This window comes from Suncus etruscus, chromosome 17 (assembly GCF_024139225.1).
Source record: "Suncus etruscus isolate mSunEtr1 chromosome 17, mSunEtr1.pri.cur, whole genome shotgun sequence".
NCBI classification, from domain to species: domain Eukaryota; kingdom Metazoa; phylum Chordata; class Mammalia; order Eulipotyphla; family Soricidae; genus Suncus; species Suncus etruscus.
Window position 1 is genome coordinate 20,441,974 of NC_064864.1, and position 70,653 is coordinate 20,512,626.

Here is a 70,653-nt window from a genome sequence, read left to right on the forward strand (position 1 = left end):
TTATGCAGATTATGCCTTTCCTTTTTTCTTGGAGCTAGTAAAATATGACAGCATTTCCTGATTTCAGATTACCTGCTAGATCTTAGAACTCGTGGCTTTGTGCTGGTCAAAGCAATCCCAAGGCAAAATCTTTAATAACCCCTTTATGATCTATCATTCCCTATGGTCACTTTTAGGTGAGGAATTTAGACTTCTCAAATTGGTTTGTTTTTGCTTTGGGCCAGACCCAGTAGTGCACAGGGATTTTGCTTTCGGATCATTCCCAGCCAGTGCTAGGAGGACCAAGTGGTGCTGAATATTGAATCTGGGGCTCTTACATGGAAAACCTGTGATCTAGGTTGAGCTCCCCCTAACTCTCTGCAGGTTCCTTCCAGAGGAAATCTGTGTAGATTTTGCACGCTGAAAACATTCTACCATTCTACCTTTCCACTCTAGCAGTTGCAGTTTCTGCCCTGTCTTATTTGAGGGAAACTGGCTCAAAATAAGTGTCTTCATGGCCAAGGGCAAGGTCTGAAGCCAGGGCCACTGTCCCCAGAGCCTCTTTTCACCTTTTTCTTTTTCTATTTTTGGTTTGTTTTGTTTTGGGGCCACACCCGGTGATGCTCAGGGGTTACTCTTGGCTATGAGCTCAGATATCGCTCCTGGCTTGGGGGACCATATGGGATGCCGGTGATCAAACCGTGATTCGTCCTAGGTCAGCCATGTGCAAGGCAAATGCCCTACCGATGTGCCACCTCTCCAGCTCTCTTTTCACCTTTTTTTAATGGTCCATAGAGTCTATCACCCCATGTCACCCAAACCAGCCTCAGAAACCCCACATTTGTTCAGTCAATGCCAAGGTTGTTTGACATGCATGCAATTAGACTGGGCCTTGGGACACTGACCAAGTCTATCCCAGTGCTCCCAGCTCGTCTCAGCTATGCAGGTGATCCTAACAGACACCTGGTGGGTGCCATTTTTTACCCGTGTCCATTGCCACAAAGGGATGCTCATGTAACCCCTGACTCAGGCCAGCCTTCTCCTTGTGTCCAAGGGAGCAGCCAGCCAGCAACCACTGTTTTACCCTTTTTTTTTTTTTTTTTTTTTGGGCCACACCCGGCGGTGCTCAGGGGTTACTCCTGGCTGTCTGCTCAGAAATAGCTCCTGGCAGGCACGGGGGACCATATGGGACACTGGGATTCGAACCAACCACCTTTGGTCCTGGATCGGCTGCTTGCAAGGCAAACACCACTGTGCTATCTCTCCGTGTTTTACCCTTTCTTTCCATGGCCATGATTACTCGGTGCTCTGTGTTCCTCCTAGTTCAGTGCTTAGGAGTCACTTCTGTCTGTTCTGGGGAGTAACGGAGTCTTCTGCACCCCAGCTACTGAACCTGTCTCCAACTTATTGGGAAAAGAAAATCAAAATAAAGATTCATAAGGAAATAAGTGACTGCGTCTGTCTCACTGCTCTGCTCCAGGTGGCCCCACTGGGCCATAGACAGAGACGCCCACCCAAGGCAGCCCCTCAGGTTATAGTCCCAAACTGACCTGGAGTTGCTGTGCGGGGTGATTGGCCTCCCCATCCCTGGTGAATCACACTTGCACTGGGTCCTCCACTCCACAAACCGTTTTGAGCAACTGATCTGTTGCCACCAGTGTCCTGGCTCATGGTCACCTCCACAGCACCCCTGAAGCCCTTTTGGACCTCCCACTCACCTTCAAGGCTATAAGTCCCCAGACCCAGAGCATATATGGAGGGTTTGAGCAGGCCAAAGATGCAGCACCCTGGTGTCCCAGCCTCCCCAACTCAGCCCAGTACCCCCAGCCCTTCTAGCAAGACTCTGGTCACCTGTCCTCACTGCCTGGGCCACCAACACCAGATTGGAGGACTGCCATGTCTGTGACCCCAGGGTTGGGGTAGGCCTTCCCTGAGGCTCCCTGATTTTAGCCTGAGCCCCTTCAGACCCATGTCACCTCTGCAGGGCACTGATTGGGCAGGAGTTTCAGGAATATCAGATACACTTCTGGTGCTGCCTGAATCCTGGTGACAATCCTGATGCCGTATCTTAACCACTGCTCACAGAAGACCCTTAACTTTCTGGCCCAATGCGGCTACGTGCAGTCTTTGTTCCCAGCCTGTGTGCGTGGGTGAAGTGGGAAGGAGGCTGGGGACACCCATGTGGCTGCTGTGAGTGTGATTCTGTCCCTCATACCCCAGCATGTGGGTGTGGGGCCCTGACTGCCACCTTCTTTTCCTGCAGGATTTTAATCTAAAACTACCTCTGGCCTGGTGACTTTCAAGATCTTTGCTGACCAACCCGGGATCCCCGGCATCCCATCTGGTCCCCCAAGCCTGCCAGGAGCAATTCCTGAGCATAGAGCCAGGAGTAGCCCCTGAGTGCCACCGAGTGTGCCCCCCCCAAACAAACAAGCAAACAAACTAAAATACCTTTGCTGGTCCTGAGCCCCACATTTCTTCCTACCAGGCTTGCTGCCATTCATGACTTTGGACACAGGTGCAAATGGTAAACCCCTTACCCCATGTCTGGCACAATACCACCTGCACAGCTCCCCACCTCTGGCAGTCTACATTGAGGGACAGGCCTCTGGCACTCGGGATGATATTGCTCAGTGTCCCAGGTCCCAGTCTGCCTGCAGGTGCCAAGCAGCCTTGCCATTAGCTGAGCCTCCTAGGCAGCCCCTGCAGGGGGCTTCCAGGAGGAGGTGATAGCTGATCAGAGGCAAGGTGGAGCTTGATGAGGGGGAACTGGGCCTCAGGTTTAGAGGTGTTGGCACTCCTCTTCCACCAACTGCTGCCCTGAGCCTGCCTCCACCCTGCTCCAGCCATCGGCATTCTGGGAGTGTCTCCACAGCTCTGCTTTTCACCCATTTTCACAGAAAGAAACCCCTCAACTTTCTCCAGCAAGACAAAGTGAGCTTGTTCTCTATCTTCCATCAGGCTCAGGATTGGGGTTGCCCAACTACAGTCTCTCCTGGGTGTCTGGGCAGGGGGGTGAGAGTCCCCTCCAGGAGGTGCATTCGTTTCTGTGCCTGCCACTGGGACCACCCTGGGGGCTCCTCGGATGGGGTTTAGGCAGGGGCAGGAGGGGGGTGTTACACGCGCCATGGCTAAAGGCCTTTTCATCAACATCTCTGGGGACCATAGTTCCCAAATTCACAAGGCAGACCACCTCCTTTTCAGAAACAAAATCACTCAACCACCCCTGGAAATTTACCTTCTTTATTGTCCCTGGGATTTGTATGGGGGAGTCACCGGCTTTGGGGAAGACTCAGCAGGGAAAGTACCTGGAATGAGGCCCTGAGGGTCCTGGGCAGGGCAAAGCAGGCTGGGACCCGACAGGCTTCTCAGGGAAGCCTGAGAAGGGACCTCCTCATTGTGGGGCATGTGGACACATGTCCCTGACAAGCAGGGAGATGTGTAGAAAGGAATAGATAGCTCCTTGGATTTTATTTTGTGTGTGTTTGAGGCCACACCTCACAGTGTTTGGATTCAGGCAGCACTTAACCAAGAGGCTAATCTGAGGCCTACCACATCAGACCGTGTGCTTCTCTCTGTCTCTCTCTGTGTGTATCTCTCTGTTGCTCTCTCTCTGTCTCTGTCTCTCTCTGTATTTCTGTCTCTCTCCTTTCATTGACTTGTTTGATAGTTTTTGTTTTGAGGCTAATAGACAGTGATCAGGGCTTATGCCTTACTCTGTGCTTAGGGAATCACTCAGGAGAATAATATGGGACGCTGAGGATTGAACCTAGCTTGGCCGCATGCAAAGCAAACCCTCTACCTGCTGTACTATGGCTTCAGCCCCTAAGTTCATTGTTTCTATGATGGTGTTTTTATATTACCAAAGTAATAATATTATAGGTCACATGCTTCTTTCACCATTTGGAATTATCAGCATCAATGGGAGACATGAGCCTCCAGATACATCCCAGGAGTGCCCTCAGCTCCTAGACCTGAGCTGGTGGCCAAGTTGGCCTTGGTAGGAGTTTGTGAGGCTCCATAATGTCTCTGCAGCAGGGACACCTATGCAATCAATAGTGGGACATGGGGGCCGGAGAGATAGCATGGAGGAAGGGCGTTTGCATGCAGAAGAACAGTGGTTCGAATCCCGGCATCCCATAGGGTCCCCTGAGCCAGCCAGGAGCGATTTCTGAGCACAGAGCCAGGAGTAATCACCGAGTGCTGCTGGGTGTGACCCAAAAAACAAAACCAAAATAATAATAATAATAATAATAATAATAATAATAATAATAATAATAATAATAAACCAGTGGGACATGGCTAAGGATGGGTGAGGAGCCAGCCACCTGCCCCTCAGTGCTTGAAGCCCAGCAGTGGTGCGGGCATAGCTCACCCAGTTGAGCCTGGTGTGATTCCAGCCATGAAGAGCCTGGGTCTGAGCCCGTACCTGGCCCTACATTGATTTTCCTTCTTGGCTTGGGCCAGGCTGGCAAATTGGATCTGGCCGTCCATCCAGGAGCAGAGCCATGTTGACTTTGGCCTCCTGGGCTCCATGGCACACCACTTCTGGGAAAGGACCAGCCCCCGGTGCCCACGTGATTCAGGCATGTAGTTCGTGGGACACCCTGGCAGTGAGTTCTTGGGAAGTGATAAAACAAGAAGTTATTCTGTCACTCTAAGCAGCTGAAAACATTATTGCCATATTTCACTACTGTGTGGACGCAGAAACTAAGGCCTGATAAGACAAACTGATGCCAGAGATGGCTTAGGAAAAGCCTTGACCTTTATAGAAGAAGGCAGTCTACAGCAGAGACAAAAAGCTGTGATAAGGACACAGAGAAGGACCATCAAATTTTTCATCAAAATTTTTCTTCACAACACCATAGCAACAATTCTTAGCTAGGTAGAAAGCCCCACATGGGGCAACTTGAGAAAAAACTCTATAAAACCAAATTGCAAAGACAAGTAGTAGACTCCCATTATGGATTCTGGGGTTGGCCTCCAGCTCCATCTGGGATATGTACTCCATACTGAAGAAGCACCCCCCTTCTCTCCCCTCCTCAGAATTTCTAAACAAAAAGCCATTTGACTTCACTATTTTGGTGGCGGAATCATTTCCCATGCTGTGCGGGACAATTGGACTCCAGAGGCTCATAGCAGACTGTCATATGTCCTCAATTCTCCAAGGCATTGTCGGGTGATGTTGCAGATCCCCTTCTCAAAGCTGCCTCCTCTCTCTCTCTCCTCCCCACCTCAGGTGGAGAAACTCCACCACCTATATAGACATGTAAGCCAGGGATGTGCAGGGAAGACAAGTGGAAGGCAGTATGGGCCTTCTCCTCCTCTGTCAATGTGGGGATAGGTGAAAAGGAAAGAACTTCCATGGCATGTACCAGGGGCTGTCAGCTGGTGGGGCTGAATTTAGGAACAGCAAGTAGTTTTAGGTGGCCCCATGGTGATTGAAGGGCCCTGGCATGCAGTTCACTTCAGAGCTGTGTCTGGAGAGTCTGCAGTGGGCACCTGAGGAGTCCTCAGGGCAATGAGAGCTCAATGGGAGGCCCCAAGTTTAAGACATAGACAGCAAAAAAAAAAAAAAAAAGACATAGCAGACAGGCAGGACAGGTGGCCCAGAGGTTGTGAGGAGGCTGGCAGAGAAATCAATACTCAGACATGAGCTTTCAGGATCCTCACCAGTAGGGCTGCAGAAACTCCCTTTACTCACCCCAGGGCTTGCCTCACCTTGCACCATCTGGGGTCCCTTCTGAGGACAAAGTTGGCGCTGCTTCTGAAGCCCTCTGAGAAACAGGGCCTGGTTCCCCTGTTTCCTGCATGACAGCAGGTGAAAGGCCCGTTGCATCTCTCTGGAACCTTTGCAGGTGTGACACTGTGCAGACCCGCCCCCTGCCTCTGCAGTGCGAGTACCATGGTGCCACTCCTGTGCATCCCTTCTCCACACAGAGCACCTCTGACTGCTACCTGGAGTATGTTCCCAGCGCATTCAAAATGCTCCACAAATTGGAGACAGCGCAAGGGACTGATCATGAGCTTTGATTGCAAGTGATCAGGTTTGATCCTGGCTCCACACAGAACCGCTGAGCTCCACTAGGAAGAACTCCTGAGCACAGAACTGGGAGTAGCCCATGGGCCTCATTGGATGTGGTCCCCAAACCAAACAAAAATCCTACCTCCAGGGGCTGGAGTGGTGGCGTGGAGAAGTAAGGCATCTGCATTGCCTGCGCTAGTCTAGGACGAACCTCGGTTCAATCCCCCGGCGTCCCATATGGTCCTCTGAGCCTGCCAGGAGCCATTTCTGAGCGCAAAGCCAGGAGTAACACTAAACGTCACTGGGTGTGGTCCAAAAAACTAAAAAACAAACAAACAAAAAAATCCTACCTCCAGTCAACCTTGGCTATCAGCCTCAGCCCAGGGTAGCTCGGCATTCCTTCTACCTGCCCTTCCATTTATGGGGTACCAGAAAACCCGGGGCGGGGGGGCAGGCATGGAGGCTGTGTGTGAGCCCACCAGGCTTCTGAGAGTTTCTCCACCCCAGGATGCAGTGATTACCCTGTAACATTAGCCATCTTCCTTACAGTAGTCATCAGGATGGCCACAAGAAGCAAGTTCAGAGAGGGCAGGGGTAGGATGCTGGAGAGCCACTCCAGACCTCCCTGTCCCAGCTATCCATTGGCACCTCAGGTCCAGACCTGTTGTGCCTTTGCTGAATTCTGAGGCTTCGTGATCATTGAGGTGGATCACACACACACACACACACACACACACACACGCACGCACGCACGCACGCACGCACGCACACACACACGGCTTTGCTGTCTGATCCGAATGATACACATAACATGTCAAGGTGAAGGAAGTCTGGAAGTCCTGTCTAAGCTTGGGGGCTACACACCCGTCACAGGAGGCCTCGATGAGGGACAGGGACAGGTAATGAGGTCCTCTTTCAGGGCAGAAAGTGGAAACTGGATGTTGACCTGCTTTAGCCTCTCCTGAGAGCCCCCATGCTGAGAATGAGGATTCTGAGGGCAAAGCACTTGGGTGGGATTTTCTCTTTTGTAGAATAAAAATAAAAATATAAAGTCCATGAGTTGGGTGAGGTTGCCCCAGGCACCACGTTTCTAACCCCTCAGGCAGATGGGTTTGATGAAGCAGGGCAGTGGCAGAGAAATAATAGACCAAGCAGTCAGAAAAGATATTTATCGGAGTCAGCTCTCTTTATTCCTCATGGCCTTCCTCTGCCATGTGCTGCCTATTTGCCATGTGCTTTTTCTCTCTAGCACAAAGCCAGGCTCTCCTTTATTTTTTATTTATATATTTATTATTTATATATATGTGTATGTATATATATATATATAAATATATATATATATATATATATATATTGGTCACACCCGGCAGTGCTCCGGGTTACTCCTGGCTCTATGCTCAGAAATTGCTTCTGGCAGGCTCAGAGGACAATATGGGATGCCGGGAGTTGAACCACCGTCCTTCTGCATGTAAGGCAAACGCCCTACCTCTATCTCTCCAGCCCCTCTCCTTCTTTATTATCCAGAACCCCACCCACCAAGGTGAAGCAAGGCCCTGTAATCCAGGTGGGCTTTTGCATATCAAAGGAAAAAGTTAGGAAAACAGGAAGTTGGGAGAAGGGTTACATTCTTTCATTAAAAATATTTACTATAGGGCTGGAGAGATAGCACAGTGATAGGGCATTTGCTTTACAAGCAGCCTATCCAGGACCAAGGGTGGTTCGAATCCCAGCATCCCATATGGTCCCCTTGCCTGCCAGGAGCTATTTCTGAGCAGAGCCAGGAGTAACTCCTGAGCACCACTGGGTGTGGCCCAAAAACCAAAAAATAAAATAATATTTATTATAGTTCAGGTCACATATCTACAATACTATTACTATTAATATTTATAGTATTTTGGGGGGTTGTGGTCACATCTGGTGATGCTCAGGTGTCATTCCTGTTCTACACTCCTGGTTCAGTGCTCAGAGATTACTCCTGAGAGCATTCAGGGGACCATTTTGGGGTGCCAGGAATTGAACCCTGGTCATCTGTGTGCAAGGCAAGCAAGCGCCCATACTATCACTCTGACCCAACACTTATGGTTTTGATGTACAATCATTGCATATTAACATCAAAGTACCCAAGATTTTGTTACTTCTGGTTCTTAGATGGAATTTTCTATCCCCTAAGCTGTAGCCTCAGGGGACCCTCCTGCTGCTGCCTCTCCAGGGACACATGTTCACTTGGCGTCTGAGACAATTCACAAGAGGTTTCGGAGCAAGGCTCTCCTCCTCCCTCAAAGCTCCCCAAAGCAACCCCATATTGGCTCTGGAACCCATGGACCAATCCCTGAGGTCCTAGGCTTAGTCACCAAGAGGGGCAGCGGTGACAGAGCCTGCCGGCAGAGGGCAGCAAAAGGCCACCGAGCCTAGCCCAAATCCCTGGGACCTTGTCTTCCCTCCAAAATACTTAGGCCCTGACCCCCTGGGGACCAGGCCTTCCCATCCCCTCCACTCCCCCAGCAGATGGTAGCATCACCTATCACCTGCCATTTAGGCTTCTCTCTGCAGCAACCACAGGGCTCTCTGTCTCCCTCTGTCTCTGTCTTTCTCTCCTTTCCCTCTTTTTCTTTCCCTCTCCCTCTTTCCCTCTCTCTTCCTTTCTCCTTCTTTCTCTTCCCTCCTCTCCCTTTCTCCCTCTCTCTTCCTTTCACCTTCTTTCTCCCTCTTTCTTTCTCTCCCTCTCTTTCTCTTTTTCTTTCTTTTTCCCCCCTGTTTCTCTATCTCTTTCTCTTTCCTTCTCTCTTCCCTTCTCTCTTTTACACACACACACATACACACACACACACACACACACACACACACACACACACCCCACACATGGGTCACTCCCTGTCTTTAACCAAATCTGATCCTGCTTCCAGCCTCCAGCTTGGTCCAGGCCCCCCTGTATTACTCAACACCTGTGAAATGCTAGAGATTAAATTTGAGATATGGAACAAGTGAGACAGGAACTCTCAGCCTTTTTTGCATTCCTCTCCCTGGCTCTGTGCCATCTGTTTTATTTATCTATTGAGGGGGGAGTATATTGAGCCATATCTGGCAGTGCTTGGCTTACTCCTGGCTCTGTGCTCTCTCTCTCTCTCTCTTTCTTTTTGTCTGTTTTTTATTTTTTTTTTTAGCTTTCAGGCCACACCTGGCTATGCTCAGGGGTTAACTCCTGGCTTTGTGCTCAGGAATCACTTCTGGCAGTGCTCAGGGTACCACATGGGATGCTGGGGATCAAACCCAGACCAATGGCATGCAAGGCAAGTGCCCTACCCATTGTACTATCTCTCTAGCCCCCAGGTACATTGCTTTTGGGACTGGTCAAACCTGCCTCTTGGTATTTGCCCTAAGGTTTCTAGCTGGCAGAGCATCGTGCCCTCCCATTGAGGTGCAGGCAGAAAGAAGTCTTGTCTCTCTGCACTGGCAGGTGGAGAGGGCCTGCAGTGACCTCCTGGAGCCCAGGAGAAGCTAGCTCCCCAAGGCCTAGTAGGAGAGAGTGGTGCCACCCCGAGACCATAAGAGGCACAGCAGGCTCTGGGTGGCTGGCAGGGAAGAGCCCCCCTCAATCCCCGTGGCCAGCAGGCTCCAGGCTGACAAGGTCCCATCTCTGTCACAGCTTTTTCCAGCCCTTCACCCCCAGACTCGGTTCCTACAGCTTAGCCTGCTCCCCATCCTGATGGAGTTGATGGGTGAAGAGTGTATGTCACCACACAGCAAGGACAGGCCCAGTGGGTTTTTCATGTTCAAAGAAGTCATGTAGCCATCACGAGCCTTTTGGCGCACCAGGAGGACCTGAGGCTTGTCCAAGCTCTTTGGCTGCATTAGAATGCACCGTCACTGCCTTTGACCTTGTGATGCAGTGGTGGCTGGGTAAGGTTCGGTCACAGTCATCAGTCCGACTTCCTAGGCTGGAGTTCCAACTCTGCAATGGAAGCCCTAGCACCATCTGAATGCAGAGCACTGGGGAGAAGGGCTGGGACCCTGCATTCCTCCTGGGTGCAACTGTACCAGTCCTGTTTGTGTCCCTGGCCCATTTGCCAACTTTTCTCCTTCCTATCCCTTCACACCTTTCCAGTACCCTCAGTCTCCCTGTTGCAGGAGACAAACTGGCTCAAATAGTCAACTCAGGACAGAGGTAAGGTGAGAGGTGGTTTCCAAATGCCATGGGGGAAAGTGCCCCCCAGCTCTTAATGGACACTGAGGCTGATGACAGAGGGGACACTTCAGGGCTAGACTCTCAGCTGGACCACATGGGCTCTGAACACCAACACCTCTGGGTTGGCTTCAAGTGCAGACTCATCCCTGCAGTGCCTTTTAGCCCAGTGATTTGCCACCTCACCACACCCAGAAGTAGTTGCCACTCATTGTACCCACCATATTTGAATTTCCATAGAAGATTCCCCTTAATTTCAAGAATTATTGACCCCATTTAAATGTTTGACAGGAGAGAGAAGGGTGTGAAGGAGAGTCTCATGGTGAAATAAAACCTAAATTTGGGGCGGTGCAGGCAGTAGGGCTTTTGCTTTGCACGTGCTAACCTAGGATAGATCCCCCAGTGTCCCATATGGTCCCCCAAGCCAGGAGTGATTTCTGAATGCAGAGCCAGGAGTAAACCCTGAGCGTCACGGGGTGTGGCCCAAAAACAAACAAATAAACAAAAGCCTAAATTAAAATAAACTAAACTAAAATTCTGCTCCATATTGGTGGTTGTAACTCCAGTCCCAGATCTCTGGCTTAGACTCCTTCATCTTCCCTGGTCACAGGGGCCTACATCCAAGGCTCAACTATGAGTACTGAGCAGAACTGCTTAAGGGGAAAGGGTGGTGGCATCCCCCAAAGCAGGTGCCCAAGGCTCCTGGGGCCTGTAGGTAGGAGGGGTGCAAAGGGAAGCCAGCTCCCTTATTCTAGGAGGTGATACTTTTGCCCAGAACCTGGCCGCTTCCTCCTGCCGCAGGACCTTTGCACCCATGGCCTTCTCCTAGCCTGGCTCCTGCATATCTCTCCTTAGAGCCCTGGCACCTGCCAAGGCATCCCCCGCCTCTGTCTATTTCTGAAATATCCTGCTGGTTTCATTGCCTCACTGCCTGCACCTGCCCAAACACCTGGTGGGCACCTGTTCTAGCACGTGTGCCCCAGAGAGATTGGGGAGCAGGGGCAGAGGGGTTCCATCACCCCCATGGCCAGTGGAATGTGGGTCGCAGGTGGAGTGCTTGGCATCTCCCATGCCCAACCGCAACCCCTGCCCTCAGCTGGCCTAGGTTCGGACTACCTGGCCAGACTGGGGCTCAACTTCCCAGACGCGGGTCAGAGGTCACCACCTCAAGACCTCACCTGGTCAGGGTACCATACTGCCCAGCTCCCCAAACCTCCCTCCCCATAAATAAAAGATCCCCTTTCTCTATGCTGTGTGCGCAGTCTCATGGCTCGGCCCTTTGTGCCCACACGTTGCCATGGAGATGGCGATTCAAAGCCCTTCACTTCAAGGCTTCCCTCCTTTCCTGTGGGCTGGGGTAGGGGGGAGCCAGGGTGGTGGCCGAGCCCCATGGATGCCCTCTCCTCTTCTCTCCATGCCCTTCATGCCCAGTTCTGCCAGAGCTGGTGAACCCACTTCCTTCTCCCTCTGGACAGCCCCGCTGCACAAAGACAGGCACTTTGAGCCATTACATGGAGGGAAACTGAAGTATGCCCAAACCCAGAAAGAAAAAAAAAAGTAGTTCAACTTGGCTTCTTAAAGTGGAATGATTCTGAGTGTGACCTGTCCCCTGGTCCTCTATGGGGTGCTCATGGGAGAGGCACTGTCCCCTCCTCCATCCCTGATCAGTCTGGAGTTGGCAAGTGGGGGGTTGCTGTTTTGGGGGCTCCTGATCCAAGCCCCTCTGTGCCTCGCCTGCTGTCTCTGCATAAAGCCTGTCTCTGAGTCACCCTGGAAGAGCTGTGAGCGGGGTCTTTGAGGCTCCTCTGCTTTCTCTGGATTCCGTTCTGACGTTTTTATCTCCCCACATTCCACTCTTTAATCATCTCAGACTCATGTCACCAGTGAGATCTCCAGCAGAATTTTCTGGTGGCAGCCCCGTCTGGTGGCACGAGGGGGGGGAGCATGAGGAACCCTTTACCCAAACGCCATGTGAGTCTAGCAGCTGGCAGCCTCAAAGACTGTTTTCTCTCCTGTATGGCTGAAGTGCTTATGCACCCATTGGTGTGACCCCAGACGTCTGAACCCTTTCAAGGTTCCCTGACTCCAATTCAGGGACTTTGATGAGGGGAGTCCATCCCAGACCCCTACTCTGTCCAGGACAGGAGCTGCATTGGAGGTTACTAAGGAAGCCAGGAGCTTAAACTGGGGCCAGGCAAAGGTTGAGGACATAGGATAAACATGGATAAACAGGTCAGGCCAGGTGACGGGCACCCTGGGAGCCAGGATGTTGTGCCCAGCTCAGCAGTTGGTGACCCCGATACTTTCTGTTCCAGAGAAAGGAAGTCCTGCCAGAAGGCTGGGGTGGGTCCGTTTCAACAGAGGGGTCCCCAGGGACCAGACACTGTAGTCACACCCCCATGGAAGACTTCGTAGTGAAAATTCCAGGGATCGAACAGAGCAGAGCTGAAGCCAACAGAGAGGGGGAACCACAATTCACTATGCCCTGGGTCTGGGTGACAGGACTCAACCCTCAGGAGGTGAGGAGGACATGGCTGTCCCATGACCCTGCTCATGTGGGTTGATGATTTTTTTTATTTGTTTGTTTGTTTTTGGCTTGGACCACACCCAATGATGCTCAGGGCATACTCCTGGCTATGTGCTCAGAAATTGCTCCTGGCTTGGGGGACCATATGGGATGCCGGGGAATTGAACTGCAGTTCGTCCTAGGCTAGCGTGGGCAAGGCAGACACATACCACTTGTGCCACTGCTCCGCCCCCTGGTTGACGATGGTTTTATAATATTCCTCACAAACTCATTTGCTGAAATCCTAACCCCAGAGATAAAGTGATGAGGAGCTGGGCTATTAGGAGGTGCTCACACTCTGAGGAGAAAGCCAGACCCAAGGGGCTCGTGTTCTTGTCTGAGCAGTTCCAGTAGCTCCCTCATCCTGCTCCATGTGCGCAGACCAGGAAGTCTGGACTCTGAAGCCAGAGCACTCTCTCAGGCCACTCTCATTTCTCTCAGGCCACTCTCATTCTCGGGTCCCCAGAACGCAGTACTGGAAGGGAAAAGGCTGATTCTAGGTCACTGGGTCTGAGGGGTACAGACTGCACAGAAAATCAAACTCAGGGCCTCTTGGCTACTGAATACAACCCTAGATGCTTATCTGAGTTCCAGGGAGGACCTGGGAGAAGATTGGGGTTGATTGTGTGACCCAGTTTGTTCAGTGGAGCCAATCTGTTATTAAAAGTGGAGCCCCAGTGCTGGAGAAATAGCACATCGGTAGGGCGTTTGCCTTGCACACAGCCAAACCAGGACCAACGGGGGTTCGAATCCTTGCATCCCATATGATCCCCCGTGCCTGCCAGGAGCAATTTCTGAGCACAAAGTCAGGAGTAACTCCTGAGCGCCTCTGGGTGTGGCCCAAAAAAACAAAAAAAAAAAAAAAGAAAGAAAAGAAAAGAAAAAGAAAAAATAGTAGAGCCCCACCCCATCACAGATATGAGATCATAGGTTTCTCCAGAGGTACTCTGCAACCCTTGGAACCCCTGAAACTGGAATAACCCCCTTGGCTCTTCCTGGGAGGACACAGTTGACCAAGTAACCCTATCCACACACCAGCTGCCCCAACAAAGAGAGAGAGCCTGTTAGCCTGTTACTGTTCTTGGTCCTATTCCTGTTCCTTGAGGTTACCTTGAGCTACCCTCTAACCTCAGCATCACTACGCTCACTGCTCTCTGCAAAGAAGCAGAAGGATGTGGGAGGTAGAGTTGAAGCCCCGTTCCATAGGGGACAGACAGATGGACCCATGTCCTCCTCCTGGACCTACCGTCCACCTCCAGGTAACTCAGATTGGCCACAATTTTATCTGCACACAACTCACCCCTGGGAAGAAGACAGGTGATGGCACTGATATACAATGAGCTTGTATACACACAGGTCCTAAGAGGATGGCAGCAAATGGGACCTGACCCCTCACAATCACTGATGTAGAAACAGGATCTATGTGGTTTCTCGGGGTCCACCCCTGGAAGTTGATGACACACAACTTGGTTTGATAGATTTTTGTTTTGAAAAGTGACTTAAACATTAAACTATTTTAGGGGCCGGAGAGATAGCATGGAGGTAAGGTGTTTGCCTTGCATGTAGAAGGTCAGTGGTTCGAATCCCGCCATCCCATATGGTTCCCGGAGCCTGCCAGGAGCGATTACTGAGCATAGAGCTAGGAGTAACCCCTGAGCGCTGCAGGGTGTGACTCAAAAACCAAAACAAAAAAATAAAAAGTAAACTATTATAGAAGTTTTCTATTTACAAAAATAAAAAACTTGGGGCTGGAGAAATAGCACAGCGGTAAAGCACTTGCCTTGCACACAGCCGATCCAGGACAAGTGGTGGTTTGAATCCCGGCATCCCATATGGTCCCCCGTGCCTGCCAGGAGTGATTTCTGAGCGGAGAGACAGGGGTAACCCCTGAGTGGCACCAGGTGTGACCCATAAAAACAAAAACAAAAACTTGATGGGGGCTAAAGTGATAACACAGTGGATAGGACATTTGCCTTGCACACGGATGAACTGGGTTAGATCCCTGGCATCCCATATCATCCTCCAATCCTGCCAGAAATGATTTATAAACACAGAGCCAGGAATAATCCCTGAGTACGGCTATGTATAACTCAACAACCATTAAAAATTTGAGTACAGTTTCAAGAATTTCCATGTACCATGCCTGAAAGTTCTTTTTTTGGTTAACAGATTAATTTAATGGGTTAGACAACCAGTGAACCAATATTGATAGGCTATTATCAACTGAAGTGTGTATTTCATGCTCATTTACTTACCTGCTGTCCTGGTTCTATGTCAGGACTGGCTTGCCTTTACTTATTGAGACTCTTCTGAGCACTCAGGGTGAGGGTATGACCAGTTGGGCCTGTAGCCCTGGCCTCCCACAGTGACCCTGCCCCCCTTCCTGAATCCCAGCACATCTGGGGGCCTTTCTCAAAAAAAGGCAGATAATGTGGCCATCATGTGTCTCAGTGTCACCTTTCTCGTTTCTTACTCCCTGTGTACATTGGACCTCAGTTTCCCTCTGCTGCCATGACTACCCTGTGCTTGGCACCTGACAGGCAGGAGGTAGAAACTTCTTCCTGATTTTGACTGGGGCCAGATGCTCTTGGGTCTAGAACTTGCAGTCTCAGTTAGCCTGAGCCCTCGAATAAGATTTCCCTGTTCTAGGTTCTGGGTAAAGGGGTCAAGGACCATGGTTCATCCCTGCCAAGCACCCAGGATCCACTTCTTTTTTTTCTTTTCTTCCTTCCTTCCTTCCTTCCTTCCTTCCTTCCTTCCTTCCTTCCTTCCTTCCTTCCTTCCTTCCTTCCTTCCTTCCTTTTTTTGGTTTTTGGGCCACACCAGTGATGCTCAAGGGTTACTCCTGGCTCTGTGCTCAGAAATTGCTCCTGGCTCGGGGGGGGGGGGGCATATGAGGTGCCAGAAATCGAACCCAGGTTCGTCCTGGCTCAGCCTCATGCAAGGAAAATGCCCTACTGCTGTGCTATAGCTCAGGCCCCGGGATCCATTTCCTAACCTGGCTTCTATAGATGTCCTCAGTTTTCACTCTCAGCTTTCCTTTTCACCCCTCATTGCTCTCCTCATTGAACCATCTCTCTCTACCACCAGGTGTCTCCTCAAAAAGGTGGTCTTTTCCATCCAAAGCTCTTCCAGAAGAAGACAAGCTGGTAAGTTATGGGACAAGAGGAAGAGGGTGGATCCATATGGACTACTTGAGTGAGCAGCTCCTACCTCTCTCTGGGTCCTGAAATTGTGCTTCAGAGATCGTCCTGAACTCAGACCTGTCCACACCCCTCCTCTCATAGGGGCAGATGGGGGTGGGAACAGGCAGAAGTCAGCAAATGAGCTTATACAGAGTGGATGGTAGCCTAAGTTACCTTGTACCAAACAATTCCACGCCTGCTTCTCCAGCAGACCTCTGGGATCACTCCTCAGACAGATCTCCCCCAGCCGTGCAAACTCAGGAGAGCTGACCCTGTTGAGACACTGCCCCTCAGGGATGTTGCTGCCTTCTATGAAGCAGGTCTCACTTTCATTTCACCCTTAGAACTGAGACAAGGAAGTGAAGATATAGCTCTCAGGGACTGTGTCTAGACTGTGGGGAGGCCTGGGACTTGTGGGGGATAGGTGAGGTGTGATTAAGGCCGTTTAGATGAAGCTCAGTCCCAGAGGAGGCACAGGGGTGCGGACTGTGATAGCCACCATGTAGCTCCTGTTTAAGCTGGCTCTACTCCTGAAAAGCTGGACCAGAAGCTAATTGAAGCATCTCTTCTAACGGGCACTAATGAAGACAAAGAGCCAGTCCATGCAGCTGGGGCTCTCAGCAGCTCCCTATGGCGGGTGGGGGAGCAGCCAGGGCACCACTACTTGCTGTCTTGTCAGTGGCAGCAGCTGGGAGGAAATGGTATCATCTGATTTTGGGGGAATATAATGTTATTACTTTCCCTTTCCCTTCTTCTTCTCCTCAGACTCCTTCTGCCATAGTTGGAAATGCTCAGGATTTACTTATTTTGGAGGGGGGAGCCACACCCAGTGGCGCTCAGGGGTTACTCCTGACTCTATGCTCAGAAATCGCTCCTGGCAGACTCCAGGGACCATATGGGATGCTGGGATTTGAATCACCGACCTTCTGCATGAAAGGCAAACGCCTTACCTCCATGCTATCTCTCCGGCTCCACTATGTTATTTTCTACCTTTTATCTTTTCTTTTTGTAGGAGGCTTCTAAGAAGTACTCAGAGGGCCAAAGGAACCACCAGAAACACACCTGGCAGTGTCCAGGGGTCCAAATGGTGCTCAGGACAGACAGAGGCTCCTCCCAGCAATTCTTGTCCAAACCAACTGGTTTAATGCCAGAGCCAGATGATGTGGTGCTTTTTGGGGCTCTGTAATGTTGGGGATTGTCTGGTCCACTCCAGGGGTGCTCAGGGCTGTGCCAGTGATGCTTGGGGGAACCACATAGTATCAGGGATTGAACTGTGTTTTAACTCCAGTGCTATTGCTTTATCCCTTGGGCCTCTCCCCACTTTTTGGGCCACATCCGGCAGCAGTGCTCAGGGGTTACTCCTGGCTCTGTGCTCAGAAATCACTCCTGGCAGACTCAGGGGATCAATGGGATACTAGGAATTGAACCCAGGTCTATCCCAGGTCAGCCACATGCAAGGCAAACGCCCTACTGCTGTGCTATCATTTCAGCCCCACCTTGGGTCCCTTTATTTTCTATTTTGACCTCATCTCTTTGCTAATATGTGAAATCACCCAGTTGCCAGCACCCCAGTCAACTTTCATTATTCCAGCCCTATATGCAGGATGCCCCCCCCCCCCAGTCTCCTGTGCAGAGTTTCAGCCTGGGTGAACTTTGCCCCCACTGTTAGCAGGTGGTGGGAGGCGTCTCACTGTAATTAGATGTACACCTTTTCATGGTGAGGCCGAGCCTGTTCTGATGGGTTCACATCACGATTTGGCCCCTTTTCTCTTGGGTGGTTGGTCTTTTTCTTATTGATTTGCAAGAATTCATTACAAGGAATACAAACCCTTTGTGAGCCGAACTGCTGAAATTCCCAGTTTGTTATTTATCTTTTGTCTCCTCCACCACCAATGCATCGGCCCTTGATCTTTGTGGGTTAAATATACCCCATCTTTTATGGTTTCTAGGTATAATTCTTTTTTTTTTTTTTTTTTTTTTTTTTTTTGGTTTTTGGGCCACACCCGGTAACGCTCAGGGGTTACTCCTGGCTATGTGCTCAGAAGTTGCTCCTGGCTTGGGGGACCATATGGGACACCGGGGGATCGAACCGCGGTCCGTCCAAGGCTAGTGCAGGCAAGGCAGGCACCTTACCTTTTAGCGCCACCGCCCGGCCCCATCTAGGTATAATTCTTAGAATGATACAAAGATGTGGAATTTTTTTTTTCAAGTCTGCTAGTAGCTTTAGGGTTTCATTTGAACATTTTCAAATCTTTGGTCCATTTGGAACTGATTTTAGTCTTGAGGAGAGAGGTGAGGTTCCAAAAGTTCATCCCCTAAATGTCTTTTCAGTTGTCCAAAAACTGTGTGTTTATCATATACATTGAATTATTTATAGAATAATCCATTTTTTCCCTCCTGAATTTGACCTGCCCTCCTCTGTCTCAGCACTAAAGTATCTCAGAACTGAATTTCTGTCCTTTCTTCTGCCTGTCCACTGGCTATGCTAATGATTGTGGGTTTCAAGTAGCTCTGAGGTCCCTACCAGCTCCTTCATCTCAGCCCCCTCATTTGTTATCATTGCTTCATTTCCAGAGTTTGGGGAATTCTGCGTGTGCATTTCAGATTTTCTTTGACAGGTCTTCCTGATTCACCCCCAAATAGGCAGTCTGGGTTCTGAGACTAGCTTGGGTCCCAGGTCAGGTTTCCCCTCTAGGACCTGATTCTGAGATCCTCACTCTTCTGCCTGGCCACGCCCCTGTGGGAGGGGCTATAGCTTAGAACCCACACTGGTACCCAGCAAGGGAGAGAAGAAGGGAGGGAGGAAGGGAGGAAGAGAGGTCCTGGCCGAAGAGAAAGTTTATGGGCCCTGGGGTCTATCACATGCCCTTGGGTAGGGCAGGTCTGCCCTTGTAGAACGGGGACAGATCAAGTGGGTGGGACACCAGGCTGGGTGTCCAGGAGAGGGTGTTGTGCAGCCTGATGAGCACCCATTTTATTTATTTATTTATCTATTTATTTATTTATTGCTTTTTGGGCTACACCCGGTGATGCTCAGGGGTTACTCCTGGCTCTACTCAGAAATCGCTCCTGGGTTGGGGGATTATATGGGACACCCGAGGATCGAACCGAGGTTCATCCTAGGTTAGCACGTGCAAGGCAAACGCCCTACCGCTTGCACCACCACTCTGGCCCCTGAGCATCCATTTTAGAGGGGTCTTCCTGTGGGAGGAAGCAGCGACGCAATCCCAGGACTGACCCTGCACATGCGCAGCACAGACTCTGGAGCCTGGAGCACATAGGTCAGGACTCCCAAACCCTACCTCAGGTAGCTGAGGATCTAGGGGGTGCTTGAAGGGCTGGAGATCATGTCTTGCATGGGAAGCTGTGAGTTAAAAACTTGGCTTGTGGGGCTGGAGAGATAGCATGAAAGTAGGGCATTTGCCTTGCATGCAGAAGGACGGTGGTTCAAATCCTGGCATGGTCCCCCGAGCCAGCCAGGAGCAATTTCTGAGTGTAGAGCCAGGTGTGACTCTCCCCCCAAAAAAAAACAACCTGGCTTGCATGGTTTCCTGAGCCCCACCAGCTGTGACCCTAACTCAAAAACTAATAAGTCAATAAGGTGATATTATGGGGGCAGAGAGATAGCATCAGGATTGATACTTGTCTTGCAAGCAGCCAATCTAAGTTGAATACTTTATACTTTATGGTCCTCTAAGCACCAGGAGTAAATCTGGAACACAAGAGCCAAGAGCATCTCCTGAGCACCATTAGGTATGACCCTAGTGGTCATACAGCCCCTCCCCACCCCACTCCAAAGTAAGAATGGGGGTTGGTAACTCAGAAGACATGGTTAAGCTCCCTGGTATTTTCCTGGCCTGTTGTCTGTTGCACCCCAGGGCTGGGCTTAGTCACACACACACACACACACACACACACACACACACACACACACACACACGAACACTGCCTCTGGATGGAGTGGGCAGAGGCCCTGAGGCAAGCTGGACCATGCTGGGCAGACCCTGAGGTCCTCACGCAGGCTGTGAAAAGTGCCTTTGAGGTTGGCAGTAAACCTTGACCAGCCTAGACTGTCAGCAGGAATGCTGGCTAAAAATTTCTGGTCTCAGAGGCCTGCCTGAGGCCTTCCACCTCAGAACCACCTCACACCCTCGACACAGAGCAACCATCCACATCTGAACACCCTCACACCCCCTCCACAGACTGACCGTCCACCTCAGTATCCCCTCACACCACTGTCACAGACTGGCCCTCCTCAGCATCCATTCACATTCACACCACCACCACAGATTGGCTAACCCCTCAGTGTTGGAGCAAGAGGCCAGCAAAGAGCCTGTGGATGGGTGGGAAGGTCAAATGGGTGAGCCACAGCCCAGGGTCCCTACTAGAGGGTAGACAGAGACTAAGGTGTCACCTCAGTGCTGGCTCAGTCCCTCCCTTGTTCCCTACCCATGAGCTTCAGCCCAGGACAGGCTCAGCCATGGAATGGAGGCTCTGTGAACAAGTCTGTAGTGCAGGGCAATCAAGCTGATTTTTTGGGGAGTAGAGTCCCATGGCTTATGCTAAGTCATCCTCACAAAATATGGAACCCCACATAATGCCAAGGGGTCTGACCCATCAGCCTGATACCATGGCCCCCTTGGGCTTCAGGGTGACCTAGTGGCATGAACCAACCCCCTTAGCAAGATACTCTCAGGGAGGGACAGAGCAGTGGCGAGGAATGGTAAGGTGTCTGCCTTGCCAGCGCTAGCCTAGGACGAACCGTGGTTCGATCTCTTGGCATCCCGTATGTCCCCCAAGTCAGGAGCAATTTCTGAGTGCATAGCCAAGAGTAACTCCTGAGCTTCACCGGGTGTGGCCCCCCAAAATGGAACAAAACAAAAAGAGATACTCTCAGGGAGAGAGGGTGGAGTGAGGCTATCCTATAGGGCTCAGTTTCTTCATCTGCACCTCAAAAGACTGGGTCCAGGTGTGTGGAATGATTGGGTGACCAAGTAACAAACTGTGGGAAGGCAGTGAGAGGTGCAAGGCAGGGGACCCCCAGGGAACTATCAGTGGGAACACTGAGCCCCAGCTTCCCCATCCAGGACATGGCAGCAAACTCAAGGATCCAGAGATGGCTCGGGACTTGCAGGAACCCCAGAAGGATCAGGCTCAAACCTGAGGAGGCTAGGAAGAAGCCTCAGTGGATCTCAAAATGTGTGTGGTGGCTGCCCTGTTCACTTTGGCATTCCTCGGGGCAAATGCCCGAACCTCTCGGCCCGCTAGTAGGCTCATAGTGCCCTCACCAAGACCCCACCAATTTGGACCCCTGCAGGACTCCTAATGTAAACAAGCATCTCCTGATTGAGTTGTCACCTCCAGATGAATGGTTCTGGAAGGATCCATATTCTCAATGGGGCAGGGAGAGTCTTGGGCACTGTGGGGCTCAGGATGAATCCAAGCTCTCAGAGACCCCAACCCTGCACCCCTCCTATGAGCATTTGCAAATTCAAGTTACTGTCCCCTATCTGAGAGCTCTCCCTCCCTCCCCACCCCCCCACACACTGGAAGGGCCTTATTTGCTATGGAGGTTGCAGGGCTGTAGTATCTGGGGTCTGTTCCCCCTCCCTGGCTGGTCCCCGAGCCAGCCAATGGCTGTTGTGTCTTTGATGAATAAGAGATGAGCTGCAGATCATGATGGTTCATTTGTGCTCAGGGTGGGCAGAGGAAGGGGATGGGGACGCCCTGAGAGGCTGCCAGTGTGGGGCCCACATTAATGCCTCAACCCCTATTTTTCTGTCTGAAGAACAGGCCACAGGGGCAGCATCTAGGCCACAGAACCAAATTTGGCAGGCTGACATGAAGTCCTCTTGGGCCTTAGGCAGGCAGCTGCTCTCTGCGGCCAGGGCAGATGGTAGGTTGGTGTCCTCAGCTCCCTGGCACCAGGAAACATTCCCAGGCACCTACCTGAGTGCCAGAAGGTGTCATTTTGGAGCAGTTAACTGGGAAGCAGGCTGGATTTCCTGTAAGGGCCTGCAGTGACCTCCCAGATCTCTCCTGGGCTGGGGTAAGGGGTGCCAGGGTGTGTGAGGGTGCAGTCGGATCCCTCACTCTCCTGCTGCTCTCTGATCACATAAGTCCCATAAGACATAGAAAGATAAGTCCCATGCTCTGTTCCTCCAGCTGGATCCAGGTGCCATAGAGCAGCTGCCTTTAATAAGGAGGTTAAATTGTGTCCCCATTAGTCCAGGCCCAGTTGGAGCAAAGGGGTCCTCTGTCCAAGTTGGGGGTGTAAGACTCCACATTGTACCATGCAGCCCCTGTAGGCAACAGAAACTGTACACCAAAATGTTACAGATTGACCCTGCCCAAGAGGCACTAGATTTGGCTCTGAGGGGCCACATGGCTAGGAGGGTCACTAATACCTGACATATGGTTCCTAGAAGCCACAGTCCAGGACCAGGATCCAGCCAATCTGGGGCCTCAAGAAGGGGTGAGGCGGGCGGGGCCAGCTGAATGAAGCTGGACCCTGGGTATGGGGGTACTGAGAGGAGGTAATTCAGACAGAAGTGAGGCCCAATGGCATTAGGCCTGTTCACTCACAGAAGAACTTGTACTGCCTCAAGTCCAAGCTCATGTCAGTTTGCCAAGGCCCTGTGTCCAGAAACCCCAGGCACTCGGATCGGAGCAGCCTAAATAGGCTGCCATCACTGCCGTCCTGCTGGGCCCCATCTGTGCAGATGCACTGAGCAGCCAAACTCTTCTCCTGGGGTTTCTGGCTCCTCCCATGGGGGCTGACCCCCAAGGCTGCCTGAGCCCCTGCACCAGAGGCTGCAGACTGTCTGTGTTGTCCACAGCTCTGAGCAGCTGTCATTTAATCCCCTTTGGGCCTAAAGGAATGACAGATCTACAGCTTCTTATCCAGGGAAAATACCTCCCCCGGCTGACCCCCAAAACGGGCCTCGTGCCCTTCACCTGCCGCATCTCCACCCTGAGGGAGAAGCAGCATTTGCTCGAGGCAGACAGACCCGCTAAGCTCCTATCAGGCTGCCAGGAACCCCCTCAATACCGACTCACCCCCTCACCCCCAGCCAACCTGCATTCTCCAACTCAACACACCAGCCACTAACAACAGCAACTGCACCCCTGATGGGGAGGGGGAATTCCCAAGAAGAGGGTGCTGTTTGGGGAACCTGCTCCCACACACAGACGTGAGCAGGAAGAGGCCCAGAACAGCAAGGAACAACCAGTGACTCTATATCCTAACTCTTGCTCCCCGTCCCCTCCCACACATGCCCAGGCCCCAGAATAGCTGTCCCCCATGACAGCAGGAAAGGACATGGGGATCTGAGTCTTTGAGCAGTGGAAGTGGAAAGGATAGTCTCTAGCAGAGGAGGGCCAACCCTATCCCGGATACTGATTAAAACCCAGCCTTGGCACCCCTCTTAGACAGTCACAGCACAGCCTGTAGGACCCTAAAGAAGGTATTTTGTTGCTGCCTTGGAAGCTGGCTCCATTTTCTGCTATTCTCTTTTTTTTTTTTTTTTTTTTTTTTGGTTTTTTGGGCCACACCCAGTGTTGCTCAGGGGTCACTCGTGGCTGTCTGCTCAGAAATAGCTCCTGGCAGGCACGGGGGACCATATGGGACACCAGGATTCGAACCAACCACCTTTGGTCCTGGATCGGCTGCTTGCAAGGCAAATGCCGCTGTGCTATCTCTCTGGGCCCCATTTTCTGCTATTCTATGAGCTTCACCCAGAATTCCCGGTTCATGCAACAGACTGGGACACTTCTTTTTTGGTTTTTGGGTCACACCCAGCAGGGTTATTCCTGGCTCTACGCTCAGAAATCACTCCTGGAAGGCTTGGGGGACCATATAGGATGCCGGGATTCGAACCACTGTCCCTCTGCATTCAAGGCAAAAGCCTTACTTCCATGCTATCTCTCTGACCCCAGGCTGGGACACTTCTACATGGCTGTGGAGGACTTGCTGGTGACACTCAGCCTCTGAATATGGTGCCTGGTGAGAGTGGGGGACTTGGGCTCTGCCTCCCCTTCCATGGCTCTGAGAATCCCATGCCCCTGTACAAAGATCTGAACAAACAAACAAACAAACAAGGCTCGAGCTAGTATGTGGTCACGACAGTGCAATGACCAACGGGTCTGGGCAATGTGGCCTCCACTCCCTCTGCTAAAGGTCCAGCTTGGCATATGGCTGGGGGCTAAGGTACCCCTTTACCTTTCCCAGGCCACCTCCACAGTAGGGAGGGTGAATCTAGTACGAAGCCCAGGCACTAGGCTTTCCAGCCACAGTCTCTGGGCTGTACCATTAGGGGGCGCTGCTAGAGCTCCTGGAGGAAATGCCAGGATGTAGGCCAGGACACTGCAGTCGCTGCAAGGGGTGGGGGGACTGGAATGTAACCAGCCAGCAAGGACCCATCTGCATGGCCCTTATACTTGCAAGATGGATGCTGGACTCCAGGATGCACTAATGAGTTTGCCCATGAGCCCAGGTAGACAGGAAGTAGGAGAGGGAAGGAAGATGGGCCAGTCCATGTGGGAGGGGAGAGGAGGAACTGTAGGAAGTAGGGCACTGATCTCTGGCTTTTTAGAAAGATTGGGAGCCCGAGGTGTTGGGCTTGGAGGGAATCCTGGTGTTGAGTCCCTATTACACAGAAGCAAACAGCTGGGGGACATAACGGGAGATAGGGGTGACCCCTCCCTTGGGGAGTTAAAGAAGAGTCCTGAAGGGCCGGAACGGTGGCACAAGTGTTAGGGTGTTTGCCTTGCACACACTAACCTAGGATGGACTGCGGTTCGATCCCCTGGCTTCCCATATGGTCCCCCCAAGGATCGATTTCTGAGCATAGCCAGGAGTAACCCCTGAGCGTCATGGGGTGTGCCCCCCAAAAAAGAGAGAGAGAAGGATCCTGAAGAGGGGTACCCTTCAGAAGTCTCTCAAGCTTTTGAGGGGGCCACACTCACCAGTGCCCAGGTCTTACTTCTGCCTCTGCACTCAGGGATCAGCTCTGGCAGTGCTCAAGGCACACTATAGGGGATACCCGGGGTTCAAATCCATGTGAATTGAATATAAAGCAGGTGTTCTACTCACTGTACTATCACTCCAACCTAAGTATTAATCATTATTATTATTCATTATTTATCATCATCATTATGATGAATTTTTGTTTTCCCAGGATGTAGCTGCTTTCTTTTATTTAGCTTGAACTGTTTTTATTTATTATTATTATTACGATGATGATGATGATGATGATGATTTTAAGCTTTAACTGCCTTCTTCCTCCTCCCAGGCAGTACTGGGTCAGTGCTGGGGTTTTGGGGGGGGACTCTCCAGCGGTGCCGGTACTCCAGGGACCCGGTGCGCGCAAGACTTGGGGTTGGGTGGGGCTTGCAGCAGGCAAAAAAGCTTGGGCATCTCTCCAGTCCTTGACTCTTTCCTAAGTGAAAAAAAATAAAAATAAAAAAACTAAAACTAAAACACAGAGCCAGGCCACTTCAGCACACACAGGCTTTGCGGGACAGAGCGAGAAAGAGAGTGAGAGAAAAAAAAAGCTTTAGGATTCTAGGAGGCTCGGATGGAAGGAAGTGAAGCAGCCCAAAAAGCATCAGACAAAAAGCCCTTTCCTGGGGGCGACAAGTCACGAACCGAACCGCCACACCTGGGCCGGGCGAGTCCACCACGCCCTGGGTGGGGAGGGAGAGTGGTCCAGCGTCCCTTAGGGACCGTTATCCATTCTGCATCCCTGCATCCCTGCATCCCTCCCTCCATCCCCAGGGCCGCCTGCAGGGGCCGCCGCCTCTCCAGAAACGCTCCGCCTTTGTCTGCGAGCAGAACGGGGCCGGTGCAACGGGGCGGAGCGGCGAGGCCCCCGAACCCCGAACCCCGATCCCCGAATCCCTCCCTCCCTCCCGCGCGCCTCCCGCATCCCCGGCTTCGGCCCGACCCGGCCCGGCCCGGCCCGGCCCGGCCCGAGCGCGCAGGTGAGCGGGCCCCGCCCGGCCGGCCTCCAGGCTCCGCCCCGCCGCACCCCGCTCCGCCCCGGCCTGCGCGGGGCTCCGGGCGGGTGCGGGTGTGGGTTCGGCGCGCGTCGAACCGAACCACATGATCCCATAAAACATTCATCGGCTCCCGGCCCGCCAGGCGCGCCTCCACCGCCCGCCCCGCCGCCCTCCGGGAGCCCACAGCCGAGCGCGCCCCAGCCTCGCCCCGGGGCCGGGGATGCGGCCCCGGCCTGGGGGACACACGGGCGCCGGTGGCCCCCCAGCGACTTCGGCCCCCGCACCCGCACGCGCCCCGCCCGGCCCCGACGATGAAGCGGGCGTCCTCGGGAGGTGAGTGAGAGAGGGGTTGCGGGGCGCGACCCCGCAGAGCCAAGCCCAGCGCCGGGCCAGCCCCGAGGGGTGCACCGAGCTGTCAACCCCGGCCCGGGAGGCCACGCGCAATAGCCGCCGCTCCTGGCTTGGGGGGACGCGGGGTGGGGGGCTCACGCGGGTGCTGGTTGCGGGGTGCCCGGGAGGGCGGAGCCCCGCGGGCGGCTGGAAAAGTTGCGGGCTCGCCGGGAAAGTTGGCAGCGGCGAACGGTGGCAGCCCCGGCCCGGCTGGGATTTGGGGGGGACAGACAGACAGACAGACAGACAGACAGACAGACAGGCGGACAGGCGGACAGGCGGACAGACGGACGGACGGACGGACGGACAAACGGACGCATGCAAGCAAGGTCGGGGCCCTGTGGAGGGAAGGTAGGGGCTGCAGGCTGCAAAGGGTGGGGTCCGGCCTTTCCCAGAGCCCTGGCGGCACAGGGGTTAAAGAGGTTTGCAAACCCCCCCCCACCGAGACGGGTGGGGATGGGGTGGGGTGCGGGGTGCAGGGTGAGGGGGTGCAGGGGGGAAGATCCACCTGCCTCCTGCGCCCGCCCTTGGACCGCTCCTGCTCCATCCTTCCATCCATCTCTCTCTCCATGTTCTCTCTATCTATGCTCGGGTTTTCCTGCCTGTCATTTTTCTGGGGGTCAGGCCACACAAGCTTGGATGAATGGGGTTGTGAGGAGATAGGGCTGGACCTCACCACCCCACCCTGGGGGCGAATATGTATTGGGACACCCCCCCCCCACCAACACCTTCCTTCCATCCGATCCGATCCGCAGCCTGGGGAGCAGGGCATTGCGGGGTTCAACGGAGGCAGGCGAGGTAGCAAGGGGACTCAAGGCAGCCCCCCTTGGAACTCCCTACCTGACCCCAGAGTGATGAGGTTTCCCCCCCCCCCAAGACTGCTCTGGGGGAGCTGGAACTAGCTAGGGGAGTGTCTTGACTGCGGGTGTGTGTGTAAAGGGGGGGTCCTGACCTGAAGCACGCCCCAGGTGCCCGCCCCGGACTGCCCTGCTGCTGTCCACCTTGCCGCAGGCTGCACCCACGTTTCCTTGCACGTGCCCGTGTCTATTGGGGCTGCACACTCGCACACAAGGCATGCTCGCGGACATGCCACTCACACACTCGCTCGCTGCACATCAGTGCGCCCACGGGCATACATATATGCATTTAGCATGTGCCCGCTGTACTCCTCACGCTGCTCTCTGGGGCCCCTCGTGAATCCCTCTCCAGGCGCCTGCATGCACTTGTATTGAGGGAGAAGCTCTGGGCAGCTGGAGCTCACCGATAAAGGGGGGGCAAGGGAGTCCAATAGGGGAGGCTAGGCACGCCTCGCTTGTCTGCCCCTCACCCCCCGGGTCCTGGGAGGCTCCTCAGAGGCCCCCCAGAGTCCGTGTGTGCTTGCGTTTGTTAGCCTGTAGCTCAGTATGCATCTGCACGTGTGTCTCCGAGGTGGCGCCCGTGGCCACCTCAGCATGTGCCCAGGGCCTCTGGGTGTGGGCGCCCATGTGCCCAGGCTTGGCAGGATTCAGTAGCAGAGACCCTGGGAATGAGTTCGCTGCCCCCCAGTTACCCCTCCTGCCCCCAGGAGCTATTGCAGCCGTGCAGACAGGGAACCTCTGGGTCTAAAAGCATAATGGGAAGCTCGAGGTCAGACCGCAACCATCTCCTGCCCCTTGGTGGACTCCGGTCAGCTGGGGGCAAGTGTGTGCTCACCCGGGTCTGATCTAGGCTGGCCCAATCTTTCCATGATGAGGCTCTTGTTAAGGGGTCCCTTGGTAAGTTGTGGATACTGAGGAAAGGTGTTGGGGACCCAGCCAGGCTATGGTGTTGAGCTGGAGTCAGGAGTCACAGAAACGCCCCCTCCCATACCACCAGTCATGTCCCTGCCTGCAAAATGGGAACTACAGTGGCAGTCCTTTTAGGATAGGTGGGGGTGACACAGAGGGGCAGGTTTGAAGTCAATGCTCATAACAAGGCAGGGAGCAGTCATGGTCCTTTTCAGAGCCTCGGTTTTTCCATCTGTGGAGCGGGCACATCTGCCTTCTCCAATGGCCAGAGAATATGCCAGCTTCTATGCCTGCCAGCTCCGCCAAGTGGGGGGGGGGGTCCTGATGCCCTATAGCCTGAGAACTTATGAGCCTCACATGTGGATTGGGGCTCAGCCACATGTGGATGACCTTGTGACAGGGGCCAGTAAAAGGTCACTCACTCGAGTTGTTGGGGAGCCTTTCAAGACCAAGTTACTCCCATTGGGGTTTTGACCCTAGCACCTCTGGCCTGCTTACCCTACACACCCCTTCTATACAGGGCCTGTCTTTGGACTCCGCCCTCCAACGTAAAGACTTGGAATAGGGGCTGGGAGATAGGTGGAGGTCACAAAGTGTCTTGCAAACTGGGTCTTTCCTGCCACCATGGTGATCTGAGAAAGGCTGCAGCACCACCACCTGTTGGGCTGGAATGCAGGGGTGAAGTCCTGGTGTCCGGAGGGTACTGGCCCAAGCCCTGCACCTGACCCCCACATATTGCCTGGACTCCCGGCCCCCGGAATCTGTTGGCCATCCTTGGTTCAGGGACTCCCAGTCCTCCAATCTGTGTCTTACCTTAGGACAGGGAATCTCCCAGGTGAACCGGTGCCCCACCTTGATTTCAGGGCTTTGTCTGATGCTAGGCAATGGATGCAGCCTCAAAAGGGGAGGGGGCCGCCTGGGGCTGCGTTTCCTTCTCTCCTGGATGCCCCCCAGAAGGTCTCCTGGGAAAGAGGTGGGGAAAAGGAGATGGAGGAAAGACTGTCGTGGGGAGAGCGTGCTGCATGCGTGTGCATGAGGGAAGGGGCTCAGGACCTCCTCTCTGGGCTCTGAGATCTTGGCTCTGCCTGGCATGCCAGCTTCCAACCTCCACTGACCTGTGCCAGGCTGCTGACCCTCGTTGGCCATGCAGGGTCCCGATCCACCTCAAGGTGCAGAGGAACTGGCCAGCTACTCCGCCTGCCTCTCCGGCTGTACTGCACCACCAGCCCCCATGTGCCTCCTCCTGGCCCATCCTCTGTAGCTTTGCACCCCTGGGTTCCCCCCCACCCCCGCCGCCCCGTGACCTGGCTGGCCCCACAATGGCCTCATTGCAGTGGCCGCTTTGCTGGGGATGGTTTGCTGTCTCGGACACCCGTCCGTTCTTCCATCTGACCCTGGCCCCAAGACCCGCCTCAGAGGCCAGCAGACAGAGGGGTCAGCTCTGCCCCCTCAGCTCTCCCACAAAGGGCGGGTCATCCCCCGCAGCCACAAACGGACCCTCAAGGGGGGTGGGGGTGGTACGTGTCCCTCAGCAGGGCAGCAGCACCTGCAGTGTCTTGGAGCGTCTGGCCCCGCGGGTCCCCCCCTTGTTCTGTGCCACGGTTTCCTCTGCTGTTGCTGCATTTGGCTCTCCCCGGCAGGTCGGGAACTATTCTTGTGCATCTTAGGCTGCTGACGGGCGGGCGGGCAGGCAGGCGAGTGTGGAATCCCTTTCCCGGGAGGCGCCCTCCTTTTCCAGTCCCACCCCAGCCCCCCACGTAGCAGCAGGACTGGATGCAGGGAGCCTGGCTCAGCACATGGCCCTGCGTGGCCTGCTGTCCTCTCAGAGGCCCTGCCAGGCCCTCTGACGCAGAGGAGGGGCCGTCCTGAACACTTCAGAGGGCCTCCAATGCTCGCATTCGACCGCCTGGCCGGGGGCTCTCTTTCTGGTTCTTCCACATTGCATGCTCTAAGGGAAGTTGCCATGTGGGCCATCTTCTCCCTCTGCCCCCTCTTCTGCTCCTTCCGCTGCCTGGAAGGAAATTCATGGGGCCTGAGCAGCCCACTGTCCCGAGGCCAAGTCCCCTACTGGGTTGCAGGGCCCAGGACAGAGCTAAGAAGGCCAGGCTGGCTGGTGTGGGCATGGGGAGGGGCTTCCTGAGTTGAATTCTAAGCCCTGTGTGGTTGTGCTGGCCAGTGGTAAAGTTGGGAAGCCAGGGTGGGATATCAGGTAGGGAGCCGTCTCTGGCCCTCAGAGACCGAGCTTTAGGGTCTGGAGCACCCAGACGGGTGTGCAAGGCAGATGTCAGCTTGGCTTCACACTGGCCTGGTAGGAAGCGGCTGCTGATGGAGCACCTGACCATGGGGTCTCAAGCCTCACATGTGCCGGCCAGTGCTCAGGGACCCTCAGGTGAACCCCCAATGTGGATTACTCCTGGGCCCGGTGTATTTTACCCTTTATGAAACAGCTATTCTGCTCCCTCAAAGGAACCGTGTGAGCCCTCTGAAAGAGCCCACAGGGGTGGGTGGGTCACCCCACTCCTCCGCTGCCCCAACACCTGGTGGGCGGAGGGACCCCACTTCTGGCAGTGTGAGGCAGTGTGCAAATGTAACCTTTGGGTTTATGACTCTATTTCTCTCAGCAGCAAATGTCACGGGAAATGTCAGACTGAAGCTGAAGATGGGGAGGAGCCCACCAGGGAAGGGGTGCGGTGTTGGGGGTGGAGTGGGACTAATGGGGGAACTCTGGCCAGGGTGGGACTCTGGGTCCCTCACCTCCTCCCAGGAGCCCTCTTGAATGCCTGGCCTCTCCGCCATGTCCTCGCTCTGTCTCGGCCGTTGTGACCTTGTTGAGATGTTGCCTTGATCCGCCTCCTGCCAGGGCCCAGATGGGGCGGGCTCAGAACCTGCCAGGAGTCCACCCCGCCCCCCCCACTCGATCCTGGGCAGCAGTTGGATGGGTCTGTGCAGCGCCTGCTCATAGAGTGACCTTGGGGAGGGCTATCCTTTCTTGGTCATCAGAGGCCTTACTGTGACCCACTGCTCTTACCAGCACCCTCGTGGGTGGGAGAAACTTTACACGGCCTGGCATGGGGTGTTCTGTGCTGGAGCAGGTAAGTGGGGCAGCAGGCACACCTGCCTGGCAGTTCTGGGGGCATTGTGTGGGGTAGTGAGTGGGCATGGGGGTAGGAAAGGCACAAGGGCAGCCTAGAGTTGGGAGTCCCTGGCCTGGCAAGCAGGGAGACTGTGAGCCCTTAGCCCGGCCCATCTTGGAATCTTCTTGAGGTCCCAGTGGCCACTTAGCAAACATCCAATGCACCCCACATCCCTCTGTGTGCTGGACATTCCTGCCCAGTGCTGCCTTTCACCCAGTAGCTCCACCTCTGGGGTCCTGTGCCTTTTGCCTGGCAGTCCCCAAAACCCTTGTCCCTCCACCACTAACCCCCATGTACAGTGAACAAGGTCCTGCTTCCTCCCTCTCCCCAGGGCCCAAAGGTAGATTCAGTTCAGCTCTGACCCTGAGCCCTGTCTGTCCACCCCTGTATATCCCTGAGGGTTCCCCAGATTTACACACACACACACACACACACACACACACACACACACACACACACACACTCACACACACACACACACACACACACACACACCATCCAGGCTCCCCATTCTTTTCAGCCCCTGAATTGCTTTATTTTATTTTATTGGTTTTTTGGGGGGGCCACACCGATGATGCTCAGGGGTTACTCCTGGCTCTTCGCTCAGAAATTGCTCCTAGCTTGGGAAACAATATGGGAAGCCGGGATCGAGCTGAGGTCCATCCTGGGTCAGCCACATACAAGGCGAATGCCCTACCCCTGAGCTATCGTGCCGCCCCCCTCCCCCGACCTGTTTTTTTCCTGGAACATGCTTTCACCCTGCCCGTCCTGTCTTAGTTCCCCCCAAGTCTCCCTGAGACTTGGCCCCTTTGCCTTCAGACTGGGGTGGAGGGTCAACTCGGAACCTTCCCTTCTGCCCTGTGTGTGGGGTTTCCTGCTCCCACTCAACTGTATCTGCCACGGCCCTGAGTGTAGCTTAGGCCTGCCTAGGGGTGCAGTGGTCTTGCTCTCAGGAGACATAGGAGCAGGAGTCCTACAAAGGATGCCTTGAATGAGCTAGTCTGGGCTGGAGCAAGCAGCAGCACTACACTGGGGGGCCTCTAGAGTCCCCCTGCCCTGGGTGGGCCACTCCTTCCTCAGACAAAGATACTGGGAGGGAGCCAGAGCAAGTGCTCCCCCAGGACTCCCATTCCTGTGTGAGCTCCACCCCTTACTGTCCTGGGCCAGGACTTATTATTCCCCACCCTTCAGATTCCTAAGTCTGACCACCCAGCCAGCAGGCAGGTGGGGAAGGCATGGGGGCCAGAATGTTCCCTTGTAGCAGAAGCCTGTAGGGGACATCCAAGGCTGAGCCCATGTATATGCACTTCTGGACCTACTGGGGAGAAGGCCCAGGTGGGGTGGGCACAGGATGTGTAGACTCCAGGCAGTCTGAGTGGGAGGGGGGACTGACTCCATTGGTGGGTCCCAATGTCTTTGCTGACACAGAAGGTCATCGTGGCCCCTTGGCCTTCATTATCTGGAGGCTTCTGCCATCCACTTTGCTTCACCTTTGGGGTACGTTGGGCCCAGGTTCCTACAGGTCTCAGATAGTACAGGGTCTGGGCTGTCTCTGCACCCAAAGCACCTCTGGACCTCAAAGATTCGATGAAAAGCAGAATGCCAGGGATAAGGCCAGTTTCCCTCCCTTGTTTCCAATTTCTCAGCCTCCACCTGCCTCTGCACTCCATTTACCTATGAGTCTGGGGAGGCCATGTCTGCCCTCCCCCTTCCTACAGCAGAGTGCAGCTCTTTCCCCCCATTCTCCACCTCTACCCTTCCCCTGTGGGCCCTGCTTAAGGCCTCCATGCCCTCTGCCCTCACTCCCTCAGCTAGGTGGGCCTGGAGGGCCTCCTTGGAAGGTTGTTGAGACCCCATCTGAGGCAACAATAGGACTACACTTGCTTTTTGTTTGTTTGGGGGCCACACCTGGTGGTGCTCAGGGCTAACTTCCTGATGCTGAGCTTGTAGATCACACCTGTTAGGCTCAGGGGACCTTACATGGTGCCAGGAATTAAACCTGGGCTGGCCATGAGCAAGGCAAACTGCCTCACTCCAAGGACTGCACTCCTTTGTAGCTGGGGTTCCCTAAGTGATAGGGACTGATGGAGGTGAAGGGCAGGGCACTGATTCCTGAGAGCACCCTGGCTGGTGAAGCCCCAGAGTCCTACCAGGACCCTCTCTAGCCTCACTGGGATTAGCCAATCACTAAGATGCTGTGGAGGGGGGGGCATAGCTGGAATTGGGCGAGGGCTTGGAGAGTCACCTCCGGTCCTGAGCTTCTCCCTTCTCTTTCAGCCAGGGCCACTTTCAGTCTCTTTGGGCCACCCCATTGCTGGATAGGCCCCTTGATTATTTTTCCCCCATTTTTGGCCATACCCAGTGACACTCAGGAGTTATTTCTGGCTATGTGCTCAGAAATTGCTCCTGGCTTGGGGGGCCATATGGGACGTTGGGGGATCGATCAGGGGTCCATCCTAGGTTAGCAAGTGCAAGGCAAACGCCCTACCGCTTGCGACACCAAGGCCCCTCGATTCTTGTGACATGTTCTACACGCAAGAATCCCAGGGTCTGGCATAGCACCCTAAAATCCATGAGGTGACAAGAGAGATAGGGTTTTAGCCCCCCAAAATCCATGAAGTGACCCAGTCTGGTGCACCTGCACCTTCCTGGCCCTAGGTCTTTTTGTCTTGTTTTGTTTTGGAGTCACACCAGAGGTTACTCCTGACTCTGTACTCAGAAATCACTCCTGGCAAGCTCGGGGGACCATATGGCATCGAACCCCAGTCTGTCCCGGGTCAGCAGCTTGCAAGGCAAACGCCCTACTGCTGTGCTATCTCTCCGGCCCCTGGCCCTAGTTGTTAACAGACGGTGCTGAGAGTTGGCTCTCACATGACAGTGGGTAATTAAGAGCTGTTGGTGGTAGAGGAAGCCTGGGAGACTGGGGGAGAGGAGAGCCCAGTGCTTGGGGCTCCTGGGCCCAGGAAGGAAGCAGCTGGGGTGAAGGTGCGACTCTAGGGTGGGGGCACCAGGAGGGAGTGGAAGGGGCAAAACTGGGCCACAGGGACAGCTTGTGCAGCCTACAACCCCTCCCCCGGCACTGAGCCTGCTTGCTGCCCTGTGTCCGGGCCATCTTTCATCTCCCTGCCTTGGCCCCAATTTATGTCAGGCAGAGGCTGACACGAGGACAGGTGTGACAAGTGTCTGGCTTCCTGCTCAAAAATTGGCAAAAGAAAAACTCTCCCCGTGAAAATCTCCCATCTACACAGCTCGAGGATGTCACCGAGCGGAGTTGTCACGTGGGCAAATGAGGGCCTAATGGACTTTCTCAACCACCCGCCCCCAGGGTGGCTTGAGGCAGGGGTAGGAGGGGTGGGGAGGCCCCTAGTGCTGTGCTTGCACCCTTCAATGGCTGGAGAAGTGCAGTGCACCTAGGTCTCATGCCCCAAATCCTGTCCCTCCAGCCGACTCCCCCTGCTAGTGGTCATGGTAGGAGCCCAGGGGACCAACCTGAGTGGGACCCTGCCCTGCTCTGCCCTGCTCCTGCCCTGTGGCAACTCCATCCTGCTGATTTGGGGTCATAGAGGATCTGAGGACCTATAGCTTAGGCAGGGCTCACTATGGCTGGAAGCTTTCTGAGCAGGAATGTAGGGTTCAGGGGAAAACAAGACTCCTGAGGAATCTTTAACACAAAGAATCTTTGGGGTGCTGGGAATTGGGGGACATCTGAACACAGGCTCTCAGAGCAAGATGGGTTAAGGGCCTCACATAACCCTAGCTGGACCCTAACTGGGACAGTGGTGCCTGCCTGAGTTGCTTGCAGGACCCTGCAAGAAGAGATTCCCACCTGGATTGGGTGAGCCCCGATTTTTTCAGACCCTCTGTACTCCAGGATAGGAGTCATGTCAGTGCTGGGGACAGAGTCCAGAGGCTGGAGGCACCCACCTTCACCCCCAGAGAGGTAGAGATAGGCTCCTAAGTCTATGGCTTTTTCTGGGGGGGGGTTCAACATGGTAGCAGGGACCACATAAGGAAGCACTCAAATTCAGCCTCACTAGCCCTTCCCAGAACTTACCAGAACTGTTCCCTAGCACCATGGCAGCACACAAGACCGACCCCAACAAACTGAACTGATGCAGGAATCGACTGTGCCATCCCGCACGCAGCAGAGATGGAGGCAGACCCGTCTTTGCGGGGAGCCGTGGTATTTCACAGCTGGGGATGCCACACCAAATAACACGAGCTGAGCAGCCTAAGCCATGAAAATGTGTTTCTCACAGTTCTGGAGGCTGCAGGCAGAGCGGACGCTGTTGTGGTGGGCGAGGGGAAGAGTTCGCTCCTTGCCTCGCACAGGCCGCCTTCCCACGTGTCCCACACCATGGCAGCCAGTTCTGGGGTTCTCTACTTCTTCTCTGTAAATGTTTTTATATAGACCACATGCTGCGGTGCCAGGAATGGGGTTGGGGTGTGCAGGGCCAGGGATTGAATTCAGGGATGCATTCAGGGACGGAATCAGCAGGGGTTGGTTCAGATATGGAGTTAGGGCAAACTGGGGTCTCATGCCAGCTGTCTCCCCTTGGCTTCTCTTCTTGCATTCCCATCATGAGGACCCCTAACATCAAGAATCATCTGCGCCTCACCACCCCCTCCAGCCCAGCCCATCCACAAACTTCTCAGATTGGGGGTCAGGGACTTCACTATATACATCTAGGAGGGCAGGAGGTGGCACAGACATCCCATTGCCTTGAAATGAGTGTCATGTCTCTGAGGGAGTGTCAGTGTTCCCAGGACTCCACTGGCCTGAATATCTTGAGGAAATGTTTCTCCACAACCACTCAGACCTGCCCAAAATGGTGGACATACCTTGCATTGATGTGATACTTATGGGGGACTTGCTGTATGCTGGGTGCTGGCCAAGGCCCGTCCCTTGATAGAAACCAGCAACCCCCCAGCTGGGAAGGGTAGTGGGTAAATGGGGGCATCACCAAAGTATACCCCCACCTGGGGTCTTTGAGATTGAGGTCCCTGTAGGTGTCTGAGCTGGGCTGAGGCTCTCAGGGTGGTCTATCCTCATGGGTTCCATCTTCCACCGTTCTTGGGCAGGAGTGGCTGGTTGCACCACTGGTAGTGTGGTAGTTTGGACACATACGTCCCAAACAGGTGGGCAGTGCCCTGATCCTTGAGGGTCTGCCAAAGACCCCCAAAGGCCCTATAGAAGTGACAGAAGTTTTGTCCACCTTGCCCAGTACCTGTCAAATGCCTGATGTGTAGGACCCAGAGATAAGGAGAAACTTGGAGTGAGGGGCTGCCCAAGGCTCTGGGTGTGAAACTAGGTCTGCCTGCATTGGGGACCCTCATGTGTTGAGTAGCAAGTGGGAGAAAGGGAGGAGGTGGGGTGTTAAGTGTCACTTGAAAGGAAATCTTTTGGGACATTTTTAGGGAAAAAAAAAAAGACATGCCATTTTGAGCTCAATAAATTCAAGTCTGCTTTCTCTTGGGCTGAAAGGCCATGTAGTCCTTGGGTCACTTTGAGGGGGATGAATGACTGACTGCTCTAGCCTCGAGTCCTGAGGACTCAGCCAGGACTCCAACACCCACTGTGGCCCCAGTTCAGACCTAGCCTTTTGGAAACTCCCCATCTCAGCCATGCCCTTGGCTCAAGGGAGCCTCGATGCTCTGAGTTCAGAGTGAGGGGGTGCCAGGATTTTTGGGGGGCTCCCAGCAGGTATCAGTTTGGGGAGGTGGGGATGGACACCTGCTCTTACCCCTCAGCCCTGCCCCATGCCACCCTCCTCCTCCCGCACATGGCATGCCTGCAGCATCTCCGGAAGTAGCCGAAATACCCTGACCTGCTTTTCCAGGAGGCGCCTGGCCCTCCCACCCGCGCTAGTGAGAAGCCGACAACAATTTCCATCCCAAATTGATTTCAAATAAGGAAGAGTTATCACACACAATCATATAGGAATAATTTATCACTCGTTAATAAAAGAGCAATTACTTATTCGTGTCGCCCTAGCCTGCCTGCTGCAGGTTCGTGTGCAGAAATAAGATTGGGACCCTCGTAGAAGTCAAGGGGAGCCTGTCTGTGCCCTAACTGTCTGGAGGAGCCCTCTGGGTGGGGGTGTCACAGACCTTGTTCTGTGGCTCATGTGCAATTGGACCTGTCTGGATTACTCTGTGGGTCCCAGTATTTTTTTTTTTTTTGGCTCTGATCTATGAACAGAGAGCAAGGCAGGTATAATGTGGGAAGTCAGTCCCCTGCAAGACTGGGATGGTCCAAGTGCAAAGCTAGACTTTCCAGCCTAGAGTGTACCCCCAGAGGAACACCCCCACCACCACCCGCCAAGCAGCTTTGGCCATGCCTGAGTAGGAGGCTGAGGAGCAAAGTGTAGGGAGCAGATACTGATAACAGGTCCCTAACCCTTCTTTTTCAACCCTGGACATGCCTGTCTCTTGACCACTCCTGCACCCATGCCTGCTCATCCACTCTTCTTTCCACTTATTTCTGTCTGTTTCCAGGGTTCAGTGCCAAATGCGCAGAAGTTTTCACAAGATCACATTGGGACCAAGCGGAGTTGCTCGTGAACCTGCTGGCTAGCCTGTGCCCAGGTCTGGTCTGGGGAATGTTTGCCCACCACACGCCACTCACACACAGACAACGCTGCCCACTTCTCTGTGTACCCAAAAGGTTTCCTTCATGTTTTAGGGTTCCCAAACCCAGCCACTGCCTCTCCTGCCCTCTATTCAGCTTTGTACCACCAGTGTTTTCCAGAGGGATAAGCCCATCACAAGAGATGGAGCAGGGGTGGCTTTGGTGATCTGACTGTTGATTTTTTTTCCTGGAGCTTGTACTGATTTTGTCTTAGATGATGAGTGGGTGGGGAGTTTGGGCTACATCTAGTGGTGCTAGGGGATTACTCTTGGCTGTACTCAGGGGACCATTTGCAGTGCTGGGGCTAGAACTGGAGACAACTGGTCACAAGGTAGAGTCTTACCGGATGTACTATCTCTCTGGCCACAACTTTATCTTTCTCTGTTTTGGGGACCACAACCAAAGATGTTCAGAGGATGCTTCCAACTCTGTGCTCGAGGAACAGTTGGTTGTTCACTCCTGGGGTACTATGATGGAGTATCAGGGATTGAACCTGGCCCTCCTGCAGGCAAAGCATGCTCTCAGCTTATTGCTGGCCAGGCGCACTACAGCCCCTCACAGATGCCTAAGGCCTCCCTGTCGCCCCATGTCTGCCTTTCTCTGGGTTTCCGCCCTGGTTTTAGTTAAAGCACGGGAACAGTGATGCTGAGTCCTCCAAGGTTACAGATCTGCTCCTGATGGGTAGTCAGGTCCTTAAGTTGGTTCTGGGCTTTCCTTGGTGATGTCAGCATCCTGGGCTGAGGATCTTGCTGCTTGCTCTGCTCCTCACTGATTTCCCCTCGAGTTACGGCCCCTGCAGCCCCCCGGGTCTGCTCATATCCTCTAAGGGCCAGAGGGCTGAGGCATGTATTCCCAGAAATGATTTTCTAGTATTAGTTCTTGGATAACTTTTCCTCTCTGGAACTCCGCAAGACAGGTGCTGGATTTATATTTGGCTTCTGACTCTCATTTCCCACCTCTTCTCTCTCTCTCTCTCTCTCTCTCTCTCTCTCTCTCTCTCTCTCTCTCTCTCTCTCTCTCTCTCTCTCTCTCTCTCTCCACCCCCCATCTTTCGTCTCTCTCTGTCTCTGGAAGATTTCCTTGACCTTCTTTCCCAACCCTTCTATTGATTTTCTGAAATTTTAGCGATTCTATTTTTTCCCTCCTGGGCTCTCTGCTTTCTCTCCTGCTTCATCGCACCTTGTTCTTGTTTTAGATCCTCTTCTCCCCTGCCCGGTCCCTGCTGCTTCAGTCTGTTTCGGCACCTCTTCCAGAGCCATTCACAAGGGAAACACAAAAAGTGGTTGGATGCTTCATTGAAAATGGGGTTCACTGGCAGACTGGGGGTGCCCTTGGAATGTCTGTGCTCTTTTTTTTTGGCACTTCCCAGGGAGTGGTTTCCACATGCCTCTGCAGTGCCTCACTCCTCTCTTGCCCTGCATGAGGGTTCTGACCCCATCGGGGACAGGGAGGGTTGCTAGGATGTCATCAGGGACTCAGATGAGAACGGGCAGGGTCTCTTCTGATGCCTGCATGCCAACCCCCTCTCCAGCCATGCTCCTAGGGTGTACCCCATCTATTCCTCTGCAGGGTGGGTTCAAGCTGCCTGGCCAAGCTAGAGGCAGCTGCTCTGGGGGCCTCCTCAGGGTATGGGGCTTCTCTCACTTGATCCCATCCTGAGTCAGGGATGACCCTGGCCAGACTGGAAGAGCGCCCTCATCCTTGTCCCCAAGGGTCCCAGGCACCAGCCATAGAGCCAGGGGATGCACCATGGTGTTTCCAGGCTGGAGATATCTTGGGGTGCTATTATGTCATCCATATGTCTCTGGCAGAGACAGATTTAGTTGCCTCCATAGTTTCCCTGGCTGTGGCATCCACAGGGGGCACAGGCTGGAGAGAGGATGAGGCTCTGTGCAGGGTGCAGAGCCCAGAGCTATCGGGGTGCTCCATAAGGAGGCTAGGGGTACACTACACCAGAGTAAGGGAGTTTCACATTAGTGTAGGGGTGCTCCATACCAGGATAGGGGTGCTCCACACCAGGGTAAGCGTGTTCCATATCAGGGTAGGGAGTCGAAGACTACCCTCTCTACTATGAGTCTCTGGGGTCTGGCCCCTGCTCTGCTCACCTTATCAGCACCTTGTCCAATGGGGCAAGGTGACAGGCACCCCAGGACAAGGGAAAGGCCTGTGGACTGTCCAGGGGATAGGGCTCACCTCTCTCACCTGCCCTTCCCAGAGTCGAGCATTGAGGCTAGACTGAGGCAGGGCTGAAGGTCCAGGAGACCCCCCCCCTCCACAGAACACTGCATGAACAGCTTCAGGGCACCAGGAAGGTGGGGACCAGCTACAGAGGAAGGTCACCTCTGACCCCTATGCACTCGCCTCTAGGACTCACTTCCTTCAAGTAAGACTGATTGAGCTCCAGAGGGACACCTGGAAGGGGTGTGTGTGTGTGTGTGTGTGTGTGTGTGTGTGAGAGAGAGAGAGAGAGAGAGAGAGAGAGAGAGAGAGAGAGAGAGAGAGAGAGAGAGAGAGAGAGTCTGCGTGCTCAAGCACACGCATGCACAAGCTTCCAAATGAGCTCCACACCTGCTCCTGGCTGCCTGTGGCTCCAGGCCTTGCACTTGGCGGGTGTGTGAGGCTGAGGAAGCTGATATTGAGGATGATGATGTGATGATGTTAATGTTGAGAAAAAGGATGCTAATGATAAGGACCGTGGTCTCCACAGCCCATTAAGAATAAGGCTGCAGGGCCACAGGATGGTCCAGCAACCTGTTTGCAGGGAAATCCCGCACCCTTTGAAGTTGAATCGTCCCATTGTGACCCCAACTCAATCCATACAGGATGAGCCCCATCCTGGATGATACCCTGGGAAGCACTTTAGAACCATCCCCATTCCCAGAGACAGAGTGAGACCAGGGGTCAGCCAGTCCCAGAGTCCCATGGAGGATGGTTGGGGAGCACCTGGGGTTCATTCCCCTGTTCTATGACGAGATGCCCCTTCCCCTCTGCAGCACACCATGCCCATCAGTGCCAGGATACTGGCCCAGCCCTCTCTAGGGTGTACAATCGCGCCCCTTACCCCAGCCTCTTGGCAGCATTCCCGAGTTGCCATTCACCTCAGCATCCCAGACTTTCTCTCTGTCCTCACTGACTGGCCCTGTCTTCTGGGCTGCAAGACCTCAAAGAACTGTGGCCTTCTCTGACTCACAGACATCTTTTCACTAGGTGGGGGCTTGGAGGTGAGGGCGGCTACACCCCCATGCAATAGGTGCTCCCAGTGGTGCTCCAACAAAAGCGGTTGACAAACCTGTACTTTGAGGGGACAGGCATAAGCTGGTCTCATGGTGCTGCCAGCCAGTCGCACTGGCTCATGTGACTCTATTTACAAACAGCAGTGGTTTGGTTGCACCCCATTTGCTGGGAAGGTTGGTACCTGGGACCATGGCTCTGGGGGAGGTTCTCTGCCATCAGCACGGGATATTCAACCGGGCTGGGGGTGGCGTGGGGAACAGCTGAGGCTGAGGCATCGCTTGTCCCTCCCACGGCCCTTGTCTACCCGGAAAGTGTTGAATCCTGAGGTCCCTTCCATAGGACCCATGAAGGCCACATGGAGCTTGTGCAGGGTCTGGATGGTGCCTCTTAATCTCTCAGCTCTCTCCCGGAAAAGTTGGGGCTTTAGGGCCGGTTGGGCCAGGTCAGACACTTCCTCCTGACTCAGTGCCCAAGAGGCCAGCCCTTGTCTTTCAATAGTGGGGCATCCTGCTGCTTGCCTTGTCTGTGATGTTTTTCAAGTGCTGAGAGCCCAAGAGCCCTGGGGATCTGCCTGTCCATCTTCCCCACTCCAGATGGCACCCCCATCCCTCAGTGCCCTGGCAGCAAGAGGCCTGGATGCCCATGTATACCTCACGTTCTGTGATCGAGCTCCCAAGCGATCCAAGTGTGTGTCAGTGCTGTTAGAGGGGGCTTCCAGGGACAGACAGCCTTGTGCAGGGCAAGTGAAGAGTCTGGAGGAGGGTGGTGGGTTTAGGCCTACATGGTGGGCCTACCTGGCTAGGGCCTGGTCTTAGACAAGTGGTGGCTGGGGAAGGATCAGGGCATGTGTGTGGGTGCACATAGGTGTGGAGTGGCATGGACCCCCGCATCCACATGCCCCCATCCTGAGCCCTCCTACCGGCACCGGAAGTTGTGCCAGTTTCTGCCTACTGTCCCATATTGAACTACTGTCTGACTGAGGCCAGCGGGCTATGGAGACAACTCACTCGCCACCTGGTGGGTGGACTGGGGTCAGGGGTAGGTTATACTGGTGGAGTCTGGGAAGCAAGGGTTTGATGCAGACTGTCCCAGCAGTCTTGGGGTCAGATAGAGTTTCAGCTGAACTGTGACCCCAGGCTCCTTGAGCTGGGCCTTGGAGCAAATGACACTGGGTAGAGCTAGACGGGGAATGTTCTGGTGGTACAGTCTTGACCAAAGAAAAATTCCCGGGGCCTGGTCAGAAGCGTTTGTCACAGTCTTAATGAGCCTCATCCTGGGGTTGGCCCCTCCCTGATATCTCAGGACCCCACAGCCTCTTCCATCCTGCTGTGGAGCCAGGATTCGCATCTGGTCTCATGCCTGGCATGGTGATCACCTATTGTGTTTCCTGGGCAAGTGGCCTGGCCTGGCAGCTCTTCAGTCATGTGCCCTAGGACAGGCTGGGTATGGGGTGTCCACACCAGGTCCCCTCCCTGCCAGCCTTATTTTTTTGGTTTTGTTTTTTTTTTTTTTTTTTTGCCTTAGACGGAGCCTGGAGCCCCCTAGCTCAAGTCTGCCAGCTGTAGATCAAACGGGAAGGGAGTGAAGCTTGAGTTTGGGGTTGGCGATAGATGGGGAAGAGGAACTCTGACACTCTTCAGCCCTGGATACCATGGGATTTGGACTCCTAGTTCTAGATTCTTCTCATTCTTCTCACCCAGAAAGTGGGAGAGAATCACCCCTGGCCTGAGCTACCCCCTGCCTTTCCTCCTTCTCCTCACAGTGCACACGCTGGCCTGATCTGTTTCCAGCTTGGACCTGGTGCCCACCTGCCAGGACAGATAACCACCAATGAGTGAGCCAGCCACCCTCCCTGCCCGCCCTTGTCTCAGCCTGAGGAGACAACCAAAGAGTGGGACTTCCGGGGATCCTAGGGGTGCAGAGTTGACACCTCAGAAAATGCAGCTCCCCCCTCCCGGGAGATGTTGCCCCCACACCTGGCACTAGGCCAGGGTCCCTGGAAACTTGGTGGGTGCGCTGGCCCGCACATGCCTGACCACAGGCCGGCCGGAAGGAAGGTGGGTGGCAAGTGTGAGAAGCAAGTGAGACCGGGGGACAGATGGCCGGTGCGGGGTGGGAGGATGAGCCAGTCGCCTCAGGGGGGCCGGCCGGGTGGTGAGAAGGCAGAGGGAGGGGCTCGAGCCTGCTGATGGGTGCCCTGACCCCCTGCCCACAGCAGGCTGAGGTCCCTTCACACCCCACCACAGCTATTTCTGTCTCTGGCACGTGAAGCTGTGGCCTGCTCCCAAGTCCCTGCGGTCTCTTAGTGGCCCTTCACGGGGACATTCTCAGTGTCCAGGAGGACCGTGAGCTGCTGACATCCTGGCTGCACCTCAGCTGCCCCCCAGATCCCTCATTGCCTCAACTTTAGGGAGAGGACACGCAGCCATCACAGGTCCCAGTGAGGTTCCCTCTAGGTCACTGCAGGCCCCCCGGCCACCCATCACCTCAAGCAGACTTTTGCTCCAAGTCCAGACAGCCCCCCATCACCCTAAACTCATTTGGACATGCCTCTTGGCCCCTCCCCTTATACTTCCTGGCCCCTTCTGGCCTTACAAAATGGCTGCCTCAGTTTCTCCAGGAAGCCAGGCCCTTGGTACTGAAGAAAAGACTGGGTTTCACTATGCTCTGGCTACTGTCTTCTATACCAGCAAGGGGACAGAGACCCCAGGGCTGTCTGCTGGTGCACTGAGCCACCAGTCATGGGCCAGTGCTGCCTCACCAGGCAGAAGACATTGTAGCTGCACCCCACAGGCTCCAGGATAGGCCTAGGCTGCTGGCAGTAGCTGGAGTGGTTGGAGCCTGGATACGCAAGGCATCCCCCAGCAGAGGCTAACCTCAGAACCCCCCCACTCTTTCTCCACTAAAGGACCAGAGACCCATAGTCCCTTCCCTGCCTCACAGAAGCTGGACAGGGTGAGCTTGGGGGCACTCTGTAGAGTCCCCATGCACAGTGTTCCTCAGCCTCTCTCCTGAAGTCAGGTGAGGACCCCTGCTGCCCTCAGGTACTACTTCTGACTTGGACACCAGTACTGGGGGAATTCAGTACCATGCAGACACTCAGGGATGTCCTGAATTCATCCATTCTGCGCTGAGCCTAAGGGAAGAGAAGGTGGACTAGAGAATGAAGCATGATCCTGGAATGAGGGTCTGCCGGGCATTGTTGCCCACAGTGTCCCATGTGAGAACCAGGCTGGCCTCGAGGGGCTTCTTCCCCCTTCATGTCTGAACATTGGAGTGAACACTGAGAATGGGACCCCATGAAGCTGAAGCAGGGCTGCTGGGCTGGAGAGCAGGCTGGTGACTGAAGAACTCTTGTGAGTGCCAGGGGCTCTTGTGGGTGGGCAAACCTGCAGGTGGGCACCCCTGGAAGCTAGGAGACCATCCCACTCTTATTTGGGACTGCAGAATTTTGGGCTCCCCAAGGGAAGAGCATGGGAGGGAGGAGCTGTGGCCAGCAGTGCAGATGTGAAGGGGTCAGAGCGTGTCCCAGACAAGCCTGGGCAAGGAACTGAGACTTGGTAGTTGGGGGGCATTGAGTCTTCTTGCTGGGCCATAGAGATAATACAGCAGGGAGGGCACTTGCCTTGCATGCCGCCAACCCTGATTCAATTCCTGGCATCCCATATGGTTCCCTGATACTGCCAGAAGTGATTCCTGAATGTTGACAGAAATAATCTCTGAGCACTTCCAGGTATGCCCCCAAACCCCCCAAAATAAAGAAAGAAGTCTTCTGGGTTCCCAGGGACCCTGCTGTGAGTCTGAACCCATGCTGAAAAGTTGGGTTTTATTATCTCATAAAAAGATGCCCCCTCTGCTTGCTCAGCAGAGAAGTTGCCATGGAGACCAACGGGCAGACCCCAAGGGGGGCCAGGCTGGAGCCAATTACTGAAGCTGCAGAAGGAGAGAGCCCACCGCCGGCCTCCTGCTGCAGGCAGGCACAGGGGCCAATGCTTAGAAGTTGATTTCTCAAAAGCAGTTGACTCAGCAGGAAGGGAGCTGCACCCGAGTGCTCGGTGCCTCCTCCTGGCAAGGCCAGGCCACGAGGCCATTAGCTCAGCCCCTGGCATAGCTCAGCCTGGAAGCCCTGCCTAGAGCATTATTCCAATAGGGGTAGCCCAGGCCCCAAGAACCAAACTCATGGTCACCCCAGGGCTGGGGACAGAGAAGCCGGGAGGCCAAAGGAGCTGGTTCTGGTGGAGACAGACCCAGTCAAGCTTATCAACACAGCTGCCAGCCTTGCAGCCATGGGACAGGCACAGTGGCAGTGGTTTGAGCAGCAATGTGGGTGTGGTGACTGAGGGGACCAGTGGCAGAGCCCAGAAGTGTGGCTTCTTCATATCCTGGTCCCACTGCTGCCAGGGTCAAACTGTGACCCACTGGTAGTGGAGGGTCCAAAGTGTGGTCTACTGAGGGCCTGGGCAGGACCCTTCCTATCTCAGTCTAAGTCTTTGGCAATCGCAGTCTCAGGAATAGAAGTGCTGTTTTCCTAGCACAGTTCTGCCCCGTGACAGCAGGTGAGATGTTGGTGGGAGCCAGCATAATCAGACCCGACTTTCCCAATGAGGCCCCAGAAGGAAAGCGAGCAAGAGATGTCAGCAGTTTTCATAGAACCACAGGCCAAGGTGCCCCACACAGCCTCCCACGCATGGCCTAGCGGGAGGGAGGCACAGGCCAGGCCTGGACAGCCTCTCTGGGCTCCTCTCCTGAAGCATACTTGTTCCTACAAGTCCAGGGGCCCAGCGTACAGAGGAGCCACTGCCTGGCCTGGGGAAAGAAGAGGGTCACAGGAGCATTCACTGGGAATAGCCCATGAACTACTTATGGACTGGGGCTCCAGGCCTTATGCCTCCATCATCCTGGGAAGAGGGCGACCGGTGTGATGAAGCTCTGGCACGAGTCGGTGCCCCCTAAGATAAGGGTGTTGGGCAGGGAAGACTGACCAGGGTTCTCTGTTTCCTTCTGGCTCCAACCCAGCAATGACCCGGTGTCTTGTCTGCAGAATCCTGCTCTCACAAGCTGCCAAGGAAGGTGTAGCTGTCAGCAGAGGTGCTAGCTGATAACTCAAGTGTTAGCTGATAAGCCATAACTCTCCCAGGGGGACTCACATTTTAATAGACTGACTCCTGCAGGCTGAAGGGACCTTTGTCATCCGAGGGATAGCTCCAGTGCTGGGGTGCTAAGGCAGGGAGCTTAATATCTAGGCTCAGTGAGATCAGCTAGTGAGAGCCCCCCAAATCAGAGATGACTTGTTCTCACTGAAGGTTGGCTACATCTGGCCCCCAGAGATGGGGAAGAGTGTGGGGGCCTGCAACAGAACCTCTTGGAGCCCCTCCATCCGGCCTCCGGGCAGGCTGAGAAGGTCCTGCAGAGGGCAGAGGGCAGCAGTGAGCCGTGCTGGGGCTGATTGGTTGGAAGGGACAGAGTCCTGGCCGGGGAGAAGAAGCAGAGAATGAGGCCAGGGGAGGAGGCTGCAGGAGGTGATCGAGCCAGGAAGTGCCGAGAGGAGGGCGTGGGGAGTGGGCATCTGCCTGGAGGGCCCCGGGGCAGGGCCGTGCTCTGTCTCTTTCTGCCTAGACCTGCTGTTCCTGCCCTTGGGTGTCCAGATTCCTGGTGCTCTGTGACATGATTCCCAGCAGTGCTGGGGACCCCCAGACTCTTGCAGGAGGGCCTCAGGGGGAGGGGACTATGGCATGTGCCGTTTCTTCATCACAGCCCCACTCCCCACAGAGGTCAGGCAGCCCCTTGGTGCAAATAGGTCTGACCCACAGGACCCCCTGCCTGCAGCCTATCAGGGCCCTGGACAGCCACACCAGAAGCCCACAGCTGATTGCCAAGTGGCTGGGGAGTGAGCTGAGGCTCCAGGTCCCCCTGCAGGCCTTGATCAGTGCCCTCTGCCCTCCTGGCCTGTGGGCTGGGCAGCCCCAGGGACTCTGGTCACTGGAGTCTCCAGGAAGTATCTGCGGGCATGAATGCTTCACCCTGGAGGCCTCTGGGCTGACAGAGCAGCACATGAGTGCCTTAATGGGCAGTGGCTCCAGCCCCTCCCCAGGTGCTATTTTGGGTTCGAGACAGGCACCACTGGTGCAGTGCTTCCCCAGGAAAAGGGGAAGGGGACATAGCCCTGAGCTCCCCGCCCCAGATGTAGCTCAGCCTCTCAATCAGGAACCACCACCTGCTCACGGCCCTCTCCTCTGCTCGCAGGGAGCCGGTTGCTGGCCTGGGTGCTGTGGCTGCAGGCCTGGCAAGTGGCAGCACCGTGCCCTGGTGCTTGCGTGTGCTACAATGAGCCGAAGGTGACCACTAGCTGCCCGCAGCAGAATCTCCATGCCGTGCCCGTGGACATCCCCGCCTCCAGCCAGCGCGTCTTCCTGCACGGAAACCGCATCGCACACATCCCCGCCGCGGGCTTCCGTGCCTGCCGCAACCTCACCATCCTGTGGCTGCACTCGAACGCTCTGGCCCGCATCGACGCCGCGGCCTTCACGGGCCTGGCCCTCCTGGAGCAGCTGGACCTCAGCGACAACGCACAGCTTCGAGCCGTCGACCCCACCACGTTCCGGGGCCTGAGTCGCCTGCACACGCTGCACCTCGACCGCTGCGGCCTGCAGGAGCTGGGCCCGGGCCTGTTCCGTGGCCTGGCCGCCCTTCAGTATCTCTACCTGCAGGACAACGGGCTGCAGGCGCTGCCCGACGACGCCTTCCGCGACCTGGGCAACCTCACGCATCTCTTCCTACACGGCAACCGCATCCCCAGCGTGCCCGAGCGGGCCTTCCGAGGCCTGCACAGCCTCGACCGCCTGCTGCTGCACCAGAACCGCGTGGCCCGCGTCCACCCGCAAGCCTTCGGGGACCTGGGCCGCCTCATGACTCTCTACCTATTCGCCAACAACCTGTCAGCGCTGCCCGCCGAGGCCCTGGCCCCCCTGCGCTCTCTGCAGTACCTGCGGCTCAATGACAACCCCTGGGTCTGCGACTGTCGTGCTCGCCCGCTCTGGGCTTGGCTGCAGCAGTTCCGTGGCTCCTCGTCCGAACTGCCCTGCCGCCTGCCTGCCCACCTGGCCGGCCGTGACCTCAAGCGCCTGAGCGCCACCGACCTGGAGGGCTGTGCAGTGGCCGCAGGGCCCTCCCGCCCCGTCTGGACCAGTGGAGGCCAGGACGAGGACACCCTGGGCCTGCCGAAATGCTGTCAGCCTGATGCAGCGGACAAGGCCTCGGTGCTGGAGGGCAGGAGCCCAGCCTCTGGGGGCAACTCGCTCAAAGGACGGGTGCCTCCTAGCGATGGCCAGCCAGGCAATGCCTCGGGCCCACGGCACATCAATGACTCCCCCTTCGGGACCCTCTCTGGCTCCCTGGAGCCCCCTCTGAGCGCACTGCCGCCTGAGGGCTCTGAGGCCCCCAGCCACCCAACCTCTGGGCCTCGACGGCGGCCAGGCTGTTCCCGAAAGAACCGAACCCGCAGCCAGTGCCGCCTGGGCCAGGCAGGTGGCGGTGGCCCTGGTGCAGGTGATGCAGATGCCGAGGGCTCCGGTGCCCTGCCCAGTCTCGCCTGCAGCCTCGCCCCTCTGGGCCTCGCTGTGCTGCTGTGGACGGTGCTCAGGCCCTGCTGACCGGCCCGGCTCACCTCCCGAGCCCTTCTCAGCCACCAGGTGTGTGTTGTGTACATACGGGGTTCCCTCCGCACCACCAGCCAGCACCGGGTATCCAGGCCCTCCTTGACCTGACGGACTCTCCCCCCCCCCCCCCTTCGGCCTTCCCATTCTTCCACCCCCACCATGTTTACAGGGTGAGGAGGAGCGTTTGTTGCAGAACGCGGCCTCACGCCCGGATCGCGGTATATAGAGATATGCATTTTATTTTACTTGTGTAAAAATATCGGACGACGTGGAATAAAGAGCTCTTTTCTTACGCCGTGGCCTCTCAGGCTAGGGGGACGAGGAGTGCTGAAAGGTGAGGCGGACCCTGCTTTTGGGCAGTCCTTGTCAGGTGATGGACAGATGAAGGGGGCAAGAAGCTACTGGCTGTATAGGGGCAGGTGCTGTCTGGAAGGGCAGCTAGGTGGTGGCTTGCTCAGAAGCCTATTAGCTCTATACACTGCCATGTGACTGACATCCCCTGCTAACCTCAGTGCTTGGCTCTGAACTCAGAAATCACTCCTGGCAGGCTCGGAAGATCATATGGGATGCCGGGAATTAAACTTGGGTCTGTCCCAGGTTGGCCCTGTGCAAGGTAAACGCCCTACCTCTGTGCTATCTCTCTGGCCCCCTAGGCAGCTTCTAAGGATTTTAAATGTGTGTGCAGTGCGACCTGCGAGTTGGAGCTGAGTGAGTGTTTGTGGGGACAGTGAGCCTGGGCCATGCAGGGCTCAGAGACTCCAGCTGTCCCCTACAGCCAGCCCTGCCCGGGAGGACATTGAGCAGATGGACAGGGGCTGGCCCTGACAGAGAGCTATGGGGCCGAGGAGTGCATAGCCACGCATACGTTCCACCCTGCTGCTCATGGTTTCACACATGACCTGCAGCTTTGGGAGCCAAAGAGGTTGCACAATGGGTAGGGCACTGGTCGGCAAGCCGAGGCTTACGAGCCACATGCGGCTCTTCACACTTTCTTTTTTAGGGGAGAACGTGAACGCAGTCCCCCTCTTTACACTTGTTAATGCAGCTCTTCTGTGTGCCGGGCGGCCACTCCAGGAGTCAGGACTCTGCTCCTAGCCTCTGTCTGTGCACGCCCTGTGTGGCTCTCAAAATAAATGTCAATTGGGGTTTTGGCGAGCTTTAGCTCAGTTGAAAAAAAGGTTGCCCACCACTGGGGTAGGGCATTTGCCTTGCACTCAGCCAACCCAGATTCAATCTCCAGCATCTCATTTGGTCCCCTGAGCCTTCCAAGAGTAATTCCTGAGCACAAAGCCAGGAGTAACCCGAGTCTTGATGGGTGTGGCAAAAACAAAACAAACAAACAAACAAAAACCCTGCAACTCTACTACTTGTTCGGGTACATTTACCCCACCTTACCCACCCAGGGGTTTCTGCTATGCATATTCCCAGGCGCACACACACACACACACACACACACACACACACACACACACACACACACACACACACACACAGCAGAAGACCCAGCTCTCACCCCCAGTGCTGCATGGCCCCTCAAGCACTGCCAGGAGAGATCTCCACCTCCCCAGTACCAAGCTGAGAATAGGCGATGGGTGCAGCCCCAAAACTGAAACCAAACAAAGACTTCTCTGAAATGTATTTGGGCCAAGAAGATGACTCAATGGGCTAGAGCTCTTCCTGTGCATCCGGGAAACCCGGTTCGATCTCCAAGACAGCATGGTCCCTGAGTACTGCTGGGATCAACCCCTCCAACCCCACCGGTGTGACCCGAAAGCTGAAAGAAAAAAACAATGTATGCACATACGTTTTTCCCACTGCTGGGCCTAGGAAGACTCAGAGCCAAGTAGAAAGGGAACTGGAGGGGTGGGGCAGCTTTCCCAGCCCCCAAATTGGGTGCTGGGGGAAAGAGAGGGAGGAAAACAGTTTGCGGGAGGCAGTGGGGGAAAGTGGCTGGTGGAGCCAGATGGCCGTGGGGGCTGCCAGGGCTCCAGAAGCCTAGAGGGGCGGAGGCAGGCAAGCTCAGCAAACTAGCTATTGGTTCCGCACTCCTGTGGACAGCCGGGTCCTGTCCGAGTGACCCCGTTGTCCCCCAGGGCCTAGGCAGATAAGAGGCAGCTCTGTGGGGTCTGGTGTTGCGGTACACCTGCAGGCCCACTCCCAGCCCACCCCCAACCCTGTGCCTTGCACTGCCAGGCCCTGGACTGTGCCAGCCTGCGCCTGGGCGTCGGTGGGCAGAGGGAGCGGAGGCAGAAGCATCTTTATCCAGTTTTCTCCCGAGCAACCCCTACCATTCCCGAGAAGATGCAGTAAACTGCTAAATCGGGGGTGGGGGTGGCAGGGCTCTGAGCTGAGTCTGTGGGCTTCTGCGCTGCACGACAGCCCCCAGTCGCCTCCTCACTTCACCTTCCTGCTACCCAGGAAACTAGACACCTGTTTTCAAAGGGCTTTGGGGGGGCTCCCTTGATCTCCTTAGCTTGCCTGCCTCCCCAAACTGGCCACTCACTACCTCTGCTGAAGTCTCTTTACGGGGCACTGTGCACTGTAAATGGAGATTATCCCTGCAGCTAGGGGTTGGGGGGCAAGCACTGCAGCTCTGGAAGGGGCTGTGACTTGGCTCCTCCCCACCCCACCCCAGCCCAGCCCTACCTCCTGAGCCACAGCTCCTGTCCCCTGGGCCTCCATGCCCGCCTCTGCCCTACTTGGGAGAGATATGGATACCTGGGCAGGACAATGGTGCTGGAGGAGCAAGTGAGCCTGGGAGGACCTGGATATGGAGAGGGGGACCCAGTCTTGGGGACTCTGTTCCCTGGGGCAGAGGTGAGGTCTGGCTTCCAAGTGAAGCCCCCCCCCCCTCAGGGTGCTGCTGCACCTGCACGTGGAGGCTGGAGCACTGGACCAAGAGGCACAGAGGGCCAGATGAAGATAGGGGGTCAGTGTAGAGGGCTGTGGCCACTGATCTTATGTCCATTTCCGGTAGCTGCTAAGCGGCTGAGCTGGCAGAGCTCCTGCCCTGAGACACCACCGCACCCATTTCAAGGTGGGGGTTCGGGAGGAGTGGCTGCCGTGGTTGGGGCCCGGGAGACATCTGGGCGGGGGTGTCGCGTGGGCCGTGCAGGCTGAGCTCCGGAGAAGCGCCCAGGCTGGAGGACAATTTGGGAGTCGTGAGCGTTTGGGTGGTATTTACAGCCTAGCAAAGAGATGAGATCACCGACCAGCCCATGGGCTCCCCGGATGGGGTGTGGACTCCCCTCCAGCTGCGCCCCCCACCCAAGCCCGACTCACCCACCAGCTCTGAGCGCCAGGGTGGGGGGCAGGACTGTCAGGTCCAGCCTCAGCCTCCTGGACGCACCCCGACACCTGCATCTTCAGAAGGTAATTAAGGCGCCAGAAGCAGCATGCCACCTGTCAGCCCCTTCCTTCCCCTCTCTCTGCTGCACATCTCCTGGCTCCATTGAGGATGCGAAGCTACAGGTGACCTGAGCCAGGATCCCGCCTACCTGAGTCCAGGACAGCTGAGGTGGGTGATACTGGGCAGGCCTGAGCCACTGCAGGGCAGAGGAGGGAAATTTTCAGGCATTGTTCTCGGGCCGGGATGGGGGTTCCCCGTCTCTGGCCAGGAGGGTGGAGGTGCCCTCCATTCTCTGATGGGCCACTGCTGTTCCCCCTGGTTGGCTCGGGTCCTCAGGAAGGGGCCTGGCTCTTGTTTGTCTGACTGCCCGGAGCTGTGAACAGTAATTGGAAGAATTATTTTTTAATCCTTAAATTAGTTTTGAAATAATAGAAGCAACAGAATGTTTAGCAGCTGATGTCCAGAGGGACTGAGAATTTGCTAGGCGGAAATGCACAAGAAACACCTGCTCGCTGAGGGATGTGGAGCCCCCCCCCCCAGGCCATGGCTCTATGCAGCCCCCCGTCTAATGGGGTTCACCCGTAAACTCGCAGGAGGAGCCCCTGTAGGTGTGCCTGGTGTGCAGGTGAGGACACGGGTCAGGAGGTGTTGAGCTGAGTTTCTGGGCAGGGGCCCACCCTGTGGCTCCCTCAGTGCCTGGACAGGGGCTTCACACTGCCTCCAGCCTCTCCCTTCACCTGTCAATCAGGGGCTGCCACTCGACCCTGGTGGTGGTGTCTTTAGGCCTGGCCCCTCGGTGTCATCTGAGCTCATGCACACGTGATCAGGGTTGTTCCTGGTCCAATAGCCTTTGGGGAGTCCCACACCGTGAGGCGACCCCCTTTTGGTACTATGTGTCCCAAGGCCCTGGCCTCTCTGGGAGCCTTGCCTCAGGCCTCCACTTTTCCTTTCCCACCCAGCTGTGGGCCAAGTCTGCCTAGAGTCCCCCATGACAATCTGAGCACTTCACAGGACTCCTTACTCCAGAACTGGGCAGCCCAAGGGTCACTATCCCCAGGATTCTATCTTACCCCCATCTGTAATATTCAGCCCAGCTCCTTGTGACAAAAGACCTCAGAACTATTTTCCCAGAATTCTCTGCTTTGGTTCACCCCACAGTTCTGACAAAACTCTACCCTCTCCTCTAGGAACAGCTCCCCTTGATTTTTGATCTGATCCCATTCAGATGAATGGTGACAGATTAATCCCACACCAGATCCAACAAGGCCAGGACTGCAAGACTCCAAGAGAGGATCCTAGCCTGCAGAAGCCATCGCACTGCTCTGTATCTCACAGAAGAGGTGCCTAGAGGAGCACCAGATGGTCTGGCAGAGGCCAGAGAGTGCAGCTGGGGAGAGTCAGTCAGTGTCTCCTGTTCCTTGGTCTCCCTTGGACCCTCAGCTCTTTGGCCTCTGCCTTCACATGGGTTCCCAGGCAGACCCAGTGGAGCCTTGTTGCAAGTAGAGGACCCAACTGTTCACCATTACCCCTGTGGGAGCCCTGAAAATGGACACAATGCCCCTCACCCCAAACCTGCTCCTGACCCCTCTGGGCCTTCACTCAGATTCTTCTTTCCTTGGGCGTAGGTTACTGGCTGGGGAGGAGCCCCAGGGACCGCAGAGTCTCAGCCACATGCAGTGTCCAGCTATGGTGTGTCCTGCCCTCTGCTGGCCCAGGCAGGAGGAACTGCCCCGCACTCTGGTCCATGCCAGCAGTCCCAGAACCACCTACCTAACCTGTGCTGGGAAGACTAAAGGGCCCCCACAAAGGAGCTGCTGGAGCCTTGAGTGTAGGGGTCCCCTTGTTCAGTTGATCAGGTTGAATCCACGCCAATGGATGTGCATAAGAGACAAGTGGTGCATTCCTGGCTTCATTCACCCCAGACCAAAGGCAGGGTCCCCACTCACCCCTGCCCACCCACCCACCCCTGCCCACCCACCCACCCCTGGCAGCTGCTCCTCTGTGGGGCAGGCTAATTAAACCTGCAGCCAACAAACACGGGGAGCCAGAGCCTCCGATGTGTCTTCGCAAAGGGCTGTGTGGAGATTTATGGGCAATAAAGGAACATCCATCTCTGTGCGGGCAGAGAGCAGTTGGGAGGGGGACAAGATAGCCTCCCCCAAACCCACTGAAACTACAAAGGGGGAGGCATGCCAAGGTTTCTGGGATGCGGAGGGGCCCACAGAGAACAACACTTCTCTCAAGATGCGGGACCCCGCAGTTCCAGAGCTGGGATATGGCAACCTGGCAGGCAGTACACCAAGACAGCCCAATGCAGCATTAAAATTAAATAAACAAAAACAATGGGGACAGAGCAAAGGCCAGCATTGGAGTGCAGGGATATTGCACCTCAAAGTGCTGGGGGCTTATGGGGCTGCTTAATGTCTGGCAAAATAGGATGGGCTTATGCAGCTACCATGTGGGGTTAAGTCCTGTCTGCACCCCTGAGTCTTGGCAGCACTATATTGGGACCTGCCCACCCCCCTGACTTTCCCTGTGATCCCTGGCTCCAGAGAGACAACCCTCACCCAGGCTCCCCTCCTGCTCTCCTCACCTGCAGACCCCTCTCGAGATCAGAAACCCCAGAGCAGGGTGCCCAGCCACGCACCTGTCCGTTTGCCACTCACTTTTCCCAGGCCCTTGCTTCAGTGACCCCCTTTCTCTGTGCAGGAAGACACAGTGTGACCTTCTGGTCCTCAAGTCAATGTCACTGAGGTCACCTTCCCCCCACTTCAGCCATGGCTCTGTCCCAGACCTCAGGGACACAGTGATCACGAGGACATGTTACAGACTCAACCTGACCCGGAAACATTCAAGCTGGGCAGAGGCGGCCTGTTCAGCCCTCCTTCCCCTGTGCCTTTCTGCTTGGGAGGTGCCAGTGTCTGTTGGGGACAGCCATGTTTCCGGACAAGAATCCCCTCCCCAAGCCTGCTCCCTACACGCAGGTTAACTGGAACACAAAGACTTTTACAGATTTTTCCCACCCCATTAAGCTCGTTCTGTAAAAACTGATCCCAATTAACACAACCAAACAGAAGCACCCAGCGCCACGTTCCAGAAATAGGACGTGGGGTGGTGAGAACTGCCACGTGGCAGAGTGAGGGGGGTGCCAGCATCCAGCGTCCCCGAGGTGACATCTCAGGGGAGCCACGGTCCATACCCGCTGGCGTGGGCATTCCACGCGACACGCATGGTGTCTGGCACCCAGAATTTTCCACTGGATGAGTCCTACGATGCTCTAAAACCTGGCTCTGGGGCCACCTCCTTCTGGAAGCTATCCAGGGTTTCACCCACTCAGTCCTGAAGGCTGAGTTCCAGCTCAGCAAACCTCCTGCCCTGCCAACAGAACCTAAATTGGGTTGGGTACAGACTCAGGAGCTCCACCTCCACCTCGATGTGACTGGAGCTGACCTGGTACCCCGCTGGGATGGATACCCATGGACATCTCCTGGGGAAGTTTTCTCCTTCAGGAGAGGGTGTCTGAGTCAGCCATAATCCTAGAGGTCCATGCTGGTGTGGGACCATGAGGAACCCAGGGCCCAGGAAAGATGGGGAAGGGCCTGGGGTTCTGCCAGCCACAACTCATCTCCTTTTGGAGACTGGCTCAGCTTGCCTTCCCCACTGTCTGTCTTAATGGGGAGGGTCTCCTGCAGCCCCTAACAGATGGGGCGGCCCTTGAGCCCCCTGAGGAAGGAGCAGGACAGGGCAGGAGACCCTGGGATAGACACTGTGGAGCGGTGAAGCCCGGACTCCCAGCCTTCGATGATGGCTGCTGGCACGTGACTGAGGCTTCCTCATTCCCAGATGGCCTCCAGCTCGACTGGCTGCGTTTCCAGCTGGAGCCGAGGAAGGGGAGCCGGGCGTGTGCTCAATAATGCACGATTTGACTTGCAAACTCAGTGGAAGCCATGCTAATAAGAGCATGGCTCATGGGAGAGGGGTGGGTGTGCATTCCAGCAGAGAGGACAGGAGAGATGGGGTCCTGCCTTGTGGAGCAATGGTGGAACACGGGTGTGGAGCATGTGGGGACCCCCTGGGCCTGACTGTGAGCCCAAAGATGAAATATTAAGTAAGCAGAAAGCCCCAATGGAGTCATAGCTGCCCATTGCCAATCAGCGCTGAGGGGGGTTGAGGTAGGAACCAAGCCATGGAGCACAACACTGCCCTGTTCCTTAGCCTTTGGACAAGCAGCTTTTGGGGCCTCGTACCCCCTCCTGCCCTAGCAAGGACCCTCTTATTGTCTCAGTTCTGAGAATGGGTGACCTTCAGTCCCCATGATAGTTGTCAGCCTCCATTTTCTGTCACCCCCACTTCAAGTCACTGCTACTTCCTGTTGGGGACAGGAAGTGCTGGCTTTAGCAAGAGCTAAGCAGGATGCAGGACTGGGGTGACCTGAAGTGGGGGAAAAAAAAGCCGCATTGGGGGAATGGGGTGTTTTCACAGGGCTGGGGTGACACCCTCTGTGCTCAGGGACCTGGGAAGAAGAGAGGCAAGAGGACTAGGATGAGGGGACGCCCTGGCCCACTCTCTGTCACTTGTCTGTCTTCCCTTCCCTGCATATCAACATTCCACTGTGGTACCAGGAGGGCATCAGGCTACCTCTAGCTACTCACTCAGCTGTGTGACTGGGCATGGCTGGTGTAGCCCAGAGGGGGCACTGAGCATCAGGGCATGAAAGGAACTTGAGGTGGCCATGCCTGAGCTCACAAAAACCAGTGCTCTACCAGCTCAACAGTTGGTGTTAGGGTCCGTGTTAGGGTTTCATTTGTACCTATGTTAGACATGGGGGGAACCGTGGTCTTCCCAGTGCTGTCAAGAGGGGCCATGTCTTCCACTGGCTGCAGGTTGCAACAGAGTCCTACGGGCCTAGGGCACTGGGTGGGAAGTCACTGGGGGCGTTAGAGGGAAGCTCCCCTCTCCAGTGCTCACAGCATTCCCTCAGCACAGGGCCTCAGGCCTGCACGGCCCCCAGGGCTCCCCCTATTCCCGTTTCCCTTCCTAATTGGGTCTCCTCCCTGACAGAGCCACGCACACGCCTCATGCCTGTTCTGTTCTGGCAACGTCGGCACAATCTCTGCTCTGTGAAGCCTGGCGGGCAGGAGGCTGGAGCCACCGAAAGAGCTGCAGGCTCTTGGGAGCCTTGGCACAGGGGCAGGGAGGGCCTGGATCAGACTGTAGTGGGGTGGGGTGGGGGAGTGCGGTCTGTGACCACAGCTTATCTTGGATCCAGACCCCTACTCCAGACTCAGGAGTACCCATAAGGCTCTAGGTTTCTGGGCTAGGGGAAACAAGATTGCAGACTGGATGTAGATCCAGGCAGCGGGCAAGAGTAAACTTGGGGGCCGAAGTTGTGGCACAGCGGTAGGGCTTTTGCACATGACTGACCCAGGATGGACCTTGGTTTGATCCCCCAGGGTCCCATATGGTCCCCCAAGCCAGGAGCTATTTCTGAGAGCAGAGTCAGGGGAATAACCCCTAAGTGTCACTGGGTGTGGCCAAAAAAAAAAAAAAGAATGAACTCTGATTGAAAAGACCCTCCTCTTTTGTCAGCGGCTAGAGTAGAGCCTGTGGGGGATCTGGAGAATGTTCCTCCTCCCACAGCCCACCTGTCTGCCTGGCCACAGAACGCACCAGCTCTTGTTACAAAAGTAGGGCCATGGGGCCAGAGCCGTAGCACAGTGGTAAGGCATTTGCCTTGCACATGGCTGACCCAGGACGGACACAGGTTCAATCCCCAGCATCCCATATGATCCTCTGAGCGCAGGGGCAGGAGTAACCCCTGAGCACCACCAGATGTGGCCCCCCATAAAAACAAAAACAAAAACAAAAAAGTAGGGCCAGGGTCCAGGGAGATACTCCAGTGGGGAGGCACTGGCTTTATACATAGTTGACTCAGGTCTGATCCCTAGCACCCCATAAATGTCCCAAGCTCTAACCAGGAGGGATCCTGAGATCAGACACAGGGTAACCCCTGAGCACAGTGACCCTGAGACAAAACAAAACAAAAACAAAAAATTAGGATCAGGGCCAGGGAAACAGTTCCATGAACTGAAGTTTCACTTTTATGTGGGAGATCCCAACTTGGATAAACCCCTAAACAGAACTGGAAGTAACCCCTGTGCACTAGCAGCTGTGGCCCCCTAAAACCAGAACAAAACACAGCACCCACTGATTGAACAGCAGAAGTACTGCACGAGGTTGAATGTCTGCTTGGCATGCAGTGAGATTCAGGTTTGAAACCCTCTACCAGATCTGAGCCATGGGGAGCCCCTGAATACTGCCAGGTGTGACCCAAAAACAAAAATAAATCAGGGTCAGAGCCAGGGAGACAACTCATGAGGCTGGAGCGTAGGCGTGATGCAGAATTTGTTCCCATATCGGCACACAAGGTCTACCCAGCATTGCCAGGAGTGACCCCCAAACACTGTCTTAATGATTGGCCTCAAAACAAAAAGTTCAGGAGATAGGAGAGATAGTACAGCAAATAAGGTACTTGCCTTGAACATGTCAACCCTGTTCAATCCCTGGAATCCCATATGGATCCCCTTAGCCCTGAGGGTGGCCCCTGAGGGGTGTCTCCAAGGTGTAAACCCCAAGCAGAGTCATGGGCACTCAGGGTATGGCCCAAAATCCAACCAAAAGATAAATCGCTGTCAGGACCTTTCTGTGTGTAGGGTGTGAGACTGAACTGACCAAGTTCTGGGGTGATGCCTCTGATTGGACCCATCTTAAATGCTCCCATCCCTGCCTTAGGCCCAGTGCCTGAAGCTGACCATGTGGGGCTTAGGTATGAGCTTTCCAGGGAACCTCAGCAGGAAGTCACATGCTAGCAGCTGAGTCTCCCCCAAATGAGGGTACCAGCACCCAGGTGTGAGGGTTTCCCCTCCCCAGAGAGGGTCCCCAGCACCCAGATGAGGGCTCCTGGTGCCTTAAAAAGGATCCCCAGCACTAAATGTGGGTCCCCGGCTCCTAAACTAAGGTTCCCAATACCCAGAAGAGGAACCCCAGCTTCAATCCATGTTGGCATGTTGCTGACATGTTGCTGTAGACCTGGCCCATCTGGATGCTGACTCTAAATAGTGACCAATGCTCATTCAGTGGGACCTTTACACCCCTGCCCTTCCCCTTCCCTACTGCTGCTAACCCTGGCTGCATCTTCCCAGAAGGTTCCAGAAGCCAGGTCTAGTCCAGTGCTGTGGGCTCAAGACCCCCCAGAGCTGTAAGACCCAGTGTTTGCTAACATGAAACCCTTCTGGGGATCCCAGCAGCGTGAAATTCCCAGAGGACAGTCTCTGGGTGAGCTCTAAAGTGGTCCCAAGATGGACTCAGGGGGCCAGTGCAGGCAGAACCATCCTGGACTCACACAAGGTCAAATGAAGGAAAATGAGACCTTTGGCCTGTCTGAGACCCCGTATGCCCTGGACTTGCAGCACTCAGAAATGACTGAGTGTTAGGAAGATGCAGCCCTGTGATTGGGTCCTGGTCCCCAGGGCCAGGGCACCTGAGGTGGCAGCAGACACAGCTTCTCTACTATACCCAGGGTACAGCTCTACCACAACCCAGCTGATGCACCTCTCAGCACTCTCCTCCCTTGACTGGGCTCACTGTTGCTTCCTCAAAACTGCCTCCTCATCTTGGCAAGTGCACCCCGCCTTCCCCTAGGGTGCATCGTGGGCCTCCACAGGCCCCCACCCTGTGTCAATAATCACTGTGATATCTGGGACTGTGAATGGGGGATCAGAGACCCCAGTGCCCATGGTACCCTCTGCCCGGCCTGACTCCAGGCCTCTCCTCTGGGGTACCCATGGGTGGCTGGGGGCGTGGGTGCCTCTGCTTCTGGCTCTGCACAGCTGTTATTTTCTTGGAGTGCAGAAGGAATTGTTTCACCAGCAGAGCAGATGTTTCAAAGATGGAGGCTGAGGTCACAACAATAGCCCAAATGGCTCCTGAACTCTGGGCTGCACCTGCCCACAGTGGTAGGTCTTCCAAAATTAGACTGAGGCCTGAGTCTCCAGGGACCCAGGATCTGCCTGGAGCCCTCCTGATCCTAATCTTCCATGGACTTTGGGGCTTCTGACCCACCTTCCTCTCCTCTCCATTCTATTTTTTGTTAGTTTTTTTGGTTTTTGTTTTTGGGTCACACTGGGCAGCACTCAGGAATTGCTCCTGGCTCTAAGCTCAGAAATCACCCCAGGCAGGCACAGGGGACCATATGGGATGCCGGGATTCGAACCACCGTCCTTCTGCATGAAAGACAAATGCCTTACCTCCATGCTATCTTTCCGGCCCTCTCCTCTCCATTCTTAATACCAGCAGCTGATTACTGACAAATAGGGGTCAGGGAGTGGTTTGTAGAGGTACTGCTATATTCCAGGAGCTCTGCAGGATGGCCAGTCTTCAAACACCAAGAGAATTGGATGGGGCTTCATTGGCTTCTAAGGAGGGAGCGAAAGCTGCACAGACACTACAGGAACTAAGGCCTTAAACACTTGAACACTTTGATCCCTGGCACCACGTATGGTCCCCTAAGACCACCAGAAGTGACCCCTGAACACAAAGCCAAGAGTAAGGCTTGAGCATAGCAGGGTGTGGTCCAAAAAGCAAACAAAATGCCCAAGATGAGGCCGGAATAATAGTATAGTGGGTAGGACATTTTGCCTTGCACACAGCTAACTAGGGTTCAATTCCCAGCATTCCATATGGTTCCCTGAGCCTGCAAGTGTAATTTTTTTTTGTTTTGTTTTTGGGTGACAACTGGTGGTGCTCAGGGGTTACTCCTGGCTGTCTGCTCAGAAATAGCTCCTGGCAGGCATGGGGGACCATATGGGACACCGGGATTCAAACCCCTCCCAGATCTAGGGTCTCCACTAGGGCAGAGCACCTTAGGTCACCTGCACTGTCACCACAGTTCAGAAAGGCTCCTGAGGGTTCTTAGAGCCCCTGGTGGGGTCAGGTGTAGACAACTGATAGATCCAGATCCTGCTCCCCGACAAGAGACCTGTCTGCTCCAGCGGGAGCCCAAGTTGCCTGGCCTGGTGGGTAACTTATGAGCAAGTGAGCCAATGGGTGAGTGGGTGAAGGGAGGAAGACAACAGATCAAGTGTGCCAGGCCTGCCAAGGCATAGGGATTGCACGAGTAAAGCCAAGAGCCAAGAACCCAGGGTCTTGCAGATGAGACTCCATGAATGGGTCTGAGCCAGTTTCCTAGATGGAACTTGGCACTGCCTACTGACCTGGTAGTTTCCCTCCAATGCAGCATCTATGGAGGAGTTGGAGGTGGGGGTGAAAGCTCCTGCCTCGCTCCTAAGAGCAGTTCTGTCTTGTTCTGGCCAGGAGGGAAACACAATGGCTTGTGTGTGGGCTACAGGCTCATTTCTGGCCCCAGTACCGTGGGCAAGAGTGGGCTGGATGAAGGCAGATGACATCACTAGGATTGTCAAATGACTTAGAACCACTTCCGCACCCTCCTGCTGGACTGGGCATTTGTTATGTCAACAAACACCCCACAACACCACACAAGCACACTGGCTCCTCACGGACATACAAGGGCAGCAGCAGAGTGAGAGATCACTCTAGAGCAGCCCACATCCGGCACATAGTAGGTGCTCGCTAAACTGCTTGCTAAACAGACCATTACTACCCTCAATTTACACAAGGGGACACTGAGACTCAAAACCACGGCCCACCCCACAGTTTCTGCCACACAGGTTACTCTGGGCCAGGCTTTTTGGGAAGCCCCTGAACCCCTGTTGGAGAGGAAGGCACTCTGCCTGCAAAGACGTGTTTTCATTAGTGGGTTATGAATAATTAATGTCACGGTGCCTTTGAAACTGTTTTGGGTTTTATTTTAAACATTTTTTTCTATGTATAGAAGCAGCACTTCCGCTAGGCACCAAATTTATTTTTTAATAAACATGCAGTTATTTATTCAATGCTCGGTGCTCCTGGGGTGAATGGGTATGTGGAGAAAGGGCTTTGTGGGGCCCCACCCTTGGCTCCACCTTTCCCTAGCCCAGCTTCAGAGCTAGGGGGGTGGAAGGGAGAAGGAGCTCGGCTGGCCAGGAGCAGGGCGGGGTCAGCTGGAGTGCTAGGTACCAGTTCTCAGCTTCCCACCTGATACCAGCTCTTCCATCAAAGGCCTGGGCAGGGGAACAGTTAAGCCAAAGACACAGCCCAAATCCTGCATGACAAGGGGTTGTGGAAAGAAGGGGTGAAAGCTCCTCACCTCCTGCAGCCCACTTTCCCCCACAGACCCTGCTGGGGTTCGGGGTCTAGTCCCTGCTCTCAGGGCAAAAGTACCACCTGCATTATCTCGTACAGTGAGACTCTCCTCGAACCCCATTACTTGGTTCTTTCTGAGATGAAGTCAGAAACACTTATTTTTAAATTACAAGCCCAGGAGAGTGTGGGCAGCAGAAGAGAAGCAATATGCTGACGTTAGTTCTCCAAATGTACCTTCCCGGGCCCCGGGCCAGTTTGTTTAATCACAGCCTGAGACTGGGGTGTGAATCTTCAGGACCATGGGCCTGAGACTGCCTATCTGTGATTCCTTGGCCAAGGCCCGATGCTAAACAAAAGAACTAGACTGTAGTTCTCCCCCCCCCACCAAAAGTCATCATTAATTTTTTAAAGTGCGCAATATTGTCCTCAACAAAACACATAAAATATGTGTTGTCTCTCACTAATAAATATTTTCCAGATTAAGTATTTGTAATGCTATCAATTATTTATCACCATATATGGAGAATGCATAATTTGTAATAAGATACAGAAAGGGTTTTAATTTTTCTGCACAATATATGAAATTGAGTTTTTGACTAATACATGAATAAATTGACTCTAATCCCTTTCTGTCACGGTATACGGTATTGTTTTAGGTATAAATCTCTTATTTTATAGATGTTTTCAAAAAAATTAATCTCCAATATTTAAGGATCAGCTTAAATCTCCGTAACGGGGTGTTTCAGTGGTTTCTCTATTTATAAGTCTTGTCGTTTCCACATGTCCCCCCCTGAATCATCAACAGCACATGCCAAGACCACACCAGGGCTCCATAAACACTTACAAATGTTTATAATTTCCAAAAGAGATACTGCATGGGTGGCAATTGGACGCCAACCACAGTCTCTGTGCAGCTCAGGACCTGCAGCCCAGTTGCCAAGGGGCAGAGCCCAGCCAGCAACCTGCCCTCCACTGAACTGACCCAAGATGGAGAAGCAGGTCAGTGTCTTGGCTTTGGGACTCAGAGTTTAAGGAAGAAAGCAGAGCAGAAGGGGTTGGAGTGATAGTACAGTGGTAGGGTGTTTGCCTTGCATGGGGCTGACCCAGGACGGACCCGGTTCCATCCCTGGTATCTCATATAGTCCCCGAGGCCTGCCAGGAGTGATTTCTGAGTACAGAGCCAGGAGAAACCCCTGAGAGCCACAGAGTGTGACCAAAAAAAAAAAAAAAAAATCCAGCAGAGAGCTAAGAGAGGCCTAGTGTGACTGGACAAGGAACAGAGTAAGGGGAGAGAGCAGGGCCACCATCCTTGGGCCTCCAGACAAACCAACTGAGTTTAGTTATTATATGTCAAACACCTCCCTGTCCTAAGCTCTGGGAACAGAAACCTTCAGGCAAAAATGATGATGACTCTACTCACTAAGGCCCCACTCCACCAAAGCAGCAAGGCTTCCTAGAGGAGGTGACATAGCCTATGATTGAGGCACCTAGTCAGCCACTAGCTTCCTTTGTGACCCAGGCAAGTGTGCCCTGTTCTGGATGACAATTTCTTCTGTAATCCCAGAGGCCAAGTTCAAGTTCCCAAGAGGTCAAGTACCATTGTCAGGCCCAGGGAGATCACTCCCATCTTCTCTATACAGTGGGGCTGGAGTCTTTGCAGGAGATATGATGTTGTAAAGCTAATGAATGTCCCCTGCATCTGGACTGGGCTGGACTAATCACATGACCCCTTCTCCATACCACACCATAGTAAGAGGACAGCGATTCATATGACCCTAAAGAGGTCAAATCAAGAGGCTTTTCTGGGATTTTTTTTTTTATACAAAAACAGAAAATGGAGCCTCTTTCTCCCCATTTGGAAGTAAAAACCTGGCAGTGGGGCCACAGGTTCAGCGTGATAAACAGTCAGTCAGAGGCTGACCATGGATGTAAGTGGCAACAGTGGCTAGGAAGATGTCTAAAGTTTCCATGTCTAGAGACCAGCTTGTTCCTGAGGTCCTGAAGTCAGCTGGGGAGCCTACAGAGTCCTCCCCCATGCTGATCTGAAACTCTTCCCTGGGTCCTGGAGGTTTGCATGGACTCCTGAGTGCTATTAGATCTACCAGCATCTTTTTGTTTTGTTTTGTTTTGGGGCCACACCCGGAGGTGCTCAGGAGTTACTCCTAGCTCTGTGCTCAGAAATTGCTCCTGGCAGGCTCAGGGGACCATATGGGATGCCGGGATTGAACCCGGGTCCATCCTGGGTAGGCCACATGCAAATCAAATGCCTTACCACTGTGCTATCGCTCTATCCCCTCCACCAGCATCTTATAACTCAAGGGACGAAGGAGCATAGCACCTAGGGCTCCCCCTGAATGGGGTGAAGGGATCTCTTCTGGATCCTGTATGTGGGGGGAAGTGGCTCACTTTCTCCCTAAGGCCAGGTAACCTGAAAAGTAGAGATGAAAGTGCAGATTCGAACATCCAGACGCCAGTCCTCCCAAAGGAAGGGCAGGGCATGTGCTTCGCCACCCACTGCTGCCCAACACAGAAACCGATTCCAGGCAGCACTGAAGTGCAAAGCTGAGCATGAAGTAGGCCAACACTGAGTTGCCCACCCGTGCAAGGTCTCTGCTGGGTCAGATTCAGAGACAGAAAAATGGTGGGGCCAGTGCAGGGGCTGGTGTGGACCTGGACCAAATTCCTATCTGTGCAGGAGCCTGGAGATCGGGTGTGATACTGGCACAAGCCTGTGTGTGCATCCTTTTTGCTGCCCAAGTGCTCATCTCAAAGTGGCAAAAGCAGTTCATTTGATGTGTGTATTTTGCCGCATGAAAGAAATGAAAATGGTCCCTCCCCTCAGAAGTTATGTCTATGTGCCTTCCCATTTAAGAAAATAGATTAAAAAAAAAAAAAAAAAAAACAGATCTCTGTTTCATTCTAGGTTTGCTCTGCAGGATGGCCTACCCAGTGACTGACCTAAATCCGCAGTCTTGTAACTTAACAAAGGGATCATTTCAATAAAAAAAAAAAAACACTGAGAGAGAGAGAGAGAGAGAGAGAGAGAGAGAGAGAGAAGGAGGGAGGGGGAGGGAGGGAGAGAGGGGGAGGGAGAAAGAGAGAGAGAGGGAGAGAGAGAGGGAGGGAGAGAGAAAGAGGGAGGGAGGGAGAGAGGGGGAAGGAGAAAGAGAGAGAGAGGGAGGGAGAGAGAAGGAGGGAGGGAGGGAGAGAGGGAAGGAGAAAAAGGGATATAAGGAGACAAAAAGTCTCCTTATATATATAAGGAGAAGCAAAGTCTGGGCATTATACACCACATACTATCAGCTTTACATGGGCTTTGTAGGAGGCAGTGCCTTAGACATGGTAAAGTCCAGAGCACCTTCTCAAAGCCCCTGTGATTTACCCACCAAGGGGCAGGAACAGAAGCTGGGACTTAGAGGCCCAGAGATTGTACAAGGGAAGGCACTTGCCTTGCATGCTGGGTTCTGATTCAAATCCCCACACTGCATAGGTACCTTGAGCACCACCAGGGGAGCACTCCTGAGCACAGAACCTCTTAACCACACAGCCCCTCAGCATTCCCAAACGTGGCCAAAATTGAAAACAAAAACAAACAGAAAACATAATCAAGTACAGTAGGTAGGGTGCTTGCCTTGCATGAAGCCAACCTGGGTTCAATCCCCATTTGGTGCCCGAAACCTGCCAGGAGCGATCCTGAGTGCAAAGCCAGGAGGCAACCTTGAACACCATTGGGTGTAGCCCCAAAAATTAAAATTAAATTAAAATTTATGGCTAAGAATACCTGTCCAGCAAGCATGAGGCTAGGAGTTCAATCCCTAGAGTTGCCTATATGCCTCCCAAAGGTCCTACCAGCTCTGCTGTCAAGTGTAGGGTCTTAGATACACATCTAGGTGTATCTGAGCATTGAAGCTAAAGTGGATGAGCCCTAAGGGGTACCACACGTGAAGCTGTGCAAGTCCATGAAAGCAACATGATCTCAGCAAAACCATGTATGAAAATCACAACCAGGGCCCGGAGAGATAGCACAGCGGCGTTTGCCTTGCAAGCAGCCGATCCAGGACCAAAGGTGGTTGGTTCGAATCCCGGTGTCCCATATGGTCGTCCCCCCCCTCCCCCCCCCCCCCCCCCCCGTGCCTACCAGGAGCTATTTCTGAGCAGACAGCCAGGAGTAACCCCTGAGCATCACTGGATGTGGCCCAAAAACCAAAAAAAAAAAAAAAAAAAAAAAAAAGGAAAATCACAACCAGAGTGCTTGTGAGAGCAAGAGCAATAGTACAGCAAGTAAAGGCACTCATCTGGCATATGGCTGACCAGGATTCAATCCTCAGCATTCCATATGGTTCCCCAGGTACCACTAAGAGTGATCCCTGAGTGCAGAGCCAGAGCAAGCCCTGAACACAGCCGGGTAGGGTCCAAAAACAAAAATAAGAAAAACATAATTGTATGAGCACCAACTAAACGAGTGCCGCCCCAACAAGCATGCGTCCCAATAAACACTACAAATTAAGTGTGCGTCTCCTGATGGGCTCTACTCACAAATTCAGACAGATCAGTAGAGCACCTGTGGGTGCCTATGAATATCTGTGAGCACCTGTAAACACCTGTAAAGCCTCTGAGTTTGTGTAAGTGTACGTGTTTGTGTGCTCCTGTGAGTGTCTGTAATGCCTATGAGGGCTGCGTGGGCTGTGAGGCCCATGGGATGAGATCCTGGGAACTTGCATCATCCCACAACAGCAGTCAAGGAAAGGGCACAGAAATGAAGTGATCGAAACCACCGCTCACAATTCCTTTTTCTCAGACTCTGCTGCTTCCTCAGGGAACCCCACATATGGTTGTCAGGCTTCCTCTCCGGGGGTCCATGTGCTTCAAACAACCCTCTCACTCGCTGTCATCTCAGGACCCGTTGGTTTTTCTAGCCCTGAATAACCATTAAAGCTGCATGGAAAGCAGGCTGCCATGTGAAGCCAGGCACACAGCGAGCAGGGGCACGTGAAACCTGCTCTGGCTAGCTCCTCCATTGCCTGGTGGGGGTCGAGTTGCAGTGAACAGAGCAGCCTCTCCCACAGGCTTTTGGGGCCTCAGGGACCACTAGACCTCCCCCACCCCCATGACAAGGCTGCCAGAGGTAATGGAGGGCAGGAGGGCTCCAGAGACCTGTGGAGAGAGCATTAGTGTGAGGCACTGGGAACCCAGACAGAGTGCTGTGTCTGGAGTGCTGGGTCCTTGTGCAACACCCGTGAAACTGGGAGACTCTAGTCATGTGGGGTGCAGGGCTGTGCTTCTCCCAGGGCCCTGGAGCTTCCCTCACCCCTACACTGGTTCATCCTCCTCTGGGGCCCTGGCATATCCATCAGGGCACACATGGAGTCTCCGCATGAGAACATGTGGACAGAAGAGAGTGATCACCAGTCATCTTCACAGTCCCAATTTCCCCGGGGACTCCCCATCTTGGTCTGCCAGGCAGAAGAATTTGTTTCCATGATTGTGACAGGCAGGATGAAGTGGCCACAGCAGCGCCAGTAGCTATTGACAGGACAGCCAGGTCGGCAAAGAAGCCATGAGGCAAGGACAGCCACACCCACCTGGGACACTCGGGGATGCCAGGAGCTGAAAGCATGGGGTGGCCTCAGCAGTTCTAGGCTGGGGTTTAGACAGGGGTGGTGGGGTGGGAACCCGCTGGTGCTCTAGATATTTAGTGGGGGCCTAGATTTGGCAGCAGGGGACCCCACACTCAGTCACTTGGAAGGCCCTGAGCTTCAGGAAACTGAAGCTGAAGACTTAGAAACTTCCAAAGTGTGTGCTCAGAGCAAGATGAGAGAATGGGGCTGAAGTTGTGCTTGGTGAGTTTAGGAGTGAGTGACAGTAGGCTGCTGCTCCTGCATGCACCCCCTTTTCTGGCCTCCAGAACCTCTCCTTGCAGTGGTCTTGATGCTCAGGCAGAGTGGGCGGGGCTCCTGCATGACAGCAGGCACTATACAGCGACACTAGTCAGGTGGACAGGCCAGAGAGATAGGGCAGGACTCGGACACTTGCCTCATATGTGGTTCAAACATCACTTATGGTGCCAAGGCACCTCTATGTAAGAGCCCTGAGCACAGAGCCAGGATTAAACCCTCATGGGGCCAGAGTGGTGGTGCAAGTGGTAGGGCATTTGCTTTGCATGCACTGACCTAGGATGGACTGCAGTTCGATCCCCCAGTGTTCCATATTGTCCCCCAAGCCAGGAGCGATTTCTGAGTGCATAGCCAAGAGTAACCCCTCTGCATCATTGGGTGTGCCCTCCCCCCCAAAAAAAGACCCTGAGCATTACCGGTGTGGCTCAAAAACCAAAACAACTACCAGGAGTGCAGGAACCCAGACTCCTCGGGCATTTGGGGTGACCCTCCAGGTGGCACATTCCAGATCACAGAATCACACATTATGTGGCTGGGGAGAGTGCAGGGAGGGCTGGAGATGGCGGCACCCATAACATCCGACCTCAGGCAGCCTGCAAACTGAGCTGTTCACCTCCCTCCTCTGGCTGTGACAACCTGGCCAGGCTGCCAGGCTCTACTTTTCCGGCCTCTTCCTTCTGCAGGACGAGCCCTGAGCTGACCCCATGCTGAGCCGAGCCGAGCTCCCATCACAGCCCTGTCACAGTCCGAAGCCAGCCCTTCCCCCTCCTCTGGTCTCCTTTGCACCAGGCCAGTCAGGCACCTCTGCTCCTCTTGCTGAGCCCTTGGCATCTGCAAAGACCCGGGTAGAGAGGGTGCTGAGCATCGTCCCCTGAGGCTGCCATGTGGAATTAAGGGGATAATGGGCCCAGGAAGACAGGCTGAGAATGGTTTGGTCCACCTGGCTCGGCTGCTCCCTGCTGGGGGAGCTTTCCCATCTACCCCCCAAACTTGGTTCCTCAGTGGACTTGGATTTTGTGGCATCAACACCAACCCCTGTACCCACCACCCTGTGTCACCATGTGTGAGAGGGTTTTGGTAGTCTGTGAGAGCAGGGAACCTTGTCTTGCTCCCAAACCAAGGCTCAGGGAAAACATGTGGCTGACCAAAATATGTGGCTGTGATGGGCTAGGGACAGCCACAGTCCCACAGCTGGGCCTGCTGGGACTATCCTGACCTGTGTCTGTGAGGATGACACTCACCATAGGTCTTTTTTGGGGGGTGAGGGGTTGGGTTTTGGGCCACACCCACCACTGCTCAGGGGTTACTCCTGGCTCTGTACTCAGAAATCACTCCTGGCAGGCTCAGGGGACCATATGGAATGCCGAGATTTGAACCACCATACGTCCTGGATCGGCCGCGTGCAAGGCAAACACCCTACCGCTGTGCTAGCATTCTGGCCCCAATACCAAGCTTATCATAAGTCTGGTCCTTAGTACCCAGCAATGATGCTCCCCCTAGGACTGCTGGGATTCCCACCCTGTGCTTTGAGATCAGCTACACATTATGAGAAGGATCACGTGCAGGACAGAACAAGCCTGGATCCAGACACATCAGGCCTGCAGACACCTACTATCTTCATATGCGTGCCCCATGAGAAAGCTTTGGGGCCACCCCAAGACTTTGGGCATGGTGGAGCCAGTAGATGGGAACGGGGGTCCCCCACTGACCAAGTCAGCAATGAGGACCCCTCCTCCAGGTTCCTGTCCACCCATGCCATCCCTGTCACTCGTAGCCATCTCGGGCTGGAGCAGCTCCCTGAATGACAGCAATTAAGGCCGTAGCTGGCAGAGCTCCCTGCTCCCCCAAAAGCACCTGACGTGGCATCGGCTCCCGGGAGGCCTCTGCGCTCTGGCAGTGGCTGAGGTACTTGGAATCGGTTTCTTTCTGCTGTAAAAATGGAAACATCCCCTACGTGAACCACAAGCTGGCAAGAAGAATACCGCTGTGAAATCTCGCACCCCAAGGCGGGATGGGGGGCGGTAGGGGCCCCGCCAGGAGAGCGGAGCTGCGAGGGGGAGCGCCAGGAACCAGGGGCGAGGTGCGGACCCCCCCTCACAGACAGGCAACCCCTCTTGGGAACACAGGCTAGCTCTCCCGCCTTGAGCTGCTGATTCCCTTACTAAAATGCCAACGGAGCCTCCTCATCTGGTCCTTGGCAGCCATCCAAGCTGCTGGAATAGCTGTGAGGGGGCAAGACGGGGGGATGTTGCCCAGGGTGGGCATCCTAAAGGGATCCAGGAGCTCCCAGGGCTCACAGGAGTAGGGGTCTGCTGCCAGGTAGGGTGTGAGATGTGGGGTCATGGGATGTGCCATTCTGCCCTTAGGATGGTCCCCAAGTCTTCTGGTGGGCCTGGCTGGGGT

The 70,653-nt window shown here is 54.6% G+C and overlaps 1 protein-coding gene across 1 annotated transcript; it reads left to right on the plus strand.

Moving 5' to 3' along the window:
- Positions 1-26,115: 26,115 nt before the first annotated feature.
- Positions 26,116-49,039, plus strand: RTN4R (reticulon 4 receptor). Its single transcript, XM_049764631.1, has 2 exons — positions 26,116-26,270; positions 47,336-49,039. Exons 1-2 carry the CDS (start codon positions 26,249-26,251, stop codon positions 48,739-48,741), a joined length of 1,428 nt encoding a protein of 475 aa, XP_049620588.1. The 5' UTR covers positions 26,116-26,248; the 3' UTR covers positions 48,742-49,039.
- The last annotated feature ends 21,614 nt before the right edge of the window (positions 49,040-70,653 follow it).

Bases quoted from the DNA above. Each gene is read 5' to 3' on its own strand.
- RTN4R (XM_049764631.1), top strand. From the start codon at position 26,249: ATGAAGCGGGCGTCCTCGGGAG. The intron at 26,271-47,335 runs GTGAGTGAGAGA...CTCTGCTCGCAG, and splicing joins GAAGCGGGCGTCCTCGGGAG to GGAGCCGGTTGCTGGCCTGG.